At 39.6% G+C, this 72089-nt stretch overlaps 1 protein-coding gene across 1 annotated transcript; it reads right to left on the reverse strand.

The window, feature by feature from the left end:
• Positions 1 to 4340: 4340 nt before the first annotated feature.
• On the reverse strand, positions 4341 to 43474 carry LOC121322464 (rab11 family-interacting protein 2-like). The gene is made up of 5 exons (XM_041262499.1): positions 42412 to 43474; positions 35713 to 36158; positions 33818 to 34235; positions 18953 to 19040; positions 4341 to 7131 (listed from the first exon to the last, which is right to left on the reverse strand). Exons 1-5 carry the CDS (start codon positions 42762 to 42764, stop codon positions 6904 to 6906), a joined length of 1533 nt encoding a protein of 510 aa, XP_041118433.1. The 5' UTR covers positions 42765 to 43474; the 3' UTR covers positions 4341 to 6903.
• Positions 43475 to 72089: the final 28615 nt, after the last annotated feature.

Here is a 72089-nt window from a genome sequence, read left to right on the forward strand (position 1 = left end):
GGCAGTGTTAGGTTTGTGCCACACATAGCACTTTGAGTTTTGGCCAAAAAGCTCTATCTTGGACTTATCTGATCACATAACCTTTTCCCACATCGCAACTGGGTCACTCTCATGCTTTCTGGCAAACTCCAGACGTGCTTTCAGATGGTACTTTTTGAGTAACGGCTTCTTTTTTGCCACCCTCCCATACAGGCTAGTGTTATGCAGAGCTCTGATATGGTTGACTCGTGCACCATTTCTCCACTCCCAGCTACTGAACTCTGTAGCTCCTTCGCAGTGATTGTTGGACTCTCTGTTGCTTCTCTCACAAGTCTCCTTCTTGTTTGAGCGTTGAGTTTTGAGGGACAGCCTTTTCTTGGCAATGCCTGGGTGGTGTGATGCAGCTTCCACTTCCTGATTATTGATCCAACTGTGCTCACTGAGATATCCAAACATTTGGATATTATTTTGTACCCTTTCCCTATTCTATGCATTTGTATTACTTTATCTCTAACTTCTGTAGAATGCTCTTTGGTCTTCATTTTCCTTCAGATTCACAGCCTTACCAATGATCCTTCAACAGTGGGGTTTTTATCCAGAAAATGTGACAGCAACTTTAATGGTTCACAGGTGGAGGCCAACGGTAAGGTAATTGTGTCCTCGGTTGGGAGCTTCCACCGCACAGGGGTTGAATACTTATGCAAGCAAGATATTTCAGTTTTTTATTTTTCCTAAAAATATCTCCCAACATAAAACCAATGTCAACTTACAATAATTCATTCTGAGTTTTAGTGTTTAAAAATCAAATATCAAACAGAACAAAATTTCAATGTACCATTTGTATTCAGTAATATGAGAGAACTGGTCAGGGGTCTGAATACTTTTGCAAGCCACTGTGTGTGTGTGTGTGTGTGTGTGTGTGTATATATATATATATATATATATATATATATATATATATATATATATATATATATATATATATACACACATATATATGTGTGTGTGTTCACAACGTACACAACAACCATGGTAAACAATAAAAAACAGTAATCAAATAGTATATATATATATATATATATTATATATATATAATATATAGTATATATAATATATATAATACGATATAGCTTATCGAAAGCTCACCTAGTTGGATAAAACCTGCGCTCGCGTGGCACATCTGACACCTGATTTCTTTAGGCACTTTGCAACTTTGAAGAAGTAACACAGATTAGTTTTCTAATTTTCAAGAAAAGAAATGACCTGGAGACAAGCGACCCTTATTACCTTTTCATTATTACTATGACTGATTATCTTGGTATCCCGTTCAAAAATTGATAAAAGACTTTAATAAAATGTTAGCCATTCACTACCAATGCAGAATGAATGGGTGGGATATACATTTATGTTATTAATTTTACCCCCAAAAAGGTTGGCTTCTATGAAGGAGACTGCCTAGCCTAGCACAGCCCTCAATTTTAAAGGTAAAATTGAGAACATAATGTCTCTCTAGTTATTGTTTCAATAAATAAGACTCAGGTACTTGTGTTTGAAGAAGAACAGCGTTTATTTTAAAGAACAATACAGGGTTTTTTTGTGCATAACCATCTTTATTGCATAAATCATAACATGATCAAATGCACTTGTTTAATTTCATATCTATCACCCATTCAATTCATATTTAAATACATAACTGGTTACATTTCAGCACCTCAGTGGGTCTCCTTCATATACTATTAGTACATCCATGCTCCATGCTAAGCATTTCACTGTATTGAACAATCTCACGTTTTTGAAAATAATACAGTAGTTTCCTTTCGAACCATACATTCCATAAATTGTCTTTTCACAACCTATACTATTGCAAATCGTTGCATACCCCCAAAGTACCTTTCCAGCAACTTATGTGAAATACTTAAATACCTATGTAACAGACTATCGCAGTGTACTATAAAATGCATTGCATTATGCAGAACGTATAATGTAATAATATGCAAATTAAAATAAAAGACACAGACTCTGCTGCAATCCACCATTTAGACACTTCTAAGGTAACATTTTCAAGGTACTAATATGTACCAGTCTTTTGCCCTATATTGAAACCTAAAAAACCATACAAAACTATATAAAATAAAATTGTATTTTATTTGGTTGACATAGGAAAAAAAAAAAAAACCTGGAATCAATTTCAGTACCCTCATTTCAAACCCAAACGCTTTGAAGACACTGAATGGCGGTTGTTTTAACATTTTTAAATTCAGCACTATTGAGTTTTTAATAGTTATGGATGACAAAGCTGACCTGACATTAAAAGGCTGAATTCCTAATGAACACAATTAATACATTATACTGTACCTGAAATTCATTCAGCCCAGCATAAATCCTATACCATAATTTTTGCACCGTGCAGAAATATTCCCCAAATTCAAATCAGTGACTGAATAATTGATTTCACAATATACATAACAGCTTGCCAGTAGTATCAGGGTGCAGCAGTTAAATAGTGTCCCGTTCATTACATTTTTTGTTCCCTTTCCAACATGCAAAAGGAAAAGACCCTTTTAGCTACACTGACAAAAAGTTTGCACGTGTACATTACAGTAATCAAATGCTTTATTGATCAGGCACTAATTGCATTAAAGTTTTAAAATAATGCAGGAAACAAACATTTTTGAATTAAGCTGGGCAGAACAGCTTTCAAGAAACAGCTTTACTAGGAATAAATCCTTTACATGACTCATTAAGCCTCTTCAGTGTTGGAGACCATGATAAAAATCTAACCAGCGGTGTAGCAGAAAGATTACTACAATTCTGGCACAACTGGCTAAGAAAATGTATTACAAAAAAACATCCAAGATAGACCTAGATGGGTTATGTCTACTCCTTATTTTTTTTCAAGAATATAAGAAAACATAAAAACAGGGAAAAAAGTTTTTAATCAGTACCAAACCCTATTTAATTATTCAATACTACTACTACTACTAATAATAACTGAATCACATAGGGTGTGAGTTATATATATATAATATATATATATATTATATATCATATATATATATATATATATATATATATATATATATATATATATATATATATAATATATATATATATATATGATATCAAGTTCAACATGGACAAGTTTGTTTTGCTACCAGTAGAGGATCGACCCGCTCTTAGTCGATCCTTTAACCATGACATTTGCTTGCCATTGAGGCCTGGGATAAATCAGAATAATAGTGCTGCCATGACTATAAAGTGTGGCTATAGCTGGCTATACTTTCGTTTAATTCAGGCCTATGTCACTCTGTGAGCCAAATAGGCATTCTGTAACACTGACTGCTGAAGGCACTAGATGAAATGTGTATGCTTCACCTAGTTTCATCTGGATTTTCCCTTCCTGCTAATTCTTGCAGAAGTCAGGGGTTGTGTATGACATTTTTAAGCTTTCTAATAGCTAATGGAATTAAACAAAACAAAACAAAACAAATACATTGTGTTTTACAGGAAGCAGCTATGGAGCTGATATTTTCAACTTGGTCTTAAAAGGTGACAAAAAAAAAAAGAAAGAAAATATAACATAAGGGACACAGCAACTTTAGTTCAAACAAATCTCTGTTTAAAAAAAAAAAAAAAAAAAAAAAAAACAAAAATAATCATATAATCATTCCACTAAAAAAGTAAAAGCAGTATCTGTAAAAGGATGTCGACTCTCCCAGATTAATATGAGACAACATTTTCTATAACCACTGACACATTTTGAACTCAAAATGCAAAATAAACAAACACAAATAGGAAATTGTTGTCAGAAAGTCTGGGGACACACAGTGTAATTTTAGTACATCTAGTTTCTCATTTTAAAAATGTTATTATTATTATTATTATTATTATTATTATTATTATTATTATTATTTACATTAGCATTACCCTTACTAGGTAACTAAGTCAAGTAGTCCATTCTAAAGTACAATCTATTCAGCCTCTAGAGCCGCCCACACTATTTAATAAGGAATATTCTCCAAGTCACATTGGTAAACTCCTTGATGGCAACACAGTTGAATACAAAGCATCAGCTAATTTTAATGTAGTAGCAGTCAGTGGTTTAATAATTGCTCTAGACATTCATATGGAAATGAAAACAGACATTTTCTTAAGTACTTTTGGAAAGCAGTGTGCTATGTCTTGCAGAATACCACCAGCACTGGATATTTTTTCACATGAAAGGTAGCGCAATGATTCTGATTCTATTTTATATATATATATATATATATATATATATATATATATATATATATATATATATATATATATTCCTTTTAACAATTGTTGTGTTAACTATAAATTAGTGCAGTATATGGGAAACATATATTTCATATCCGTGTCTTCTACAATTTTAAAACTGTACTATTACTGATTTCAATAAAATTAGAATGAAAAAAAGACGTGTATATAAATGTAGCATGGTTCTGTATTAGGTATTCAGTAATATCATTGTCTGTGTTCACTCTAAGACGTACACACCCAAAGTTAAGCTGCAAGCATTTGGCAATAATTACATAACTAAGCAAATATTAACTTAAAATTAATGCTACAGATATTTGGCACTGCTACGATTGTGGATGTGGATGACTTGATATTATTTTATATTTTACAGTCCCCTGCATCCTTACAGTACAGGTTCTTCTAGATTGTGTTTTAATTATGACTTCAATTCAAATTTCATTCAAAGTTAATAAGCTTTCTTTGACACTTGTTTTAGGTACCGGTATGGTAAATAACAGAAGGCATTTTTTTTTTTTTTTTCTAGTTTATACATTCTGGAATTTTAAAACTTTTTTTGTTTTGTTTAATTTATCACAACACAAGTGTTTTAAACACTTTCTATAACTATTTGCTATTGACTATGGTGATTTAGTGCTAGCTACATACATGGGATAAACTAATGACAGTATTGTTTGTGAACCTTTATTATTATTATTATTATTATTATTATTATTATATTTATTTATTTTTTTAGCAGTGTGGTATATAACCAGTGTTCTGAATTGCTACATAAATTGTTATAATAGTAAAGCCACATATAAATAAATGGTAGAGCTTAGTGTTTTAAGAGGCACAAACACAAAAAGTTTAAAACAGGAAGTAGGTCGTTTTAATAGTTTGCTCATACCTAATCTGGTTTAATTGTTTGAAGACTGTAATAATGTTCTTTTAAAGCAATTCTTTATATTAAGAAAAATGTAAAAGTGCATATCAAAGAAATAAACAGAAAAAACCCCAGCTAATATAGTAAGGCTGCGATACAATTAAAGTTTTTAAATGCTTTTAAGGTAGTTGTCATGTAGTTACAACATATTTGGAATTGTCAGTTGCACGAAACAAAAAACAAAGCAAAAAATAAAAATAAATCTTCACAATCCTAATTACCAAGACCCTCGCCATCGCATGAACAATCCCATGTTACTGCTTGCTATGTACGTCAGCATTTTTTAATGTGGTTCTGTGGTATATTAAGAACTTTTCCATATGCATTAAGCAGACTGCAAAACAGTTGCTATGAAGTTCCCAAGTCTTGCAGTCTGCAAGGTCAAAAATAGCATTGGAAGTATCAAGGTCATAAAAAACTGTGTTCTAAATAGAAACACATTAAAAACAACACTTTTTCAGGTCGAAGACTGCAGCGTTGGTAAATCTCCACTAGTGCACAATATTAACTTTGCAGGAGACGCATGAAGAAACATCTGCAATATCTCACACATACTTCTGCACAAATGGGTTGTCTTTCGCTTGGCATGCTTTATACAACTGGCTTCCTGGACATAGGTAACATAACAAAGGCTGACATCTGGCTGTTTTACAAGTCAGTTTCAAGAGTTTTGACAAACTTTGATAAAGGTCAATGTTGTAGGTCTAACCCACGTTGACAGTTAGGCAGCTTAATTAAAAATATATAGTCAAAGAACAATACAATGTTATTCATTATAACTGGAATTTGCACTGATGTTCAGGCTTTTTGAGAATCATGAATAAGGATGTTCATTAAAAAAAAAAAAAAAAAAAAAAAATTATGCCAGTTGCATATTGTATTTAATATGTGTCTTTTTTTGTAAAATAATCCATTCTACCTTTAATTCCTTGAGTGTGTGTTGCCATGGTTGCACTTTTGTTTCATAATGTGTGTTGGTAGGTACGGACATGCTATGATTCTAATATATAACAGTATATGTTTCAATTCTATAACAATATACAGGGCAAACACTGATTTTAGATTAGTTTTCTGTTACTACCCAGTTACCATTGACACATGTGCTAGAAAAGGTGTTTTATTTATTTATTTACCTCATGCAGTACCCCTGACGTCTATTTTAGATCTGAACAGTGGTAGATCTAAATATGCTAACTCTTTATTAACCCAGCTCATTTTTTTTTTACCTTGGTGATTTATTATTACAAGGAATAAAAATACAATGAAATGAGGTTCGTAAAAAATGAGGTTTATAAACCCAAAGGGTATTATAAAGATCTTCCTATGTAAACAGAATTAAAATAGACCCCATCAAGTGCTGCAGATTCAAAAGATCTAAAACAAAAATTTAACTGAAAAAGTCACTGGCAGAGATTAATCTATGACTGATATGTAAGTGAGAGAATGATTATATTATGTACTCCCTATTCATTCTACACACACACACACACACACACGTGTTTAAACTTGTCAAAACGTTTGGCCATAGCAGTATATTTATTAAGCTCCCATATTAATACTAATCAGCATCTGTGAAACCAGACCAATATTGACATGTACTGTGCACCATCTCCAGTTTTCAGTTTCATAGATCTGCAGTACTGAAAGTTAAACTGGTACTACATACATCAGATCCGTTGGTGTTTATCGCCGTGACAGAAATTAAATCTTTATTTGTTTTACTGTTTGGAAAATTTCCCTGCTTTCTTGGCTAGCTCGTATGGCACTCTGAGGATGCTGGGAGTTTCCTCCATGACCTTGACAAGAAGGCCGTCGATGTAGTCCTCCAGCTCGCGAATATGGGCGTCCTTCTTTTTCACTAATTCCTTCTGCTTGATCAACTCTTGAACGACCTCTTCGAACGAAAGATTGCGATAAGATGCCACTGAATTGAAAGGGTTTCCTTCCTGTAAAGAATGAAAAGATAATTCTTGTAAAAACTAGAAGTATGAGGCATTTTGTTCTTAGTTACCTTAGACCAGGGATTCCCAAAGTGCAGCCCGCAAGGACGTTTGGTGCGGCCTCCCAAAGCCCACCCTCAACCCCCCACCCCCTTTCTGAATGTTTACTTTATTATTACATTTTCTGAAAATGTTTGTAAAAAATTGCGTATGTAATTTGGTGGAAATTAATAATACAGAGCAGTCAAAGTTCATGGACCCTCTCAAGCCAATTTTATTAATTAAGTTGTTACGGTCATTATATGTGCACTGTCCCTTTAAAAAAAGAATGGCGCCTATAGTGCGCAGTAGATTTGTCGTGCTGAAGGAAAATAACACGGAACCGCCTAAGAAAAGAAAATGCGCTTCTACTTTTCTTAAATTATTATTGTGTTGTCTCCTATCGCTTTCCATGGGGGAAGATGCTCACAGTCTGTGATATCAAGACATGAAGGTACCATCCAAATAACGTTAAATTACTTTATGCAGCTGAAGTAGCTACCTAGCTAGCTTCACTTTTTCTGTTGTAGATTTGATTTTATTATTTTAAGAGCAAAACTGTATTCAGCTTCAACTGCATCGGGAAAATGCTCTTTGTACAATATTTTAGTTTTGGCGTTCAACTTGGATCTTTTGTTAGGAAAAGTACTAGTGTAGGAACAGTACCTGCTACAGTTTAAAATTGTTACTGTTACATTTCTTTTTTGTACAGTTTTTCTGAATAAGACTACAGTTAGGCTACAGTACAGTAGCTAGTAGGATTTTATGTAGCAGTCATATGTAACTGCATAAAAAGCGCCAATTTAATGGCACATAATTTATGAATAATTAATGCTGCACTTTAAATAGAAATGTGTGATTATTTCAATTGATTTCAGAAATAAAAAATAAATAAAAAACATCAAGGTAAAATACAGTAAACGTCTGTTTTATTTCTGTACATTTACTATGGAAATAGCTCTAAATGTCCACACCATGGGGCAATTTACATTTTGTTTCATTCAAATTTTGCACATCTCAAACTATTTGTATGGTCCCCAGAGATCTGAAATAAGCAGAGTTCACTGTACATACATTCAGCTCTTAGTAAAGTGGTTAGTTGTACAAGTCAAGATGCATTCTGCCTCACTACTGAAGAATAACCCACAAAAGAGTTTAATGGTATAGTTTTAAGAGTACCTATTGCGGTATTATCTTCTTTAATTGTTGTGACCAGGACAATGCGACAGCATGATATTGGTACTCAAATCTAAGCCTGTTGCGGTACCAAGACACAGGATAAAATACAAATACATTTCAAAGCCGCTAATGTTGCAGTGGTAGTAATATAAATTCCTAATTTAAATATAAGAATGTATAGGAAATAAAAAAGGTATGATTTGGGACATATTTTGGTTTCTCCATCACCAAAACTTTGGGAACCCCTGCCTTAGAGGAACTGACTGGCTTGTATTGGAGAAACATACAATTGCAATTAATACCCCCCACATTACAGATCGGTGTGGCCAATTATTCCCTCTGTCTCAGTTATTATTGCATAACTCTAGCTCCACTATAGGTGATAAAATCTCAACAAAACCTGACATCATGATTTCTTGTGTTCTGTTTAAAAAGAAAAAAAAAAATCTCATGTCACAAAATGGAGAAACAAAATTAGACCTTGAAGCCTCGAAAGAGTAAACAGGCGACCGACGCATGTTAAGATAAAAGTGGCCACTCGTTTCCCAGGGGAAAAAGCATTGGCTGACTCACTCTCCCAGAGTGGCTGGGCTGATAACATTAGGAGTTAATTTTCCCTGATTTAGAGAAACATCTGCACAGACTATCCCATTATCCCATCAAAAAAGTGATTTTCAGGACTCATTAAAAAGAACAGGACTACAAAACTAGATGAATCAGTTTAAAATACCTTTTAAATGAGGCTCAGAATAATCATTTTAAACCTGAACCCCCCCTTGTTGACTTTATCTGTAAATGTCTTGCTTTTGACTCTGCAGATATAGCCACATAAACACAGATACAAACGGAACACATCTTTAATGCTTACCTAATTGGAGAGCCCTGCTGTTTACTGGCTGCCACATATCACAACATCATTAAATTCAGCAGGTGGCTGAAGTTTTAAATCTCGTTCAGGCAAAAGGAATGTTAACATGGCTTGCGTTGTGAAGTCACGGTGAAAAATGGCAAATCCTGCTGACTGCTGAATGAAAACACTGCAAGACTGTTTGAACATTCCATGCTGTCCTGACATATACATTTATGAATGTGTTTAAACTGTTCTGGAGGGATATATCATTCCCTCAGGAGGAACTATCTTCAAGTATAATTTCCATTTCTCTTTTACATTTCCTTTAGCGTTTTATGGTGTCGCAGTCATTCTGAATGCTTCTGGGTTCTACTGTTTTCATTGTTTTTTCTCTGGATCTGTCTTTACCTGGCTTGCTTTGAGCTTGTCTAGAGAATCTTAAGTGCCAGGATTCAGCAGTTTTCTTCATTCCATTGAAATCATGTGACAACGTGACCTCAAATCTGCTACCCCCATCTGTTGTACAAACTACTAAACAACATATATACCGAACCAAATCCCAAATCTAGAAAAACTGTCAAGAAAATTCAAGGAAACTTTTGAATGAAAAACAAACAGACTGGCAGCTACTAACAAGGGACGCGTACAAACTATAGTTTTGAGCGTTTTAGTTAATAGAATTTTTATTACTGAATGGAAATATATACCTGAATAAGACTTTAGTATGAAACTTACAGAATTTACCGCTAGCCCCCTCCCCCCACATCAGAAATGTCAAAATACAGAACCATTTACTTTACCTTTACAAAAAAGGAGAGCTGCATCTTTGCCATAACCCACCATTTTCTTTTATGACATCTAAACTGATCTGAGCTCCCTGCGAAATAAAACCCACGTTGATTTAAATGCACCGTGTGTGTAACATGGTTCAACTCGTATTGACACATTACAATAACGTAAAATGTAATTTACCAAAGCATATTGTTCAACAATGTCTTGCACATCTGAGAGTTGTAAAGTTACAAAAAATATATATTTCTGTGCACCAAGTTTTTTTTATTTATTTATTTATTTATTTATTAAATCTCAGTATGAGCACTAGAACACGTTTCACAGACAAAACACATAAGTCTACAACAATTTGCCGTTAATACATATTACAGGTTTACTGCATAACTCTACTCCATGAAAAGTGGGAGTGAATCTGCTGTGTTGCAATCATATAGGGGGGTGGTATGTTTACATTCAGCAGCTGCATAACGTGTTTAGTGCATGTGCCACCAGTGTCATTTAGAGAGTTGAGACCTGCGACAAAGTTCATCAAACGTGTTCTTGTTCTTGAATACCTGTTATTAAATACAACAGTTACGTTCAATGCCGGATTTGTGTCTTTTATTTAAAGAAGAACTGCACACATTGGAGGGATGTATTAAAATGGATGAGTGTTTGGGTGGATGTAGGGTTCGGATTCAGTTCACCGAATCCTAAGTATTCAGCTAAATCTGAACCCTGCTCAAAAAGTAGGTATTCAGGCCAACTACCCGGGTCTCTTTTTACTAAATAGGTTTCGATTTATTAATTTGAGAATTTAAAGAAAATGTGACAATACAGTTGTAAGTGTGGGTCTCTGGCCGGTGTAATAAAAACAACATTAAAACAAGCTTTTGCATTAAACCATTACATTATTTATTCATTTATTTATTTTTTAATTTAGTCGTTGCCAATTATTTTTGTTATTTTTCTCTGAAATGCCCAATTATTATTTAGAGTCAGCTCACCGCTACCACCCCTGCTCTGACTCGGAAGGGTGAAGATGAACACACAATGTCCTGCGAAGCGTGTGCTGTCAGCTTCTTTACACACTGCGGATTCACCATTCAGCCACCCAGGAGCTACAGTGTAGGAGGACAACGCAGCTCCCGGGCAGCTAACAGGCAAGCCCACAGGCGGCCGGCCAGATTACAGGGGTCGCTGGTGCGTGGTGAGCCGAGGACACCTTGGCCAACCTAGGCCATTTAATATAACTAACTATTTAAACTGAGATTTTTTTTATTATGATGATGATGATGATGATGATGATGATATATTTCCAGTACTGAAAAAGTACACAGGTCTACAGATCTGAAGGGACTAAATGTATGTGTATTATAAAGCATTTAAATATGTATCCTGCACTTAAAACAGTAATATATGTGATTTTATCATGAATTATGCTAGGATAAATTATAGTAGAAACTCCAAAAAAAAGAAAAAATCTACACCGCTAATTTTGTTTTCTGGTTGTTTTACCCCATTTAAATACTTTTAAGTTGAAACTGGGACATACAGTACTTACAATGTTCCCAGTTAAACAAAACAAGTACAAGTACAAAACAATACAAGTGTGTATAAATGTCCTTGGATTCTGTGTTATTTATTTACAGTCTACAACATTTATTATAAAAAAATATATACTATTTAAATAAGAGTGGTGTACAAAAGACACCACTGTTGTTTTTGGTGTGGCCCAGGGAATAATTGTCACCAATAAACTGTGATTTGAGTACCTGCAAATTGTGTGTGTCCTTCATTTTCCACCATATGCTACAATATTAATGTGGTTTGTGGGCATTGTAAATCACTGAGAACAAAAATGCCAATATTCGTTACAAGGCGATATACAAATAACACAGTCTCCTAATTATGGACCCTGACAACCACATTAGAACGGGTAGCATATACATACATACATATACATACATACATACCGTAAAACTTCAATGAAACGCTTGTGCCGTTTATTTACAATATTTGCCAGCAGACCCGGCGCATACTGTAGTCTGGTGATTATTTGAGAATGCTGTTTATATTTGATCTCTAGCTTCACATGCTTCATGCGGTCATTGAGAATCCACTAACACACAACCTTGTATCAACATTGTAACTCAATTTAAACATTCCACCAACTTTGTTAAAAGGTTGTGTGTCAGTGGGAACTAAATAACAGTTTTGTTTTATAACAAAATTACAATGTATTGTACACCCTCAAGTATGAAGCAAAAGTATTATTACAGTCTTTTTATAAGCACTGGGTAACAAGGATTAGGTATGTAAAATGTTGGAAAATGAACAAGCAGAAGTAAGAGTGAATTTCTATTGAAAAATGGAATTACCATTGTTAATAATAACAACAACAGTTAAATCCTCTAAAAGACAGCACTGTAGATATCAGAATGTGTAGATCATGTAGGCTATGCTTACAACATCATCATCATAACAATAATACACATTTCTAAAATGCTTTTAAAAATGAACAATAAAAGCAATAAGTATTATAAATAATTTATTGTTTAATCTCAAAGTTAATATAACAAAACAATTAAATTAAAAATTAAAATACATCGTGAGTTTGTATCTGGCCTACTTTCAGCACACTAATTATAAAAAAAAAATTATAATGTAACAAATATGCATTACAAGTATGCCTTCCTTAAATTATGTTTTCTATTATTATTTATTAATCCTGAGTCACTTTCATCGTTGTCACTTATTAGCAGTTCATTACACTCAAGCTCCTCCTCATCTCCCTTAGCTTCAATGGCAATGATAGAGACCCACCGTTTAATAGAGACCTTTGTCAGCAAGCCCAGCTTGTATTGGAGACAGGCACTAATTTTGAGACCAGGCAATTATTTGAAGTTTTACAGTACATACATACATAATAAAGCAATTAAAATGATATTTGAAACTGCTTAATTTTTTCAGAGAAGTTTGTGGTGGACATCTACAGAAAAGACCCTAGTTCTGCCTAGGATACATAAGCTCCTGCCCTTTACACTTTGTCAGATATGCTGTCTTACTCATCGTGTCTTAACTCTGTCAAAAACTCCTCTCATAACTTCAGACTGCCAGAGTAGTGCAGAAAAACAACCTCATGAGGGACAACTCATTTCTTAGGTCTAATTAAAAATCATTAGGAGATTAGCCCAAGATTGGATCAATTTCACAAAGCCTTGGCACGTTCTCTGGCATCCTTGGCAATTTTGCAAAAGCAAGAAGAGGGAGGGGTGGAGGCAGAGATAAAGCAAACCCTTGGCATTTTCTGATTGTCTCATTATTGTTCTAATGAGGAGCTTTGCCCTGGGAATATTAATCCAGCTACTTTCACATCTTCTGCCTTCCTCCTTTAACCCCTCCACCTCCTCCTCCTCCAGTCCTAATTAGGATTTCCAGCACTCACACAAACAATTCATCTAGCCGCAGCTCCTATAACACAGGCAGGTGATGCCATTGGGATAAAAGATGAACTCAGGTCTAATTGCCACAACCTTTGTCCAGAGTCTTCAAAGGCTAATGATGGACAGCATGATAAAAATGATCTCAAAGCTCTGATGTAACATTTACATGAATTACAGTTGGGAATTTCTTTTCTTTCTTTCTTTCTTTCTTAATGGTGTAATAACAATTATCTTGCACTTGACATAAAAAAACACACCTTTATAGAACTATAAATAATTCACGTTAAAGATAATTAATCTTCCTGATTTAGTGAAGCATGGAATTTAATTCCTTCTTTTTATTAGCACTTTTAAACCCTTAAATAGTTTGTAACTAGGATGGTACAGTGCAGTGTATATAAGGTAAACAATCAATAGAAAATGTACAGAGTTAAAAACTAGTTTTGTTAGAGTTGTCTAAATTGACATCAGTAAACTGAAGCTCCCAACTGAATTGATGCTGCCGATTTAAAACTGTGATACTGTTTTTAACACAATGATTCTTTTTAAGGCAAATTGTTATTAGTATTTTTTTTGTTTTCAAAAATTTAGAATGGATATGTAATGTTTTTCAGAAAAAATATTATATATATATATATATATATATATATATATATATATATATATATATATATATATATATATATCAATTAACTAAATGCAAAGTGAGTGAACAGAAGAAAAATCTAAATCAAATCCATATTTGGTGTGACCACCCTTTGCCTTCAAAACAGCATCAATTCTTCTAGGTACACTTGCACAAAGTCAGGGATTTTGTAGGCATATAGTCAGGTGTATGATTAAACAATTATACCAAACAGGTGCTAATGATCATCAATTCAATATGTAGGTTGAAACACAATCATTAACTGAAACAGAAACAGCTGTGTAGGAGGAATAAAACTGGGTGAGGAACAGCCAAACTCAGCTAACAAGGTGAGGTTGCTGAAGACAGTTTACTGTCAAAAGTCATACACCATGGCAAGACTGAGCACAGCAACAAGACACAAGGTAGTTATACTGCATCAGCAAGGTCTCTCCCAGGCAGAAATTTCAAGGCAGACAGGGGTTTCCAGATGTGCTATCCAAGCTCTTTTGAAGAAGCACAAAGAAACGGGCAACGTTGAGGACCGTAGACGCAGTGGTCGGCCAAGGAAACTTACTGCAGCAGATGAAAGACACATCATGCTTACTTCCCTTCACAATCGGAAGATGTCCAGCAATGCCATCAGCTCAGAATTGGCAGAAAACAGTGGGACCCTGGTACACCCATCTACTGTCCGGAGAAGTCTGGTCAGAAGTGGCCTTCATGGAAGACTTGCGGCCAAAAAGCTATACCTCCAACGTGGAAACAAGACCAAGCGACTCAACTATGCATGAAAACACAGGAACTGGGGTGCAGAAAAATGGCAGCAGGTGCTCTGGACTGATGAGTCAAAATTTGAAATATTTGGCTGTAGCAGAAGGCAGTTTGTTCGCCGAAGGGCTGGAGAGCGGTACATGAATGAGTGTCTGCAGGCAACAGTGAAGCATGGTGGAGGTTCCTTGCAAGTTTGGGGCTGCATTTCTGCAAATGGAGTTGGGGATTTGGTCAGAATTAATGGTCTCCTCAATGCTGAGAAGTACAGGCAGATACTTATCCATCATGCAGTACCATCAGGGAGGCATCTGATTGGCCCCAAATTTATTCTGCAGCATGACAACGACCCCAAACATACAGCGAAAGTCATTAAGAACTATCTTCAGCGTAAAGAAGAACAAGGAGTCCTGGAAGTGATGGTATGGCCCCCACAGAGCCCTGATCTCAACATCATCGAGTCTGTCTGGGATTACATGAAGAGAGAGAAGCAACTGAGGCTGCCTAAATCCACAGAAGAACTGTGGTTAGTTCTCCAAGATGTTTGGGCCAACCTACCTGCCGAGTTCCTTCAAAAACTGTGTGCAAGTGTACCTAGAAGAATTGATGCTGTTTTGAAGGCAAAGGGTGGTCACACCAAATATGGATTTGATGTAGATTTTTCTTCTGTTCACTCACTTTGCATTTTGTTAATTGATAAATATAATCTATTAACATGTCTATTTTTGAAAGCATTCTTACTTTACAGCATTTTTTCACACCTGCCTAAAACTTTTGCACAGTACTGTATATATATATATATATATATATATATATATATATATATATATATATATATATATATATATATATGTGTGTGTGTGTGTGAGTATGCTTGTGTGTGTGTGTGTGTGTGTTGAGTAGTTTGTGTAGATTGTGTGGACTACGCTCAGGTGCAAACAAAATGTGAAAACTTTGCAAATGGGTGAATACTTATACAAACCACTGTGTATGTGTGTATATATTATTACAGATGCACCGAATCCAGGATTCGGTTTCGGATTCAGCCAGATACTTAGGATTCGGTGAAACGAATCCTATATCCACGCAAACACACGTCCATTTTAATACATCCCTCCAATTTAAATAAAAGACACAAATCTGGTATTGAACGAAACTGTTGGATTTAATAACAAGAACATGTTTGATGAACTCTGTCGCAGCTCTCAACTCCCTAAATTACTGGTGGCGTAAGCACTAAACAGTCACACAGCTAAAATAAAATAATTAGTAATCATTTACAATAAATTCACACAATGTTTAATTTTGAAACTATTATTGTGTTATTTTATATACTGTCATTTTTGCTACGGGGTCAGTAAGTTAAAAAAACAAAAAAAACAAAAAACAAAAAACTGCCCGTCTCTTTTTATTGTGGAAATCCTAAACTATAAGGACAGTGAGAGAAACTGAAGCTCTGGTAGAAACTTTGGTGAGACACCAAAATCTTGCTGAACTTGAAAAAACTCACAAAACAGTTAAATATATTCAATCTTTTCTCAAATGACTTTGTTTAATGTCGACATTGGGAGAACCGTGCAGAATTCGGTAAACTGCATTATTGTAGGCATTCATGAAATATATTAATTAAATTAGTGAAGTGCTCCCCACTGCTTTCTATATTAAAAACAGGAGCAATAGCTGCCATATTTCAATATGCCTTGCAGGATATTGTAAACATCCGTTTCACACACCATACAAACGAGCCGAGTGCACTTGCAAACTGTATTATGAACACAAACAGACTCGGTTCTGAAAAAAAAACAAAAAGGGGGAAGAAAAAAAAGTTTAGCTTGCATGCATATTCTTTCATGATGGTTTTTAATTTCTATATGTTTAATAATGTGTAAGGTAACCAAAGCGAACCCACGTCTCAAATAAAAAGTGGCTAAGCGAAGCCTTTCAATATATGCTATTGTAATTATTTCAGCCATTTAAGATGCACGTATTGGCGTGCTTGTCAGAAAATGAAAATACTGTATTCAAGATTTGAAAATGTACGTGTACAAGTGTACAAACTCACAACCAAGCTGTTAGCAACGCTAAAAGGTTAATGGATTTATACTAATCATAATAGTAAACACTATTCAAACAATAATCATAATACAAAATAATCGTTCTCAGATCGTTGTCACTTGTAGCCTCTCCCAAGTCAGCAACTTACTGCTGATACAAACAAGTCCTATAAAGATTGTGAAATCAAAATGTTAGACAGTTCGATCCGGTTGTCCAGCTTCCACGTGGCGTACCTGGGTATCCATCAGTGTGTTTTGTTTCTCACTGCAGACAAACACCTGCTATCTTGTGAACTATTACTGTGAGACTGGATATGAGTGCAACTAATTGTTGAATTACTAACAAAAAAGCTGCTGTTTTATCTGCAAGTCTGGGTAAGTGACATTTCTTTCGCTGTCATCATGAAACCAGATTAAGTCTTTCTTCCAATTCACTCTATATTTTCATTTTATTTATTTTTTTCATAATTTCTTTCTTTATCGTTATTGATTTAAACACTTTACTTTTGGCTTATTGGTTGCTAAATTGTAAAAAAAAAAAAAAAAAAAAAAAAAAAAAAAAAAAACCTGTAAAAAATTGCCATGTTGAGGTTAGCAAATTATCAAGGTTGAGGTTAGCAAATTACCAACAGCACTTTGGGGTTGGGAGTTTTTCCGATTTTTGGCACACTGACCCATTTTTCTGCATTCATAAAACAGAATACATGTGGACTATACTATATACATTATACAGTTAAAAGATGTTACCGGCCCAATTGGTCCTGTGGTGCTTCATAACTACTGGCCAAACTGCGCTCTCTACGGCCCCAGGCCGCCGGGCCATGGTAACTTCAAACCCTGTTGAGTCAGCCAAGACTCAAAAAACCAAAAAGACTTTTACTGTTGCAAAAGGTGCTTCTACCAAGTACTGACTTAAGGGGCTGAACACCTATGCAACCAGTAAATTTCAATTTTATGACATTTAACCTCTTCCTCGTATAACAGTGTTCAGTTTAACCATTACAGCTTTGAATAATAATAATAAAAAAAAAAGTTAGTTTGAAAAACTGTGCACACATCATTTGTTATTCAACAAAATGTGACATTATTGGTAGGGGTGAATACTGTGTGTCTAATATATATATATATATATATATATATATATATATATATATATACACACACACACACATACAGTACCAGTCAAAAGTTTGAGTACACTTGCTGGAAACTTTTTTTCATAATTGACAATGTTTTATGTCGTATACGTTTCTGTAAATACTTGAAAATGAAAACACGTTACACAAAACAAAACATAAGGAGTATCAAAGCAATGTTCAAGAAAATTGTTAATTTACAGTATAATCGTAAATCTCGAAAAACTACTCACTTCTAAAGCTTTTGTAGTCATTTTTTGTATTACTTTAGTATAAATACATGTTAATTTGGATTCATATGTTGTTTTTTTCTGACTTTACGTGAACGAAAAGACATAAAAGCGCCCGTTTTCTCAATGGAAATAGTGATATTTTGAAATTTACCTGTCCTGGTCACAAAAACAAAGTTTGTGGGGAATAATAGCCATTTTCTATACTTTTGAGGCATAAGCAATTAAGAAATAACACTTACTACCCAGGAACAAAAAAAAAAAAAAATTGTTACACGGTGTTATCAGCTTATATAAATACACGTCTCATATAATTAAATATTAAGTGTTTATAGACAAGTTTATACAGTTAAAAGCACAGATAATTATGAAAAACCTGGTTTCAAGCAGGTGTACTCAAAGTTTTGACTGGTACTGTATATATAAAAACACACATTGGATAATTTGGTTTTAAGGTGATATACTTAAATTTAGGCAGATCTAATGAATGCTCAGTGTGGAAATGTTTTTCAGATTTAAAAATACAAAAAAAACATCATAAATTCAACGACAAGTCTTGATCAATGTCTTCATCTAAACATTTGTCATTTAATTTATTAAGCTGCTTGCAGTATTTCTAAACTCAGCACTATTGTGTGTTTGAGTTATGGATTAAATGTTTTTATGAACACAGGATTCAATTGGAGTACAACTGGACCTGCATGTGATTGTAGTGGAAAGCCTTACCTTTGCCTCGTCCCTGGGGTAGGCACTGCTGTTTGGCGTTAAAGCTTTCTTGATGTCTTCAATGCCTGAAGGCTCCATTAAGTTGGAGCTGCATTATAAAAAGAAAAAGAAGAAATGTTACAGAATCACTCAGTCTTTGCTCTAGACTAGTTCCTGCCCTTTGACCAGTTTTCCTAATTAGACAAGAGACAAATGTATTTTAAACATGAACAGACTTGGCTGGGACAGAAGGTATTGCTAATCATAGATGAACACCTACATTTCTATCCAATAAGGGTGTTGAACTTTCAAAAATATTTGAATTAAAACTAGAATGCATGCTTACACCAAAGACATGCTGATGTAAGAAACAGAGGTAAACATACAGCAACTTTGACACTGAAATAATGAATTGAGGTAAACCATCTCAGTCACAATGGTTTTACTATAAAGGGTTTGCAGCAATATTACCAACATCTTTATTTTATTCCTTCTTTCTTCACCTCTTGATTTACCTAGCGATTGTGACAGAAATAGAATGATTTTTGGTGGTAAATCACCCTCCCGACCTGTGAGGGTGCTAAGCAGCAAGACGGGCTGGTCTGACAGTTCTTTCCCAGGGTTCAAGAGAAGTCGGCCAGCCTGGAAGGGGACAAGACTCCGTTGCCCTAACGTACCGACCCGAAAACGAGGTGGCAGTCGTTTACCAAGGGCTCATGTGTGACAGCATAAAAGCGGACAGAGAATCATCTCTATTTTGTACATCTGTTTTTTATATTGTAGAACAGATACACCAGGGGGTGGAGTTGAGACAGCACCGATTTATTTTTTCCCCTGTCACTGACAGTGCAGACACACTGATTGAGCAGAATAGACGGGAGGAATAAAAATAAATACAACAACGTCTCGGATTTCAGTCATTCTTCAAGGTATGTGTCTGAGAGGTATGAATATTATGCAGAAGTTTTTTTTTTTTTTTTTTAAAAGAGTCAGGGTGACTGAGTATAATTTATTTTATTTATTTATTTTTGCAATTTTTTTAACCATTTTTTTTTTTGCTATTTTCCAGTTCAATTAATTGCTCTTCATCCAAATTGGCATGTCTACTTATTATGTTGGCTTTTTTTGCAGGTAATTGGTCACTCAGTTTCACAGTTACAGCTGTACATCTGTAACTAGAAAAGCAAGATGGCTACCGTCCCAACTTTAAATTCTGTGAGGCAGAACAGTGATTTAGAATATGTGACAAGGCTCCAACTGTCCGTATCCATCCAATATAAGGACAGCTGGAACCTTGCTCGACCAATCACATTGCTTGTTTCACATTCTATTGCCAGCCCTGGATTATAAATCTCAAAGACCACATGTCTGATTGTGATCAACCTGTTTAAGGGCACCTGTACTATGTTCTATATGCTTGTGGTATCTCTCATAAGTCAAGTAAAACTCCATTGAGGGCTCCAGAGTGGCGCATCCAGTAAAGGCACTCCTCGTGGAGAGCAGGATGTGCCCTATAGCCTGGATATTGCAGGTTCGAATCCAGGCTATGTCATTGCCAACCGAGTGCTGCCCGGGTAGGGACGGCTTAGGTCGGCAGGGCAATCCACGGTTCACCGTGTACCAGCGACCCCTGTGGCTGATAGGGCGCCTGCAGTGGAGCGGGTCTGCAGTGAAGATCTGTGTTGCCTCCGGCACTATGGGTCTGGTGGTTTCACTGTGGATCCACAGCGTGAAAAATGACATATTAGCAGGAACACATTTCGGAGGACGCATGTTTCAGCCTCCGTTCCCAGAGTCGTCTGGGGGTTGCAGCGGTGAACAGAGATAAAAAAAATAATAATAATTGGGCATTGCAAATTAGGGAGAAGATGAAGATTACCTGTAATATGGTTTCTTCAAAGAATGATGAACTCCACACACAGAGTGAACTCCCAGTCTCCATGTCGCTTGGATCAGGAGAAATATTTTTTTGGCACCAAGTAATGTCCCTCCTCTGTAAAGCCTCCCCTTCCTGGAGTATCTATATGTCCAAATATCCAAACCAACTGCCCAAAGTAAAACCAAAAAAAGGGGGATGGAAGGTGGGACATAGGTGTGTGGAGTTCATTATTCTACCAAGAAACCATATTAAAGGTAATCTTCTTCTTCTTAACTCATGTGCTGAACTCAGAGTGAACTATACCAAAGGAAGTAGAAAAAGGGTGGTAGGTTAGATAGTAGTGCCCGAAGCCACAGATAATACGGAGTGAGCAAAAAGTAAAGGTCTCGGAGGAAGCCCACATGCCAGTATTACAAATGTCTTGAAATGAGACAAATATTAAATGTGCCCATGTAGTAGCTACCCCTCTCACTGAGTGCACTTTTACCAGTTCTGGAACCGGTTTCTTGTCCAGGTTATAACAAAACTCGATGCAAGATGTAATCCACATTGCTGATATTATTGCTACCAAGAATGCCGTTTTCCACATGAGGAATTTTTGGTCGATATTGCCATGGGTTTCAAACGGTGGCCCCATGAGTTTATTCAGTACTAGGCTGAGGTTCCATTGTGGAAGGATATGTTTCCTTGGAGGCCTTAGGTGGTGTGCAAAGATTCTGAGTTGCATCAATGGACGAATTCCTTCCATTTATCTGTACAGGCTTGAAAAGTTGATGTTTTTTTTTAAGCCAGTAAGATGTTGGTTACTTGTTCAGTTTAGCCCCTGATCTAATAATTGCCATCGTTCAATTTCCAAGCAGCTAGTTGTAACTACGCTGGGTTGTTGTGCAGCATCCTCCCTCTGTTCTGTGATAGCAGATCGCGGGTCACTGATAAGTGTATTGGCCTGGCTTCTGCTATCTCTACTATTTCCGAGAACAAGAATCTATTGATCCAGTAGGGGGCTACTAGGATGAGATTGGCCAGGTCTCTTTTCACCTTTCTGAGCACAGCTGGTATTAATGGCAGGGGAGGAGATACGTACATTAAAGTGGTTGAACACGTTGATATCCTGTGTCCTGTACCCATTCCAGATCCTTAATCCTTTGCAGTCCTACGTTATACCAGGTCCAACATTATAATTTTCCCTTTCCAGCCCGATGTCATACCTTTTCCGACATCATCAAAAAGACATAAATCACAGGTCTCTAGTCATTTCTTTTTCTCTGGAAAAGGCAGAGAAAACCTTTCAATGGCCAAATGAAACAGAGAAAAGGGCGAATCTGAGCAATAGAGCTAGCCCCTGCAGCACAGAGATAAGAAAGACTCATAACAATGGAGACAGCTGCTTCCGCATCTAGCGCTCTAAGAATATCACAGACATTTGCAGAGCTTTTGGAGATGTTACAGTAATAAAATAATGACTTGGATCACATTACTGAGGCGTTTGGTGATAAAACAAGTGATCAGGAGAGGATTTATCAATATGCACGTATATAAAGAGGTATGTGAAAAATACAGTGAACAAGGTGCATGTTCGATGTTCTCTGGAGTAGGGGGTCTATAAGGCAGCAGGCATCTGGCTCCATAATAATTACTGATATTTGGCTGCTTGGATTTGATAATTGTTGATGCGCATTTTGCAATTGGGAGGCAGCGTAGTCCTGTCTGCACCCACTGGTGCAGAGGATTTAGACGATGCACTGGTGGTTCGTGTAGACATTATAGTAACTATTTTGGGCTGCTTAAAAAGATGTTCTTTGTGCCCAATAGGTACTCTATAGAATTTACCTACTCTATGTAGATATGACGCAGCACATGCAGGTTTTTTTCCAAATAGCCTCAACTGGCCTCCAGGACTGCCTCATGGAAGGAAAAACCTATGAAGGCTTGTTTATCCTTTGCATCTAAGATGCTCAGGAAATCGTCCTGGAGAATATCCCTCTCAAATCGCCTCTGCATTAGTGTATTTCATTGAAACACCTTCTCCAGTTACTGACCTGTCATCATCAGGGGTGGAGTCCATGATGTCATCATCTCCCATACTGCGAGTGTCAGCATAGTAGTATTGGTCTTGTGCACTCCAAGTTGTTGCGGCTGTGTCAGCCACTGGTTTTAGCTTTTGCAGGGGTACAGGTTGTCTTGAGCTTCCAAACTCTTGCAGCCACTAAAAAAATATATCCTTGGTTACCGGAGGCAAGAATTCCTGTGGAGTTGTCGGCTGGGTAGCCTCAGTAGGGGTCTCGGTAATGACTGCTGCATCTCTCTCCCTGCCGCCAAGGGAATTAATGGATTTACTTGTTCTCTTCCTTGGGGGAGATCGGACGGAGCTCCGATGCTCTGTGGAGCTGCTTTGTCTTTAAGAGGACATTTTTGCTGATGAAGTGTGTGATTTTTCAGAACGTGGAACTGGGGGAGAAGGAGCCTTTGCAATTTGAATCACTGCGTCTGACTAGTCAACACACATAAGACAGACCTCTCTACCACGAAATGGAGGAGAACCACACAGTGAACATACAGAAGGCATATGTGTGAAAATGCCGATAGCCAACGGGAATAACTAGTGGTGCTAGAGAGAAGGGGAAAGGGGAAATAAATGAAATAAATAGTAATAATAATATGATATATATATATCTATATATATATATATATATATATATATATATAATAGATATATATATATATATATATATATATATGTATATGTACACACGTATATATTATCTTATTATATTAACGACAAAAGAAAATGTAAGTACGTAATGTCAAAAACTATACTGAGTCCTAACCCAGGCATATACAGGAGAAATTTGGACATAAATACTCCAGGAAGGGGAGGCTTTATAGAGGAGGGAAAGTACTTGGCTTTTCTCCTGACCCAAGCGACATGGACACTCTGTGTGTGGAGTTCATCATACGAGGTAAGAAAACAGTCTCGCTACCCATATAAATGTTTATCATGAGGAATCTGCATGGTCATTTTACAGTTTCCCCATGGTTATACTCTGCATTTACCAGTTTGCCATGTTTTTTAAATATGTTTTACCATATCTTGTTGTGCTGTACTACACTTTGCTATGCTTTTACTACGTAAACTTGCATAAGGGAAGGCACCAAAGGATATAAGCAAGTGTCCTCTGTACAGACTGCATGTATTCCAGCCAGGCCTGGAATACAAAATTGCTGTTTTACACTGGTGTGCAATGCCTAATCTATTCTATTCTATTTCTGGACTCATTCCAGGGAAGCTGGTTAAGATAATGAAATCCTCTATTATGATTCGAAAGAATACCAGAAAAAAAATATGTATTACAGCTGCTGGAAATGCAAAAACGTTCCCTGGCAACATCTGGTTGATTTACTTGATGTACCAACCTGTCCACTTCAAACACAGTTGTTTATGTCTATCCCCCTGTCTGGCTTCACTAGAAAGAATTCATTATCTGCATGGATCTTGTTAATCACCTCTTGCCTACCTCCAAGGGCCTTGTTAATACAACCAGTTTCTAAAGTGCTCTAACTAATGACACGTTGAGATAAACAGGCCCCTCTGTTAGCACCTGTCAAGGCTTGTAAATGAAGAAATTTTCACATCAAGCTACTTCTTAAACATGGGTTCAGTGACCTTTCTGAAAGGTGAATGTGATTTACAATGCATTTTATAGTTAAGAAATGTGCAAAGGGGAATCTAAATTAACTGAGAAAAGCAACAACCTTGCAGCAAGCACAGTGAATTCAAATTCCAAATTCTATTACCTCTGTACAACTTGAAATAGAAGTTTCATTGAACAAACCAGGTTTCTCCACTATTCCCCAGTCATCAGAGATATGACAACTTGACATTCCTGAATTGATAACTATCCCCTGCTCAAACGCTGGCAGACAAAATTATTGAGTCACCAGCCTTGAAACAGAATGAAACATAAATTGCCCTTTTGTCCCACTCAAACCCCTTCTTTACTATCCTGGAAACGCTGAATAGTTAATCGTCTCCTCTTAATGAATATGCAAAGAATTTAAATGCTCAAGCAATCTCACAAATATAGCGGTACCCTCAAACTGCCAAGACTGGTACACAAGTCACTGTTGTATCTGGCAGTCACCATTGCAGAAAAGATGTTTTGGAGTAAATCGAAGCACCACCGCACAGCTGTTCTGCATTAGCAGGTAATATTTGAGTACTATTGCAGCTGTGGAATGGATTTTTACTTAAGAGATTATTAGCTGTTCAGGGATACCAAGATATTTAGTAAGCAAGGGGTTAACAGAGGAAATAAATGCCCCACCCTCAATTAATCTGGTTCAAGACTGGAAACACCATCATTTGACCGCAAGTGTATATGCATATGATTTCAATGTGCAAGCCATCTCTAGGAATGACTAGGGATTGGATATTTGTTATCAATCTTTCAGACCGCTTGCTCACTAAACAGATCGACGCAATCTCCCCCAGTTCATTGGTACCCCGAATTTGATTGAATCCTATCCGTGCACTTGTTATTCACTTTACCATCCTAAAATATGTTTCTGCAATGCTGAGATTAGTAGTTTTACTACTACCACATTGGTCACTTCTAAGCCATTCTCCATTTATGCATCTGTTCCAATTACTGTTGAAGTGTAGTGTACATTTTAATTCATCAGGCTCCTGCCACATAACGCTTTTCTATTATGCATCTCTGAATCCAAGTACAATGTGCAAAACACTTGAAAAATAATTATATTTTCAGGAACCTGAACTACAGTATACATTTTACAGTATAGGAAAAACACCACTCGTTTATTCAAGTGTTCCTTTTATGTCTTGGTATTTAAAGATGAACAAGTTTGTTTGTGTGCCAACACTGAATACTCAACTGCTTACACGCAGTTTTTGGATGTATGTACAAACTACTTGAGTATAAAGGCCGGGGAGGTTTTGGCAAGTGTGGAGGTTACAGATAATAAGGATCGCAGTTAAATACGGAAGCAGCGAACATAACCAAATGAGAGTGCCTGGAGCGGCAACCGGATCATTTTTGTTTGACGTGGATTTAAATTATTGCTACTAATATAATTACCTTAATGACTTGCAGATTTGTTTAATTTATTTATTATTTTTTATGCTTGGAGTGAACCTAAACCTTTTATGAAAATTACTGTATTGTACATATGCTTTAAATAATAAAATTTAAATCTCTAATTAATATTATTATTTAAGGGTGGAATACCAAATGCCTCTGAAAAATCAAACTTAGTGGGGACAAAAGTGACAGCTGCATACTCCTAGTGGTCAGTTTTCAAAAGTAGTGTTGCAACAAATATTAGAATAGTTGAACAAACACTAGTGAACTTACTACGTGATGTGTTCTTTCAAGAAAGTATCTTGTCTTAATATATGCGATTATATTATATATAGTATAGATATATATATATATATATATATATATATATATATATATATATATATATATATATATATATATATAAATAATTATATATATTGCTACTACGTAAACCGCTATGAGGCGATTCCGCGGATCTCAATTCAAAAATGAATGAAAAATGTTTACTTATTTTACATACTTTTGCTAAGTACGACCCGGTAGAAGAGTCTTCTCAGTCTTTTTCCTTAAGACCTATTCTCGCTTTTGTATCATACGTTGCAAATAACAGCGTCGTTTTTGACTTTACCGTCACCCTCATGTAAATTGTTCTTCTTGTCACCGCTGCACCAAGGAGATAGTAGGAAACAAGCTGGAGCAATGTGGAAGAGGGATACAGCAGACAGGTTTTTGTGGAAGAATCTTGGGGGGGGCCTTCATCCAGAGGTGGATTGAAAAAGGATGAAAATGATGATGAGACACACACACACACACACAGTGTTGTAGTCAAAAGTTTACATACCCCAATGGAAATGTATAATTTCTAGAAAATTCTCGAAAACAAAGAATTTTAAGAAACTTCTTTTGTAGCAAAAGTTTTGCTTTTGTGGATGAGGAAAAAGTTACAAGAAATAGAAGTCTACAATTATTTATTTCAGCAAAACTCCAAAAATGTGAATTCAAAAGTATTCATACACTTTGATTGTATAACAGTATTATCTACAAGGTGGTAGACATTTCAATTTGATAATACAGAACCTAATTCTAGAAAAAAACGTCTAGAAAATGTTGGATTGCAGGTGAACATTCATTCATACAAGAGAGTACAACAGGATTAGGCATAGGATGATTGCTGTTCTTACCAAAAAGTCAATATGGGAAAAGTAAAGAGCTATCTGAAAACCTTAGGCAGATATGCTTTCCAAGCATATGATCAAGAAGACTCTTGGTACTGTCACAGCGCTCCCTCTGTCTGGAAGAAAGAAGGAACTTTCACAAAGAACAAGCAGAAGAATAGTGAGGAAGGTTAATAGCAATCCGGGATTGACTGGCAAAGACATTCAAAGTGAATTGGCTGCAAGTGGGCCTGGGGCTTCCATTTCAACTATAAGTTGAGTATTTCATGGTGAAGGACTTAATGGTTACAGACCAAGGAAAAAGCCACTCAAGAAAACGTCACAAAGACAATTGCTTAAAAGTTTGCAAAACGGCATTTGAATGATGGATATGAGCTCTGGTCAAAGACTTTCTGGAGTGATATAACAAATATCGAGCTATTTGTCATGCTGACAGTCATTACGTTTGGAGAAAGTCTATTGAGATGCAGAAAGAACAGAGCATCATACCTACTGTCAAGCCCGGAGATGGTAATATCCTTCTATGGGGCTGTTTTTCCTCTAATGGCACAGGAAATTTAGTTCCAATACATGGTAAAATGGATTCCATAGCAAACCAAAAGATATTGGCCAATCATCTGAAACCCTCCACTACAAAACTTGGTTTAAAGCACAACTGGACCCAACAAAACAAAAAATCACTGTATCCTTCTGCCAGTAAAGCCAGAATTGAACCCTTCTTTTCCTCACTCAAAAAACTCTTTGGGCATGGTCAATAGTTATTTTTTGATTCCAATTACTTCTGAGGTACTACTAGCACTGTTTTGCCATCCAGCTGGTCCTATTGCAAGAGGATAGTGATGACCACAGGAGTGGTTTTTATACTTTTCCTCTAAATAAGATTTGGTTCAGGTGATCCCCTAATCAGTACCTCATTCAGTAGAATGAGGTGTGCCTGTGTTGGAATTCAACAGACACTGGAATGGAATGGCTGCCATACATGTAGAGATGCTGATTTAAGAAAAATTTGCAGTGGTCTCTTAATTTTTTCCAGAGCTGTATATATATGTTTGTGTGTATATATATATATATTATATATATATATATATATATATATATATATATATATATATATATATATATATATATATATATATAATATATATATATATATATATATATATATATATATATATATATAATTACACACACACACACACACACAGTGCCTATAGAAAGTTTACACCCCCTTGAACTTTTTTCATATTTTGTTGTGTCAGTGCCTCAGAGTTTCATGCATTTAAATGAGGATTTTTTTTCCACTTATCTACACACCATACTCTACACTGTTAAGGGGAAAAAAGTATATATATATATATATATATATATATATATATATTATAAATATCACACATATATATACATATACACTCTATATATATATATAGATATAATATATATATATATATATATAATCTATGTATATACACAAACTTGAACGATCATAATTGGATAAGTCTCCACCAGTTAATACATGGTGGAAACACCTTTGGTGGAAACACAATTAAAGCTGTGAGTCTGTTGGTATAGGCCTCTACCAACTTTGCACACCTAGATTTGGCAATATTTGACCATTCTTCTTTACAAAACTGTTCAAACTCTGTCAAGTTCCTTGGGCAATCTTAAAGTCATGCCACAAATTTTAAGTTGGATTTAGGATGAGGCTCTGACTGGGCCACTCAAAGACATTTACCTTTTTGTTCCTTAGCCACTCCAGTGTAGCTTTGGCTGTGTGCTTTGGGTCGTTGTCATGCTGAAAGGTGAACTTCCGTCCCAGTTTCAGCTTTCTTGCAGAGGCAGCAGGTTTTCCTCAAGGACTTCTCTGTACTTTGCTCCATTCATTTTCCCTTCTATACTAACAAGTGCCCCAGTCTCTGCCGATGAGAAACATCCCCATAACATGCTGCTGCCACCACCACACTTCACAGTAGGGATGGTGTTCTTTGGGTGATGTGCTATGTTGGGTTTGCACCAAACGCTTTGCATTTAGGCCAAAAAGTTCCATTTAAGTTTCATCACACCACAAAACTTTTTGCCACATGGCTACAGAATCTACTGAGTGTTTCTTTCCACACTTCAAATGGGATTCAACGTAGGCTTTCTTGAGTAATGGCTTCCTTCTTGCCACCCTACCATACAGGCCAGATTTGTGGAGTGCTTGGGATATTGTTGTCACATACACACTTTGACCAGTCTTGGCCATAAAAGCCTGGAGCTCTTGCAAAATTGCCATTGGCCTCTTTGTAGCCTCTCTGATCAGTCTCCTTCTTGCTTGGTCATCCAGTTTGGGGGGACGACCTGATCTAGGCAGGGTCATACGCCCCACTTCTTAATAATCGTCTTGACCATGCTCCAAGGGATACTGAAGGCCTTTGACATTTTTTTATACCCATCCCCTGATGTGTGCCTTCCCGGAGTTCTTTTGAAAGTACCTTGGTGCTCTTTGCTTTAAAGTCTTTGCTTTAAAATGTACTACCCAGCAGATGGTACAGGAACTGCTGAATTTATCCTGAAATGATGTGAATCACTACAATATAACACAGATGGAGGCCACTTAACTTGGCAATTGGTTACATCTGAGCTAATTTAGAACTGCTATTACAAGGGGGTGGACATTTATCCAGCCAAGCTAATTCGGTTTTTATTTTTAATTAATTTTCTACAAATTTCTAGAAAATATTTTTCACTTGGAAGTTGTGGGGTATGATGTGTAGATAAATGGGAAAAAAAAAAAAAACTATTTTAATTCTAGGTTATAAGGCAAGAAAAGGTTAAATTTTAAAATGGGGTGTAGACTTTCTATAGACACTGTGTGTGTAATATATATATATATATATATATATATATATATATATATATATATATATATATATATATCTATATATATATATTATGACTTATACTATGACTTAAACTGTAACAGAAGGGTCGATTAAGTTTATTCTTATAAGTTGATATTCACCTATAATACTTTTTATACGCAATTTTTTTCGTGTACTACATGGTTGTGATGGAGTAAGTTAAGTCTTTAAGACGAACATCCTTGCGAACAACCTTTGTTGGGTCACCAATTGGTTATAAAAAATACATTTTTTGATGGAATAGTTTTCTAGCTGCCAGAGTTTCCGGGATATGGAGTGTGTATGAACTTATGCAAGTGCATACACACTGACGGCAGCAAGTTTAAATGGTAGTAACTTGTGAACGGACCTTAAATTGCATCAATGAACAGGAAATGTAGTAGGATATTTTTGCATAAGAACATAAGAAAGTTTACAAACGAGAGGAGGCCATTCGGCCCATCTTGCTCGTTTGGTTGTTAGTAGCTTATTGATCCCAGAATCTCATCAAGCAGCTTCTTGAAGGATCCCAGGGTGTCAGCTTCAATAACATTACTTGGGAGCTGATTCCAGACCCTCACAATTCTGTGTGTAAAAAAGTGCCTCCTATTTTCTGTTCTAAATGCCCCTTTGTCTAATCTCCATTTGTGAGCCCTGGTCCTTGTTTCTTTTTTCAGGTAAAAAAAGTCCCTTGGGTCGACACTGTCAATACCTTTTAGAATTTTGAATGCTTGAATTAGGTCGCCACATAGTCTTCTTTGTTCAAGACTGAACAGATTCAATTATTTTAGCCTGTCTGCATATGACATGCCTTTTAAGCCCGGAATAATTCTGGTCGCTCTTCTTTGCACTCTTTCTAGAGCAGCAATATCTTTTTTATAGCGAGGTGACCAGAACTGCACACAATATTCAAGATGAGGTCTTACTAGTGCATTGTACAGTTTTAACATTACTTCCCTTGATTTAAATTCAACACTTTTCACAATGTATCCGAGCTTCTTGTTAGCCTTTTTTATAGCTTCCCCACATTGTCTAGATGAAGACATTTCTGAGTCAACAAAAACTCCTAGGTCTTTTTCATAGATTCCTTCTCCAATTTCAGTATCTCCCATATGATATTTATAATGTACATTTTTATTTCCCGCGCGCAGTACCTTACACTTTTCTCTATTAAATGTCATTTTGCCATATGTCTGCCCAGTTCTGAATTTTGTCTAGATCATTTTGAATGACCTTTGCTGCTGCAACAGTGTTTGCCACTCCTCCTACTTTTGTGTCGTCTGCAAATTTAACAAGTTTGCTTACTATACCAGAATCTAAATCATTAATGTAGATTAGGAATAGCAGAGGACCTAATACTGATCCCTGTGGTACACCACTGGTTACCACACTCCATTCTGAGGTTTCTCCTCTAATCAGTACTTTCTGTTTTCTACATGTTAACCACTCCCTAATCCATGTACATGTGTTTCCTTGATTCCCAACTGCTTTCAGTTTGAGAATTAATCTTTTGTGCGGGACTTTGTCAAAAGCTTTCTGGAAATCTAAATAAACCATGTCATATGCTTTGCAATTATCCATTATCGATGTTGCATCCTCAAAAAAACAAGCAAGTTAGTTAGACACGATCTCCCTTTCCTAAAACCATGTTGACTGTCTCCCAGGATACTGTTACCATATAGGTAATTTTCCATTTTGGATCTTATTATAGTTTCCATAAGTTTGCATATAATAGAAGTCAGGCTTACTGGTCTGTAGTTACCTGGTTCAGTTTTGTTTCCCTTTTTGTGGATCGGTATTACGTTTGCAATTTTCCAGTCTGTCGGTACCACCACTGAGTCAGGAGACTGCTGCATAATCTTGGTTAGCGGTTTGTAAATTACTTCTTTCATTTCGTTGAGTACTACTGGGAGGATCTCATCCAGCCCAGGGGATTTGTTTATTTTAAGAGCTCCTAGTCCCTTTAACACTTCTGCCTCAGTTATGCTAAAGTTATTTAAAACTGGATAGGAACTGGATGACATGTGGAGCATGTTGTCAGTATCTTCCTTTGTAAAAACTTGTGAAAAGTAATCATTTAATATATTTGCTATTTTTTTTTCTTCATCTACGATTTTGCCATTTGTATCTCTTAAACATTTAATCTCCTCTTTGAATGTTCGCTTGCTGTTGTAATATTGGAAAAACATTTTGGAATTGGTTTTAGCTCCCTTAGCAATGTTCATTTCTATTTCTCTCTTGGCCTTTCTAACTTCCTTTTTGACTTGTGTTTGCAGTTCTGTGTACTCTTTCTGCGTACTTTCTTTTTGGTCCTTTTTTAATGCTCTATAAAGTGCCTTTTTTCGCTGAATATTTTTTTTAATTGATCTATTAAACCATTTTGGCAATTTAGTTTTACATTTAGATTTGTCTACTTTAGGGATGTAATTGTTTTGAGCCTCTAGTACTACATTTTTGAAGAACAACCATCCTCCTTCTGTGGGTGTTTTCTCTATTTTACTCCAATCTACTTCTGTTAGTCCCTGTTTCATACCTTCATAGTTTGCTTTTCTAAAATTGTAAACCTTAGCTTTAGTCTTTACTTCTGGGGTTTTAAAAAACACTTCAAATGAGACCATGTTGTGGTCTGAGTTTGCCAGTGGTTTTCTGACCTCTGTTTTAGTTATTCTATCTTCGTTATTTGAAAAGACTAAATCAAGGCATGCCTCCCCTCTAGTCGGTGCCTTGACAAATTGTGTTAGGAAGCAGTCATTTGTCATTTCCACCATTTCAATTTCATCCTTCATGCTACCCACCGGGTTTTCCCATTTTATATGGGGGAAGTTGAAATCCCCCATTAGTATGGCTTCTCCTTTGCTACACACATTTCTAATGTCATTGTATAACAGATTATTTTGCTCACCGTCTGAATCTGGCGGTCTATAGCATGCTCCTATTATTATGCCCTTTTAATTTTTGTCCGTTATTCTGACCCATATTGATTCGGCTTTATTTTCTAATACATTATAAAACTGTCTTTGATTGAAACTACAATGGACAATGACAGATAACTCACATAAAGACATGGGCAACATCTGTCGACAGCAACAAGGGGGCGACAGATGTCGCCGACTGCCTGGGCAACATACCGGCAACATGTCTCCCACTTAGGACGACGTTCTATTTTTCAGGCAACATGAGGGCAACATTTTCAATATCAGCCAATCAAATTTGATAGTAGTGTCACATGATGATAAGGTTCAACGATAACGTCAGACAGACAGTGCATATGATGCATTTTGATTCCTGCATTTCATCCAATTTATTATACCTAGTCTATAGATATGCAATGCAGTGTGTATGTGGATAAGAAAATGTAACGTCTATGATTACAATAACATATTTAAGCTATCAATTCTACAACGACAAAATACCAGTGTAGCGTATTGTTCTAAAATGTTTTATTTTAAATTAATTTGCTGTAATAAATACATAAATAATAGATGTAATGTATTTCAATTTGTATTTATTTTATTCATTTTGTTATTTATTTATTGATTTTGTTTGTTATAATTAGTACATTTCCATATCATAGCATATTTACATCTCGCGACAAAAACTTGCATTATGATTTGCATTACATTGTTGCCTGTTTGTCGACCGAAGGCTTGTCTCCCATGTGACAACCTCAAACTGCAATGCAACACACTGACAACAAATGTGTTCCTTTGTTGCCATCGACAAAAGTTGCCCGTGTGACCAGGCCTTAACAGGCATTATTAAACAGGTAACAGTACCGTACAAAATGTGATACTATGGAAATGTAGATGACAAAATTCTATGTTTGTCACACTATTGTAAGTTTCATGGCACAATACAGCAAGACTCACCTGGTATTTGACTTATAGTTTGTGGAGAAGGGGTTTGTTCCTGCATCCCCTTGTAGACTGTCAATGAAAGGATTGGGAGACCTCAAGTCACTGGAACTACCTGATTTCCCATTGCCGATCTTATCCAACTTCTTGCCGTCTTTCTTCCCCTTGACTCTCTCCAAAAGCCCCACTTTCTCCTTCTTCTTCTCAGATCTGACATTGGTCCTGCCCTCCCATGAGACACCACTGCTCGGCTCAAAGGGGTTTTTGTTCCGGGGCAGAGTGGCTGACTTTTGGGGCAAAGAATCGCTGATGTTGGTGAACAGATCACTGTGTCCTTCATAGCTGCCTTTACCCTCAGTGGAAGTGTAGCCAGGCTGCTCAGGGTTGGCAGTGTCGACGCTCTGCGATCGTCTATGGGGAGAGATCACATTTCCTGCAAGACAGTCAGAACAGCAAGTAAGATTCCAGGCTTTTTTTTTTTTTTAAATAAATAAATAAATAAATAAATAAATCAATCTGCCTTCATCCCTTCTTAGCACACCATTAGACCCTACAAGGATCCGATTTAAGAGGACGGAATCCAATTGTTTTTTAAATGTTCCCAGTCAGAGTTTTAAATCCTACTACAGTACTCCAGGTAAGCTATTCCATGAATTTATAACTGTAAAAACATGTTTATTTTTTGTTTTAACCAATTTATTCAGTGCCTGTCATGCCTGTCAGGACCAATTTATTTTCACATGCGCTGTTTATTTTACACGCGCTGTTTAAAAGTATTTTTTTTCCACAGTAAAACAGGTTTAAAAGGCACACTGCATCTCCAGCCAAACCCCAGCCCTTTTTCGCTGTATTTATCACATACCTCTTCATAGTAGTGAATACTGATAATTCCTCTCCTGATAACTATTTTTATCACCAAACTCCTCAATAATGCAATCCAAGTCATTACTTTATTACTATTATAACATCTCAAAAAGCTCTGCAAATGTCTGTGATATTCTTTGAGCGCTGGATGCGGAAGCAGCTATCTTGTTTTTTTATGTCTGTGTTAGGTCTGTGGTGCAGGGCCTCTGTGTATTGCTCAGATCCACCCCTTTTTATCCAGCTTCTCTTGGCTAGTATAGGTCTCACTTGGCCATTGAAAAATTCTCTCTGCCTTTTCAAGAGAAAAAAATGACTAGAGACCTGTGCTTGATGTCCTTTTGATGATATCGGACAAGGTCTGACATCGGACCGGAAAGGGAAAATTGTAATGTCAGACTTGGTCCGACATAGAACCGCAAAGAGTTAAACTTACTCGGCTTCTGTTTACGCCCTTTCATTCTACTCTCTTTACTACATTTAGGTTCACTTTATCTATGCCACTCATGATTTTAATAAACTTCAATTAAGCCTCCCTTTATACTTTCTTTTTTTATTATTTTACACTGTCCTCACAGCTCATGCAACCGAGTCCTGGAATTAACCGAGTTGCCCTTCACTGTACCTTCAAGTGCAATCATTTTTTGTAGGTGACCAAAACTGGACAGTATTCTTGGTGATGTCTAACTGGAGCATGACATGCTCTGAGCATAACTACCCTAGACTTGCATTCTACACAGTAACTTTAAATAACATTTTTTTTTTTTTTTTTATTGTTACTAACCCCTGACCTTTTCTTGTGATGTTTGCGATCATTCCTAGTTATAGGATAGCTCAGGTATTGTTTTTTATTTTATTAAATTTTTTTGCCACTACACTCCTTATGACAAGCTTCCCTCACAGGAACACTTAAGTATTATCCCTTTAGAAGGAGATACAATTTATCAATGGGGCATTAATTGACATATGATACCGCCAAATACTTCGAGAATAAACTATGCTGGCGGGGGTGGGGGTCTGCAGTAAATGAAGAGTGCTAAAGTTCTTACCACTCTCATCGATGGAATTCATGGAGTCTAGCTTGGGGCGAAAGAGTGGAGCATGCCCGATTGTGCTAGCCTTAACTTTGTCTCCAGAGAAATGGGATCCGATCAAATCAGACATGGAGTGGGCAGCAGACAGACGCTGGGGCCCTAGGAGGAACGTTCTTTTTGGTTTAGGTTTCATGTGCTGATTCATCTCGGAGATATCGGGGTCAGAAGAGCGAGGGGTGCTCGTCCTGGGGAGGATGGCAGAAGAGGTGTCGGAGAAGGTCCCGTCCCCCTTCCCTCTCTTCATCTTGTCTTTGAGTTTGGAGAACGGCGAGCGTGGCTTGTCTTTCATGGAGAGGTCAAACATACTGGCTGTCATGTTGTTCCTCATGAACTGTATGTTGACTTGGATTTGCCCTCGGTCCTTTCCCTTCTTCCCAGGCTTGGACTCAAGTTTGAACCAGCTGAAAGAGAAGATAGGAAGCACAGCGTAAGGCATCAAGACATGTCATCGCATAGCTCTGCAATGGAAAGACAACACGATTGAGGAGTAACTATATAGTGAGGTCACCCTACATATCACAATATGAATATCATGACACGATCATGATGCAGGTTATAGTTCTGATGGGTGATTTATTATGGTGTGAAACTGATTTGTTCAACCTCTAACCCATGATTTTTAACCAATATGTCAATATGTCAGTAACATACATTTAGCGTCACACCTTTACATTCACAATTGCAGCTATTAGCAGAATTAAAAAATGTTGATGACCATGTCATATATCAATAGTATGTACCAGTGGTGGCTTGTGACTTTTTTGACAGGTGAGACACAAATCACAAAATAGTTATTACCACCTCCAATCAATGGCTAATGTACTAAAAGTTAATTTACTTTGTTCAGCTGATTTCATATTGTAGTTGCTATGTACAATATGCCCATATCAATTAAAAAACAACATTAGCACTGTAAACAACACACAATTTACAGAATTGCAGAGTTTTTACAATGAATTAGCAAACCAGAACCTTAAAACCACATAGTATTTAACTCTACAAGTCATTATGTGACACCAGCGTGGAACATTCGCTATAAAGACACAAATACACGATCACAAAATCACTGACAGTTGATACTTTTGAATGATGTCACTAGCGCTTCTGTGGACTTAAATTTATTTAATATACTTAAATGTGTTTATATTTCTCAATTAAATAAAACAAATATGCAAATGTTATTTTAGTCTTTGGGAATTATTGCCGAGGACATGCCTCACTTGCCTTGGCTGACGAGCCACCACTGCTATGGACAGAATAGTACAAGAAATGGCAATGAAATGTCTGATAAGTGGTCACCAGATGCAAATGCAACATGTACTGTACAGTAGATGAATGCACAAACAGACAGACAGACACCTCCATAAATCCTCACAACCATATACTCTGTAGATAAAATATTCTTACAAAATCTGACCAATAACTAAACAAGTTCCATTCAAATTAAATAAGTGGCTCTCAAGATGCATGTAAAAATGTACAGTGGCTCTCAAAAGTATTCACCCCCCCTTGGACTTTCCACATTTTATTGTGTTACAACATGGAATCAAAATTGATTTAATTAAAAGTTTTTACACTGATTAACACAAAAAAAGTCCATAATGTCAAAGTGAAAAATAAAATCTACAAATTGTTCTAAATTAATTACAAATATAAAACAGAAAATAATTGATTTGGAAATTGAAAATTAGAAAATTAATACAAATTGTTAAAAAAAAACAACCAAAAAAAACAAACACTTGATGAACTACAATGAGCTGTGTTGTGCCTGTACCACAATACAAATGATACAGACTAATTCTATTATGATACAGTATATCATGTAAAGAAATCACGATTCATCAATACATGATGCATTGTTACACCCCTGATGTTACGAGAGGTGACAATGTTGCCAGCACTTTATTTGTGGAAATTAAAAATCTTATAAATAAAATATGATTCAAACTCGTTCTTCTCTTTGGCAGAAAAGCACCAAATAACATCAATCCCTCCTGAAATAATAATAGAATTTTCTTTTCCAAATAAAGCCGATCAAACTTCTCACATTTTCCAGTTAAGTATAGTCTACTTGCAATGAGATGTACTGATGTGCAGTATGAAAAACCCACAACAATTATACAACTGCAACCCATTTTTCAAAGAAACCAGCTGTGTGTGCAATACGAAACACCAAAACCATTTTAGATGCCAACAGAGGAGCAGCTAAACGAAACCCAAGCTTTTACACAAAACCCTTGGTTCAAAAAAAGACAAGTGCCTTTGTTAAAACACAAAGAAGACATTGTAGGGCAGTGCAGCGCTCAGTCCTTGGAGGAGTGGAGAGTGGAGCCTGTGTGTGTTTGAGGTGACCTACCTTTCACTGTTTACACTGCTCCACCCGTATCAGGCACTGGTGATAAAGTATAGGCAAATTGGCAAGGCTTTGTTTTCATATCTTTGGTCTTAATGGGCTTGTACTATTTTTGACCTTATATGAACATAAGGAAGGTTCCTTATACGAACATAGGAAAGGTTCCTTATACGAACATAAGAAAGGTTACATATGAGAGGAGGCCATTTGGCCCACCTTGCTCGTTTGGTTGTTAGTAGCTTATTGATCCCAGAATCTCATCAAGCAGCTTCTTCAAGGATCCCAGTGTGTCAGCTTCAATCATTACTGGGGAGTTGGTTCCAGACGTGTACAATTATCTGTGTAAAAAAGTGCCTCCTATTTCCTGTTCTGAATGCCCCTTTATCTAATCTCCATTTGTGACCCCTGATCCATTTTCCCCTTGTTTCTTTTTTCAGGTCGAAAAAGTCCCCTTGGTCGACATTGTCAATACCTTTTAGAATTTTTAATGCTTGAATCAGGTAGCTGCGTAGTCTTCTTTGTTCAAGACTGAACAGATTCAATTCTTTTAGCCTGTCTGCATATGACATGCCTTTTAAACCTGGAATAATTCTGGTCGCTCTTCTTTGCACTCTTTCTAGAGCAGCAATATTATTTTTGTAGCGAGGTGACCATAACTGAACATAATATTCAAGATGAGGTCTTATTAATGCATTGTTAGTTTTAACATGAATTCCCTTGATTTAAATTCAACGCTTTTCACTAGATATCACAGCATTTTGTTGGCATTTTTTGTAGTTCTCCACATTGTCTAAATGAAGACATTTCTGAGTCAACATAAACTCCTAGATCTTTTTCATAGATTCCTCAATATCTCCCATATGGAACTTATAATGGACATTTTTATTGCCTGCATGCAGTACCTTACACTTTTCTCTATTAAATGTAATTTGCCATGTGTCTGCCCAGTTCTGAATCTTGTCTAGATCATTTTGTATGACCTTTGCTGCTGCAACAGTGTTTGCCACTCCTCCTACTTTTGTGTCACCTGCACATTTAACAAGTTTGCCATACCAGAATCTAAGTCATTAATGTAGATTAGGAAGAGCAGAGGACCTAACATTGATCCCTGTGGTACTCCACTGGTTACCACACTCCATTTTGAGTTTTCTCCTCTAATCAGTAAAAAAAAAAAAGCAATTGGCCCTCTATTGCAGACTACAATTCTGAAAAGAAACACACACCACATTTTCTAAAGTGAAGCTACATGATGATGACACATTTCCACATAGTACATCCAAAATAAATTTAATTGATTTAAAAAGTTCCAAGTTGCTTTATGTTACCTACTGTTAAAACACATTTATACCAAAAAACAAACCAATAATATATAACTTGGCCATTGGCCAGTTTGTCATTTTGTGTTGTACACCACTATTGTGTAAATGAATGAAGACTGCATGGATGATAAAAATCCAATTGCTAGAATAATTATATTCTGGTTGTGCGGCCTGCATAAGAAACATGGAAATTAAAGAGACCCTTGAATTGTCAACAGCACTCTTAATCGCCCACCACCTAATGGTAAATATTTGAATGGAGAGGAAGGGTAGGACTGCATAACACACAGCTATTTGATTTGTGCAAGATTATATTGAAGCCTTGGCTTTTAGTGTGCACTGTAATTACTGAGAACTGTGCAAGATTAAGAGTGCAAATGAAAACACATGAACAACGCTGTATGGCCTTTTTACAAGCCTGTTATACTAACTGCAAAACAAGCCCATGCTCTGTACAGTACTGCAGTATGTATGATATTAGTAAATGTTTTGTTTTTAAAACAAGGAACAAGTATGCCAGTAAAATACAATTAAAACAGTGTTGATATAACAAACGTCTGCTTTGCTGTAGAGCTTAATAATTTATTGATTACAATATTGTTCTCTTTTTCATGTATGTTATATTGTGCTACCATACTTCATACAGTATGTCAGACATTCCAATAATGTACAGCAACTTAATGTAATGCTTCTAGTCTTATGGTATGTGGGGTGGACATCTGTTGTACTGTATGGCAGGGAAGGGATAAACACAGTATGACAATAACCAATGTGATGTTATCAGGAGCGTGTTCCCTTTGACTCCCATTATATTCTGGCTAGGACTTTTCAATATGTTGATAAGTGAAAGTGTGACACTGACAGGATATCATGCGGGTTTGACTGTACGACACATGCAGGCTAATGTTTTCATATAGTTTGAGAATGTCCAAACCAGGTTTCAGCATAACTGGATAATCATCTCTAGTTGTACAGTGTAGTTAGAGTATACCAATTTAGATCAACTAAACAGTTAAACATATCAATAAATAGTTCAACTTGAAATGATTGTCTACTTGTCTCAGTTATTATGTTTCACCTCAATTGAACAGATCCTAAAGTCTTGATGATCATAAGCAATCACAAACCAGAACTGATCCAGAAATTATGTCTGGACATCCAGACTTAGTGACATAAAGCATGTTGAATATCATAAATCTGAAACCTCCTCTTCCCATAAATATAGCCTTCATTATTACAGTACTCATGACCTACATTCTAATGAATGTGCACACTGTACCAAGTTTCTTAACAGTTGTCTGGTCAGTTAAAGTAGATCCAAGTTACTGTAAACAGAGCCTAACATACTGCAGAAGTTGGTTGATTTGTCAAATGATACTTAGTGGTGCCAGCTCCAGTAATTCACAGACCATTTTAGAAGTGTACATTATGGCCTGTAGACACAAAGCGTTTAGGGTCTTCCAGATGTTTTAAAGCAAGTACAACACCTGCTGGTAGCATAGCGCTGCACATAACAAGGTCATATTAATTAATGTAATTGTACTTTTGTTGCAGGAACTTTATTATTAAACACTACTGAAACTTTTCAGCAACTTTAAAAGATAAAACCTTGTCACCTAACAAACATAAAAATCACAAAAATATCCGCTAACAAATGTCTCTTATTAGACAGCTTTGAAATATGTTTGGTAGTCCAGTTTCTATTCTGTTTCAAACCAACTGAATGAAACCTGTGGCATAAAATCAATGCAAGTCATCATTTTGTGCAGTGCTGAACAACATTATCCCAGTGGGAATGTTTGAGTTTTTAAAAAGGCTGTCAATTACTCCTTAGGTCTTGTGATAGAAGACATCTTTGAAATTCTTCCACAATTGGCTCTTTCAGATCTTAACAGCTCTTTTCAAACTGTGTTGCACACGGCATTAACACAGGACTCCTCAAATACTTTCATTCTTGCCATACACAAAAACTCTCGAGGGCTTTACAGAAACACACTGAGACATGGGAACAGCTACAGTACCTGGAAGACTGTGACAGAACTGTGTGTTTTTTTTTTTTTTTTTTTTCCATACCCAGATGACCAACCTCAATCTAGATGTAAAGCACTACCAGTAATTTTTATAATGATTTATTATATATGTTTTAATTGTGGTTTGGCTACTGTAAGTCAACAAAGCACCTGAAATTAAAAAATAAAATAAAACCATCTCTGACACAGTCGTCACAGAAGCGATTCATGTATCTCACAAACAATACATGCATTGATTGATAATTACACAAGGCCTGCACAATCAGTCAGGAACATGTGGGCAGTTAAAACACTACTCCCTCGTTACTGTACGGCAATTCAGGAAATGCTGGTTTCCCTAGGTCAAGTGTGAACTCCCTTTAGGGCTGTATCAAAGTTACATGCTCTGTATTCTGTTGAACACTTAGAAACCTTCCCCAAATAACACTAGGGTACAACATTATGCAGAACAACAGCCAGCTTTATGTGAAAGTCATCACTTAATACAATTTGAAAGCAATTCACTGCTATATTAGATATGTGGTCAAAGTCAAGCCAACAAATTCCCCATTGGTGGGTGCTATACTTTCCAATTTTCAAATCAGTATCCCAATCAGCCTGCTCCTCTCCTGCTCTTTTCTCTGAAGCCTTCCTTGTATTGGTGGGTGCTTTCCTGCTTCTGCACAGTTTTATTCGGCACAACAAAGTTCATATGTGCCAGCCAGACTACATGTGTTGTACATTCATGTGTATATGGAAAATACTTTGAATAAATATTTAATATTTAACCTTGCACTGCACAAATTCTATTGTATAAAAACTATAGCTGACCTCTATTGTGTATTTGACATGCATATTTTTGTCAATAGCTCGAGGTTTAGGAAACAATTCGTTTAAATTCTATTCACATCATTAATGTGTTTTTTTTTTTTTTTTTTTTTTTTTTTTTAAATAGACAAAACCAAATACTTACTCAATTTTTCTTCTTTCCTTGTTGTCAAAGATTTCATTGAGGCTGATAGACACTTGCCCCAGAAACTTGTCCAGTCCCACCAATGACCTGTGCATCACGATCAGGTTGAGAGTGTATTTTTCCAGATTGCCCTCCAGAAGTAGACCGGGAAGTTCAAAGGAAGCTTCCTCTTTCCACACCGGATTCAGGGTCTTCTCGGCTACGGAGGTGGAGTACTTTTCTTTGCCTAACTGAATGATGGTGTAAGTGTCATTGGTACCGTTCTTGCCTTTCGGGTGGAGGTCTTTGGCTTGCAGAACGGTGGCCTGGACGTGGGTTGGGAACCACTTTTGAGACTGTTCTGCAAGTGACATTGTCAGTTGTTTTTTGTTTTTGTTTTTGTTTTGTTTTTTGTTTTTTTCAAATTGTTAATTAGGAGTTAACATGCTGTTTTAAATCAACCCTGTGCATAAAACAATTGGATTTGCAAATATGTACATGTATACCTAAATGTTCTTCAATACTATTCCTTTCGCAGCATGCTTAGTACATTATACTAAATGCACTTCTTGGCTTTCAGTAACACCGGCCACGTTTTTATTTATAGTTATACAGTTTAGTAAAATATCGCAGAACTAGATTTTCTGGTCTCTCTGTCCTTGCATATGATGCGTATTGCTTTCTTAAATGTCTGTATCTGACTGAATACAAAAAAAGCTGACTTCCCAAAATGTTTCCCGCAGTTATTAGTGATGCTATTAATTGGCAATGTACATACTAAACCCTCTGGCCCAACTCAAACAACATTACTAACATCGTTCGAATGACAACAACATACATTATTAACACCAACACTGTGCTGCTATCTAATGTTCATAATACTATAACCGTTACCGATATTGCTGCCTAGTTTTCACGATTTCCGAAATATCATCATTTAATTTGAATGCATTTCTACGCAATCACTGCGTTATTGTAGAATATGTTTTTAATATAAACGCTATCAGAGAGGAGAGAAACAAAAAGAACACCATAATCTTCACCAGTCCCTGATTCTCCTTCCTAGTTCTCCATGATGATTGCCGTCCCGTGCTGCTTTCTGCAGTCAGAGGTGAAAGTTCAAGCTCCTCCTGGTTTCCACGGCAACCAGATTGTTTCAGGAATTACAATATTCTGATAGGATTGCATGGTTATGCTTTACAAACTGTCTGAAAAAGATATTTAGAAATATTACATTTTTTTTTGTTTTGTTTTTTAATCTATTGGGATTGCAGGTGAATGCTAGTTTGAAAAAGGGGGTGCTAAGTTTTAGACGCCTTTTAAATTAGGTGATACAAGCACTAAATAATTAGCAAAATAATTAGCAAAAAATGTTTTAAAGTACAAGAACACTGTCAATATTATAATGGCTTTAATAATAACGCAAAGATTAGTGTATTATAAGTAACATTATAGCGTATACTTAACTTATCTGCATGTCTATAATAGTTTCGGCTGTGTTAAATAACATTTGTGCAATTCTTGCATTACTTTTCACAAACAGTTATATTAATGTTAAGAATAGTTATGTCGGCTTTCATGTAAACTTGTATTGTGGAGGGATCTACTCTAAAACAATATAATTGTTCCTTTGAAGTGCAATTCATCATCCACAGCAAATATATACTGTAATTAAATTGCAAACAAGTCACGTTAATTGCCCACTGACGTGAAAAAAACAAAGAATGTAGTATAGGTTAAATGGATTTACCACAGTATTAATTCTGAAACTACCTTTTCGAGAGACATTTTCCTTTACATAAAACATAATAAAAGGCAGATGTTACTACCAGCTAGTTGATTTCGATGCTGTCAGTACCTGCCTAAAATTATTATTACAAATAGCCATTTCCCTTTTTTAAAGGGCAATAGAATATAAACATCTCTTTTTTTCAGTCCTGATGTTAAACTGCTGGCAGCAGCCTTGGGACTTCTTACTGATAGTAGAGTATTTGCACTGGTAATAAGAAATCCCAAAAAAAGTTAAACAAAACAGAACGGGCCAGAAAGTTGAAGGTCAATTTAAAGAGTGTTGCTCAGTTTGTTAGTTTTGTACATACCCTTCACAAAGAAAGACATGTAGAACTTGATAGTGCCTGTCCAATAACCACTATTTATTACACAGTTTTTCTTTATTGTGCAGCTTGCAGTTTCGTGAAAAGAAATGTAAAGATTAGCAACTCGGAAGGTTACTTTTCAGACAGTGAAGTCCATCATAGTTTATTTAGTGCTAATTAAATATCACTCAAGTTGTTCACAAAAAAAAGCAGAAAATTGCAAATTACAGTAAAATATTTTTTATGATCTTTCTGAATACCTACTGTATAACATGTATTTTTAATGCTAAGCACAGTTTGACATCCTATCTTAATGTTGACTTTTTGTTACACACTTGAACATATGATAAATTATTTTGTTTTATTTTTATCAAGGTAACTCCATTGTTTTAAAGTTTGAAACAGGATTCCACTTGATTTATCACTAATATCAGAAGGCAATTCACCAGGTAAGCAAACAAATCATTTTCAAAGCCTTGCATTTTTATGAAAGCAATGTACTCTGAGTGTACAAAACATTAGGAACACCTTCCTAATATTGAGTTGCATGGACTGTCAGTTGACTAACTGTAGTCCTTCTGTTGCTCTGCACAATTCATGTCCTCCTCCTTTGGTCTCTTTCATCAATGAGCCATTTTCGACCACTTGCCTGCCGTTGGCTGGATGTCCTTTGGGTGGTAGTCCATCCTTGATACACACAGGAAACTGTTGAGCATGAAAAACCATGCAGCGTTGCAGTTATTGACACACTCAAACTAGCATGCCTGGCACCTACTACAATACCCCGTTCAAAGGCACTTAAATCTTTTGTCTTGCCCATTTACCGTCTGAATGGCACACATACACAATCCATGTCTCAACTGTGTCAAGGCTTAAAAATCCTTGTTTAACCTGTCTCCCCTTCATCTACACTGATTGAAGTGGATTTAACTGGTTACATTAATAAGGGATCACAGCTTTCACCTGGATTCACCTCGTCAGTCTATTTCATGGAAAGAGCAGGTGTTCCTAATGTTTTGTACAATCAGTGTGTGTGTGTGTGTGTGTGTGTGTGTGTGTGTGTATATATATATATATATATATATATATATATATATATATATATATATATATATATATATATAGAGAGAGAGAGAGAGAGAGAGAGAGCGCGCTCATCTTTGATCTGCTTGGTCAAAACTCTTTTGCTGTCATTTATACATGGCTACCCTTATAAAAGTGTATCAGAGTAAAAGCATAGCACAATAAAGTATAGTGCAAGCATGGTAAAGCATACTGGTAAACACTGTAAAGCCTAGAGAGGTATGCTAAAGAAGATTAAACATAGTAAACCATAGTAAAGACATAGTATGACCATGGGAAAAGCATGATGGAAATCTGATAAATTACCGTACAAATGCTAGACACTAACCTAATGTTACTCAGAACCTGATTAGAAGGTGGTATAAGATTAGGGCCAATCAATTTCTGTAAAACGACCCTTTAATGTTATTGACTAGGGTCCTCTGTGGAGACTGTATCTGATGACCGGTTTTTCCCCTTTCTGAATAAAATGGTGCTAAGCACATAAGGGAGTAAACCACTGGAAATCGTGGTACTGGTTTGTATTGTAAGGGCATTTCAGACAACACCTAACACGATTTAAATCGCCCAGCAGTATCAAAACAGGAGCCCACATGACTACAAAGAGGCAGTGGTTTTTTTTTGTTTGTTTGTTTGTTTTTGTTTAATGATTCAGACTTGTTCTTCCAAAGCTCCATATTTATTTTCAACAATAAGGCATTTTGAAATTCATCTCCACTAATGGTAGACGAGGAGACATTGGACTAGATTCTAAAATCTATTTAATCCAACCATTATTGCAGGGTTTTTTTTTTTTTTTCAGAAAGGAAAAAAGCAAAAATATATTTCTTTAACCTACTGTAGTGTAGTACCAGATGTCATGTTTTGATATGAAAATATATGTCTGCTAAAAACTGCAACTGATAATTGATGTCATTATTTTGTTAGCTACAACCACTTTGAGGAGTTCTTTCAGGTGTTGGAGGACCTTGTGCCACAGCTAGGTGTGTTCTCAAGAGTTATTGCTCTCCTTCGGGATAAACTCTATGGTAAGACTGTAGTATACATCTATAGGTTATATATATATATTCGTATGAAATGTTGCTGTGTATCATCTTAAATCAGAATTTCCGTAAGTGGGAGAAAACCTGCCAGAACTGACAGACGCTGTACTATACATACTAATGAGAGCAAAACAAATACAAAAGAAAAACAATGGAAACGCAGAGATTTTCAAGGAAGCTGGGAGTCTTTGTAAAAATTGATTTTATATTTTTAATGCTGCAATAACAGTTTTGCTTGTGAAGCATCCACACTATAATTTAACAGGTGATTTATTTTCACTGTGCAGGATCTTATTTTCCCCCATTGATGCTTGAGCCCCGGAGCACTCACGGAATCACAGTCTATGCATCTATTAGCAGTGATTAAAGCCTGGTTTTCAAACTAACTGGTTATCACTTACCAATACTGTATTGGTATAAGAAAAGTATGTTTTTAAAAATGTAATTTCAGCTTTCAATCACTTAAAATATGCTGAAGATAATGTATATGTTTATAAATAAGAACTCAACTTTATCAGGAATATTGTGCTATTGTGTTTTAAGCAACATACTATGATAATGTTCATTATGGTAATTGTTTGTTTCTTAGTTATAAAATGTTTAGAATAAATGTGACCTATTGTTTGACCTCGTTAGTACAACCGGCCCCCTTTGCTAATGACATCTTCAATCATGGTCATAACCAAATGTAAATCTCCACATTTTTGTAAACTTTACACTTACTTCTAATGATGCAACGCGTTTCAGTAAAGTCAAACGATAAATTTCACATTCCACGCAGAGGGAGAACAAACAGAAAACACAAATAAGTGGGTTTGTCATTGCAAGGGAGATGAAAGGGTATTCCTTTACTTTGAAGGCTGTTCACAATCAACACAGATAGTGTGCTTCTCCATGTTTCCTTTCTGCACAGAGCACAGCTGTCCAAAGTTTTATATTTATATTGCACTTGCCAACCTGGCATTGGCGTCTCTTGCGGCTGTCAACAGGGTTTCCAGCTTCATCTGTGGGTACACGCTTGGCAGTCTCCCTGTGTTCCAAATGCTTGCAAAATTGCTGTGCTAACTGTAAAATATATCCAAAACATCAAAACATATTTGTTGCTTAGTAAAACTCCACGGTCTCTGGTATTTATTTTCACTTATCCCGATGCTAATCAAAGCGTAGCTGTCAGCCTTCAAAAGGCTGATTGAAAAATAGACTGTCAGTCATTCACTCAGACAGAAAGTAAAGACTAATCTAATTACAGCTAAACACATTGCGGACTGGTAAATAAAAATAATAAAGTAGAATGTCGTTCTGTATAATCAAAATGCAGTTGTTTTCTGTGTAGCCGTCAATGTGCCCAGCGCTTTTAGGTATACTGTAATAAATCTCCTTTATTTCTGCACTCCCATGTTTCATGCTTTGTGAAAATATTTAATACATATGACAGAAAGATACATGAACACGTAGCCCCGTGTTACACGACTGGAAAAAATTACATTTTAAAACCAAAAAACGCAAAAATGGCCGCCACGGGGCTTCTAGTGTTAATATGACATATTTTTCTGGCTTGCTAATTATGGATATTTTTATACATTTATAATATAAACATTTCTAGATTTGTTTATTTAAAAATATATTTTTCTAAATATATGTATTTCTCTATGCATTTGTTAAGCATTTATTTATTTATATCTGATAAATTATTCCTTTATTTAATTTTTAATTAAACGAGGAACTACAATTTATCAAAGATCAGAGATTTAGACAAGGAAGCTACATGCTACTACCACCTGGAAGTTGGTTACTTATTCCCGGTTTGTTATTCGCGATGTAGTTGACAAAGCAGGATGGACTTGTTCTGTGTGTTTTAACTCATTACACATCATGCACAATTAATATTCTGGTACTATTTAAAAAAAAATAACGTTAACTTATTACCATAACCCTGGTTCCCTGAAAGAGAATGATAACCTTTACCTAATGGGAAGAGCCTCTCTGACCGTCAATCACTGAGCATATATAAAAAATCTGCCCTTTCAGGGCCCTGCTGTGAGGTTGAAGTCCCTCCCACCTCCTGTTGAAGAGGAACGTCCTCACAGTAGCACATCGCCATTTTCTTTCGAAAACAGAGGCCAGCTGTGGACATCACCTCAAAGGGTAATGGTTGTCATTCTCTTTCAGGGAACCAGGGTTATGGTAATAACCTAACGTTCCCTTTCAATTCGAATGACAACCATTACCGAATGGGAAAGCTGTATTAAAGCTGTCGTGGCTCCAGATTACCGACAGTACAGCCTCGCGGCAATAGCCTCGGAGCCCACATGATGCCTAAGGGCATGCCGTCTGCAAAACTATAGAGCCCAGAGAGGGTCTCGCTTGGTTTGCAACATCAAGGTGGTAAAAACGTGCAAATGTCTGACTACATGTCCATGTAGCAGCATTGCATAGCTCAACTAAGGAGGCACCATGAAGGAGAGCCCATGAAGTTGCCTGGCCACTGATAGAATGGGCCGTAATGTCCCCTGGTAAGGGGGAATCCGTCTGTTCATACGCCAAGCGCATATCATCTACCACCCAGTGCGCTAGACGTTGCTTCGATAGGGCCTGACCTCTAGAGCGGGACCCATAGAAGACAAACAGCTGGTTGGACTGATTCCAGGATGCCGTGGTATCCAAATAACAGTGCAGAGCCTGAACTGGGCATAGTGTTTGTTGTCTACGGTCCTCCTCTGACTCGTGCGAGGGAGGTCTGAAAGTTTCCAAAACCATTGATTGGTTAATATGGAATGAGGATATTACCTTTGGCAAAAAGGATGGATTTGTTCTTAACATTAGCTGCGAGTTATTTCCCATAAAAGCCATGCATGTGTCATCAATTGACACAGCATGAAGCTCACTTACTTGTCTGGTAGATGTAATGGCTATTAAAAATGCCACCTTCAATGAAACAGGGCACAGTTCTGCTGACGCATGGGCTAGAATAGGGGACCCATAAGGACCCACAATACCTGTTCTAGATTCCACTTGGGGACCATACTTTTCATGGGAGGACAAAGCCTCCGAGCCCCTTTAAGAAATTACACTGCCAGGAAATGTGCCCCAGGGGACACCTAGTCAATTTTGTCATGGCACACTGATATTGCTGCCAGATGTACCTTCAAAGTGGACGCTGATTTTTCTGCGTCAAACAAGTGTTGTAAGAAGGTAAATATCGTCTCAATAGGGCAAGTCACAGAATCGTTACCTTCGGCAAGGCACCAGTCTTGGAAAACTTTCCATTTATAAGAGTACTGGGCTCTAGTGCTTGGCGCCCTATCAGACTGTAGTGTTTTTACTACTGCATCTGGCAAACGTCATCTGAATAGACGGTTGTGTTCAACGGCCAGACCCAGAGTTGGAGCTGGGCTAGGTTCAGGTGCCATTATAGCCCCTCCACTTGGCTCAGGAGATTCTTGCGCAGCGGTAGCTGCCACGGCTGATCCAACAACATATCAGAAAGGAAAGCAAACCAGGGGCGTCTCGGCCATCTGGGTGCAACCAGCAAAACCTGTGCTCTCTCTACCCTGATCCTCTCTAGTGTCACGGGTAATAATGGTAGCGAAGGGAACATATACAATAGCCCCTGTGGCCAGGGTTGAGCTAGCGCGTCTATTTCCAGGGGGCCTCCGTCTCTCTCCATGGAAGAGGCAATGATTGGACTTGGCTCTGGCAAAGAGGTCGATTCGTGCAGGTCAAAACCTCTCCCAAATCTGTTTCACCACTTAAGGATGCAGCATCCACTCCGAGCTGTCTGGAGCTCTTCTGGACAGGAGGTTTACTGCCTTGTTGTTCACATCGGGAGATGACCTGCCCTGATGGAACGCAAGTTTCTGTGCATACAGGACAGGAGTCTCCGCTGCGTGGTAAAGGCCTGGTGAGCACAGGCCGCCTTGGTGGTTTATGCAGGCTACCACTGTGGTATAGTCTGTCTAGACCTGCACATGTTTGTGCATTAACTGCTAGCGAAAATGAGATAACGCCAGGTTCACTGCTTGCAGCTCTTGGGCATTTATGTGCGCTTGCTGCCAATGTCCCTTCCACTGACCTCTTATTCCTCTCCCATTCCAGACCGCTCCCAAGCCCAGGCTGGAGGCATCTGTAGTGACCACTTCCCTTCTGTGAGGGGATCTGAGGGGAGATCCGAGGCACAGATTGCCAGGACAGAGCCACCACCCCAGTGTCTTCCGGCATTGTCTGTTCACTCACAACAGCCGGTACAGATCTCGAACCAGGTGCACCTTGAGTGTGTTTACCCAGACTTGAAGCGGGCACATTCTCAGCAGCCCTAGTGGAAGGATTCTTAAGGTGGCTCCCAACAACCCCATCAACCTTTGATATAATTGACCTGTAGGAGAGCGACCTCTCTGAATAGGGAGATGTGACCTCCAACAGCTGAATTCTGTCTTCCGTTTGATCCCCAGGAACACTGTGGACTGCGACAGTATGAAGTTGCTCTTCTGTTGATGTACTGAGAGCCTTAACTTCGTCACATGATCTATGTCCTGTTTTATGCGTGCCTCTGCACGTGCTTTTGAATGCGCGCAATTTAGCCAATCGTCCAGATAGGTCAGCATCCAAATACCCCGCAGCCTGAGTGGAGCCAGTGCTACATCCATGCACTTTGGAAAAGTGCGGGGCTCCAGCGAGAGGCTAAATGACAGCACTCAGAATTTGTACACGTTGCCTTGAAAGGAGACGAGCAGATATTTTCTGTGCGTGGGACGGATCGGGACGTGAAAGTAGGCTTCTTGCAGGTCAATCGATGTGAACCAGTCACCCAGTTGGACGGACTGGATGATAAGATTTGCTGTCAACATGTTGAACTTCCTCTGTTTGAGGAACAAGTTGAGGACCCTGAGGTCCAGAATTGGTCTGAAACCGCTGTCCCTTTTGGACACCAGGAAGTACCTGGAGTGAAAGCCGCTCAGGGCATCGCTTGGACTTACCAAGTGTACAGCGTTCTTCCTTTGAAGAATGGAAATCTCCTGTTGAAGGAGTATCGCCCTCGCTGGTACGACGGTGGTGAGGAGCACACCCTTGAAGGGTGGCAGACCTATGCGGAATTGTAGAGAGTATCTGTATCTCATTGTTGATAGCACCCAGGAGTCCTGGGTGCAGCCTTGCCAGGGGTCACTGCCGTTGGTCAGTTTGGTTGTGGGGGTGTTTGGTGGGAGCCGTGGCCCCTCAGGGGCGGTCTCCCTTGGGCTTGGGAGGGGCCGGGTCTTTCTTAGGCCCCGGCCTCGGTCTCCAGCTGGAGAACCGGTTACCCCTGGCCTGCGGTGGTCCTCTGCCTCTGCCTCTGCCTCTGCTTGCTTGTCTACTCTGGGGTGGAGGGCGTTGTTCAGACCCTTTTACTCCAGCAGGCTGTGAATGTCACCTTGGGCGCTGATGGTAAGCCAGAAGGCACGAAAACTTGGAGGTGACCTCCATGGCCTTGTGGGACCTGTTGAGGCTATCATCACTGGTCGCTCCAAAAGTCTGCCCTGGTGTAATGGGAGAGTCCAGTAGCGCCACCTTCTCGGTCTCCACGAACTTGGCTTGTGTCCACCACAGATGCTGGCGGACGGCCACCATCGTTGCCAGAGACCTCCCTGATGCCTGACCTTACTCCCTCATTAGGTCAGTCATCGTCTTGGCTACCTCCTGGAGCTCCCCTATGTCTGCTTCTGTTGCCCTTTCCTGCAGCCTCTCTGCCAACTAGTTCTAGTAGAGCACCACTATAGCCATGGAATTTGCTGCTCGGACTGACAGCACTGCTGATGCTTAAGCCTTTTTGAGCATCGCATCTGTTGTCCTGCAAGGCTTGGACGGACAGGTTTGGTCCTTATCCCCCTTGGTAAAAGTGGAACCTTGCACCAATACCATGATCGTATCCCTGATAGTGGAGAATGTGCCTAGGCCTGCTTTTGGGGCTCCTGCAGTATGAAGCAGAGACTCTTCTGTCTGTATTCTGAGGGTTCAGATGCTGGGTTGCTCCAGGAGGAGCACACCAATTCCAGGAAGTCCTGGCATAAAGAAAGGGCATGCTGTGGATGCCCTTTCTGCTGGAGGAAGCGGTTCTCCTTTCCCTCCTGTTCTGCTGGCCAGGGAACATCCGTGACTGCAGCTGTACTCTGCATTAGTGCCTGGAACTTTTCCCTCTGCGATAAATAGCCCCCCACCGTGGCCTGCCCGATGGAGGTTGCTGTGTCAGAGACGTCCGATCTGGACGCCATGAAGGACAGCTTACCTGGGCTAGGGGGTCTAGGCAGAGGGGATGGGGAGCGATAATGTGGGGGCTGGGGCTGCCTGGTGGTAGGTTGCACCCTGCCCTGTGATTTTAATAGGGTCTCTAGCATGTTCGGCCAAGCTTGGACGCCTCCTAGGTGACTGTGACGGGGATCGTCTGCGCCTGCGTGGGGAAGGGGAGCGGTGCCTGCGCGTGGACCGCCTGTCCTGTGGTGAGTGTCCCCTTGAGCAGTACCGCCTCAGCGGTGACCATCTCGCCTCCCCTGAGAGGTGTCTGTGCCTTTGTACCGGTGTTAGGGAAGGGGAAGTTGACCCAGTTGTGTGGGAGAGTTCCCTGGTCACTGTAGTGGGGGGGGGGGGAATCCTAGAGAGCCTCTGTGGAGGGCCTTGGACCACTGACCCGCATGGTCTGGCCCGTAGCATCTGGCGCAGGACCGGTGCTCGTCCTGCCTGGGCAGCTTCGCCGCGCACTGGTCACACTGGTGGAAATCAGCTGAGAACCCAGTCAACTGTACGGACATGGTTTGCAGGTGAAGCTGCTGCACTCTGTGGCGATAGTAGCATGGTCGGTGCCGGGCTGTAGACAGTTTCAAAGAGGTTCACTGGTGCCAAATCAATCGATGCCGGGAACGGCGCCGAGGAGAGCGCTGTTGGTGCAAGTGGACCTGTTCCAAGGTCGGTGCCAATGGTAGGCATGGTCGGTGCCAGGCTGTAGGTGGTGCCAAAGATGTTTACACTGGTGCTGAGTCAATCGGGGCCCGGTAGGCGCTGTTTTTCTCAACCTCGCAGTTGCCAGGGAAAAACGCGGTCTATATCGGGGTATGCAGCCGATTCAGTCTGCGTGGTCGCCGAGGGCAACCGCAGCTGCACTAGGAAAGCCCGAGGCTTGAGAGGGGCTAGGCTTTTTTTTTTTTCATGGTCACTGTGACTGATTAAATCAGCGTAGAGGACGATGACGCAAGCCCGCTCACACGGTATATCAACTACACGAGGGCTTGTGTAGTGGAAAAAGAGTAATGGCCACCGCCAATCTCATAAGAGGGGTCGACACCAGCTCTAGTCAGTAAACTGATGTGTGAATTAGGCAAGAGCACTCTTAGTAATGCTCGATAGCACGATTTTACAGTGGAATTTAATAAATTTGCGGGTAAAACCGAACAAACCAGACAATTTCGGTACAAGAAAGCAAACGCAATCTGTGACCTGTCTCAGTGAAGTGAGAGAGAAAATGGTGATGTGCTACTGTGAAGACATCCCTCTTCAACAGATTTTAGTGAGCAAGCCGTACCCCACGAGCAGAAGCACCCCAAAGTGTAGCCCATTATAACCAATACAGAAAGCATGGGGGCACGTCATGTGATAACCCATTTACCCCCACTTAGACGCCTTGCTCACTAAATATCTAGGTATTCCTAGAGAGGTTATAACCCCCTCTTTGCAAAAACACTAAATATTTTAGTGAGCAAGCCGTACCCATGAGCAGCAGCACTCCAAAATGTAGCCCATTATAACCAATACAGAAAGCACAGGGGCAGGTCTCTGATGCCAAATTTACTCACTTTAGACACCTTGCTCCTTAAATATCTAGGTATTCCTAGATAGGTTATCACCCCCTCTTTACAAAAACACTAACGCTTGTAGTGAGCATGTTCAAATTGAAGGAGTCTCCATAACCTACCTTCTAGATACGGGCTCCCAAGTCACACTGATGAGTGAAAGTGTGGTGGTGTGACACTTCAAGTACCAAGGAACGGGTGAGACGAACGATATTGATTGGCTGGCGTTATGCGCCACAAATGGCCTCAATATTCCATATGTAGGGTATATGGTGGTCGATTTCCAGGTGGATGGAGTGAAGGTTCCAAGCCGCGGGGTTGTCATTGTGGGTGGTGATTGTTTGGGCTCACAACAAACAATCTTGGGAATGAATGTGATCCAAATTGAAAAAGCATGGAACACTGCCTTTGTTGTCTGTTGGAGGATTCAAACTACTGTACCGGAGATTGGTTGTACAAGTACTGTATGTTTAGCATCTCGGCGCCCAGTTACTGTCCCAGCATGGAGCGAACAGATGGTGTGGTCTAGAGTGGCAGAGGACTATATAGGAGCTGAGTACTGTGCCCTGGTGGAACCTGATGGAAATTACAGTCGAGTAGAAGTGGCAAGGTCGGCGAGTATAGTTTGTCGAGGGCGAGTTCCGCTTTGTCTGAGGAACTCAAACGCTTACCCCATAACGGTGCATCGATTTCAAAGGTTGTCTACAGTCTCCATGCTTGACCCTGAAGATGTGAGGGGGGAACAAGATCTGACCCTAGCCGAGGTAGGCCCAGGCCTTGTTGAAGTTGGGGTAGTTAGCTTAGCTAGCAAAGAGCCGGTGGGAAACGGGAGTGCCTTGGACCAATTGTCTGTACAGGGAGATGGACATACTCCAGAGCAACAAGCGCAGCAACAGGAGCTCCTGAGCCGATGGCAGTGGGTATTTGCGACCCATGAGGGGGACTGGTGATGGACTGGGGCTGTACAACACCAGGTCCTTATGGGATGTGCACTGCCTAGCCGAGAGAGGTATAGAGCTATTCCCCTTACACTGTATAAAGAGATCAGGACCCTCCTGCAAGGTATGTTGAATGGAGGGGTGGTTCGGGAAAGCTATAGTCCGTGGACTGCACCAATAGTCCTAGTTCAGAAGGAAGATGGCAGGTGGCGGTTCTGCGTAGACTACTGGAAGCTGAATGGGGTTAATGGATATAGCTAGCGGCTACTGGCAGGTGGAGGTTGATCCCAGAGACAGAGAAAAGACAGCCTTCACCACAGCATTTGGGCTTTATAAGTTTGAACGCATGCCCTTTGGGGTGTGCAATGCCCCAGCTACTTTCCGAAGGCTTATGCAGCACTGTTTAGGGGGAACAGGTTAACGAGTCGGTACTGATACACCTGGATGATATAATTGTCTAATCCCCTGATTTCACAGATCACCTGAACCATCTGGAGACGGTATTTGAAATTCTGTGTAAGTATTGCCTGAAACTCCAGCTTGGTAAGTGCCACTTGTTCCAATGCCTAGTCAAGTTCCTTGGACATGTACAATTGTTCTTGGGATTCATGGGTTATTATAGGCAGTTTATTAAAGGGTTTGCAAAGATTGCCCAACCCTTGAATCGACTGCTGGTAGGCACTGGCCATCGCCGAGGGCGGAAGTCCTCGACGGTCGACTAGTCAGAAGACTGCGAGAGGGCATTCCAGCAGCTGAAACGAGAGGTGCTCCAGGCACCGATTTTAGCCTATGTAGATTTCACTTCCTTGGTTATTCTGTATACAGATGCTAGCAATGGGGGGCTAGGAGCAGTATTGGCACTAAAACAAGAGGGGGTGGAACGAGTAATTACTTATGCCAGCCAGAGTCTGCACCCGGCCGAACAAAATGATTCTAACTAGAGTTCATTGAAACTCGAACTACTTGTGCTAAAATGGGCACTACTTGTGGGGAAAACTTTTTGTGGTGTACACTGACAATAACCCTTTGGTGCACCTTCAAACTGCAAAACTAGGGGCAGTAGAGCAGAGGTGGGAGGTTCAACTGGCAAACTTCCAATTTGAAAATAAGCATAGACCAGGCCGTGAAAATACAAATGTTGAATTTTTATTCCGAATGTCTTGGAGGTAGGAGGCCGAACCAGCACCTAGTGATGATGCCCAAGTGCCGTACCTGCTCTTTGGCAAGGCAGAGGTAGCTTATTCGACCACCGCGGAGGCTGTGGCCCAAGTCTGGGGCTGGAATCCAGAACGCTAGAGGAGACTTCAGGACGAGGATCCCACCCTGAAAGCAGTGAAAAACTACCTCCAGAGGGGAGATCACATTACCTGCAGACAGGAATGGACACCTGAGTCTGCTGTTCCCTTCCACCCGACAGTTATTTTTTTTCCTTTAAACTTTATCTGGGCATTTTTCAGCCACTTAATTCAATAAAAGTTTTTATAAAATATCGGAGATGGCAATGAAACGTGATAAAGACATGAGTTCCTCACCATTAAAGAAAAAGTGAAAGGTTATGAGTACCCACCTCACAGAGTCACAGCTGCGTGCTACCGTTGCGCATTTGCTGAAACAACAGCTCAGGATTTGTGGCCCCTAATGAGATAAGTGATTCAGGAAGAACTTCACGGTTTAATGGAGAGGCTCGGATCCTTGGAAAAGGATTTGAAAACATTTACTTCTAAGTTTGACAATATGCAGGTAACTGTTCGTGCGGTCAAACAGGAGTCAGCGGAAACCAGACTCACTGTTGATAGACTGCAGGAGAAACTGGTCCAGTATGAAGACAAACGGCACCAAAATAATCTAAGGCTTGTTGGGTTAGACGGGGGCGAAGAGAAGGATGACCCTATCCAATTCCTCCAACGTAATCTTCCTAAATGGATTCCGGCTTTGGAGGGCCGTAGAAATAGGCCGCGCACCTTGATTTTCAAGCTGCTGTGTTACAACGACCACCAGGCCATTACGCTGGAGCTCGGACCAGCTCCACCCTGCAGCACGGTGGCTGTTCACTTTGCTTTTTCACGGATTACAGCAATGTCACAGCTCAGAAAAAATGGGACATGGCGCAAGCCAGGAAATGTCTGATTCAGAATGGGATCAAGTCTTTCCTGATTTATCCAGCTCTGATTAAGGTGTTTCATGGTGGGGAAACACTGGCTATTTAAAATGCCTATGGAAGTTGAAGATTTTGTGGCCTCTTTGGAGTCTGCGGGTCCTATTTCAGCAATGGACGCAACTCAGCAAGGGATCTGAACTGTGAAGCAATGTCTGAAGTTAACCAGAACTTAAGGTTTGACAACACTGACATTACAGATTGCTCATTGCTTATTGACAAATTATTTGTTAATGTGGTTGCATTTGTGCTATACTGTAAAGTGTTTTTCTTGTTTGTTTTCTTCGGGGCTATGTGTATAAGGTTAAAAAATAATAAGCTGATATACAGATATTTTTTGTCTTGTGGTTGGCTTGGAGTCAGGTGGGAGTTTAAAGATCAGAGCGTTACCTTGCTGTGTTGAGGTGTCACGAATCAGCAAAGTTTTATGTTTTTGGCAGATAAAAGAGTAAGTTCTACCTCTCTACTGACTGCCTTGTGTTTATTGTTAATATGTCTCAGTGTTGACTTTCTATGAATCTGTTCTTATTGCTGTTCTACTTGCCAGTGCTTGCCTACAATTATATTGCACTGTTTTGCATACCATATCTATCCGATATCTATTTAAACTGGTATATTATCTTTTCACACATTGTGCTCTTTGCTGCAACTAGTAGAATACATCCTATGTCTGTCTTAATTTTGTTTGTTTTCCTGAGAGAGGTTTTCGTTTGTTAATCCACCATGATTGCTGATATTAATATTCTATCTTGGAACACGCGTGGCTTAAATACTCCTGTTTAGATTTTTTGGACCGTAAAAGGATATCGATTACATTTGTAACGCCCCTCCCACTCCTGTTAGTGTCTGGAGTACACAACCCCTAACTCACTGTAAGTAAAGAGGCCTGGGTTCCCAATACTTATATAAATTATAATTGGTCCGTTAGAAATATATGTGTACTGTTTCTTTAATGCGGTGCCTCCACCTATGTAAGGGACATCTAAATACACGTGCACCCCTGTCACAAAGACGGCCGAAGTGGGCGGCGTCAGAACCAGGAAAAGTAATGAAATACACAAAACACAGGACGGATGAAATGAAATGATGAAGACGCCTGTTGGCGCCGGTTTATTACAAAATAAAAGGTTTAAACAAACACGAAAAACACAGGACACGGCACTCTACGCCAAAATAAATAGACAAACAAAAACAGACTAAACTTAACAAAATGGTGCACGGACAGACACTGACAAACACGGTGAGCGGATACTTTCTCTTATTATTATTATTATTATTATTATTATTATTATTATTATTATTATTATTATTATTATTATTACTACTACTACTAATTTCCTCCGTCTCCAATCCCGTTCTCCGCTCACCGAACACCCAACCCCCAGTATGTGACAACGTGCATCTATATATACTATTGTGCTGGGATTCAATTACCATTTAATTATTCACTTGAATCCCAGCACGTGAATTAATAAAGTGCAATTCCCCGTGCTCACATATTACTACATTTTACTTGCACGTGAAGTGCTGTGCAATCCTCGTGCCTAAATACACATATACATTTTTAAACACTCGTGTTACACAGACCCGTTTATATCCTGTGTACCAATGTCTATACACCAACATTTAAACACACCATACGCAACACATAACAGATAATATACACAGGGGCGGGCACTTTGTTACATATACCCCCTCCTGTGCAAAGCACACATGGCCTCAATGGCCACCTCCCCCCTTAAAAGCCCAAAAGTCCCGCCCAAAGTCCTTGGCCAGGACCAGAGGCTTCCAGGGGCCCACAGGTCGTAATGCTGTCAGCAGGGTAGCATTCTCCTGCCAGGGTAGTCCTAGCAGCGGAAAGGCTGCTTGGGGTGTGGTCTCCTGACCTTCCCCCTCCTTCGGCGCCGGCAGCTCCCCTTGGTGGGGCTTCAACCACCGTTCTTCCTGCAGGGAAGAAACTGCAGAGGGAGCAGGTCTCCGGACCTCCCCCACGATCTCCGGCGGCGAAACTGCTGCTGGGGTTGGCGGTCTCCAGACCTCCTCCCCCTCCTCCGGCAGCGAAACTGCTGCTGGGGTTGGCGGTCTCCAGACCTCCTCCCCCTCCTCCGGCAGCGAAACTGCTGCTGGGGTTGGCGGTCTCCAGACCTCCTCCCCCTTCTTCATGGCCGGCAGCTCCCCTTCGTGGGGTTCCGGCCACAGTACTTCCGGCTGTGATGCGGAGCGGCGGGCAACCCCAGGCGATGCAGAGCGGCGGGCAACCCCAGGCGATGCAGAGCGGCGGGCAACCCCAGGCGATGCAGAGGCATCCTTGGGCGAAGCGAGGCTGGCATCCTTGGGCGAAGCGAGGCTGGCATCCTTGGGCGAAGCGAGGCTGGCATCCTTGGGCGAAGCGAGGCTGGCAGTCAGGACAAGCTGGGGTGCGGGTGTTGGCCCTCTTTTCGGCCACTGCAGCCGGGAGGTTCTTCCCCGTGCTTCCCTCAGCAGCCTATGCAAGGGCTGCTGAGGACCGCCAGCATCTAGTCCTGGCCCTTCTGGTGCAGGGAGAGGCAGCTCCTGCTCCTCTCCCCCTGATGGAGGTGGAGGCAGAGGAAGCTCCAGCTCCTCTCCTCGTGATGGTGGGGGAAGTGATACCAGCAGGCATTCACCCTCTGCTGGTGGGGGAAGTGATACCAGCAGGCATTCACCCTCTGCTGGTGGACAGGGTGATACCAGCAGGCATTCACCCTCTGCTGGTGGACAGGGACCCAGCAGGCATTCACCCTCTGCTGGTGGACAGGGACCCAGCAGGCATTCACCCTCTGCTGGTGGACAGGGACCCAGCAGGCATTCACCCTCTGCTGGGGGACGGGGACCCAGCAGGCATTCACCCTCTGCTGGGGGACGGGGACCCAGCAGGCATTCACCCTCTGCTGGTGGAGGAGGCAGAGGCAGCTCCTGCTGCTCTGCTCCTGCCGGTGGAGGTGGCGGAGGCAGAGGCAGCTCCTGCTGCTCTGCTCCTGCCGGTGGAGGTGGCGGAGGCAGAGGCAGCTCCTGCTGCTCTGCTCCTGCCGGTGGAGGTGGCGGAGGCAGAGGCAGCTCCTGCTGCTCTGCTCCTGCCGGTGGAGGTGGCGGAGGCAGAGGCAGCTCCTGCTGCTCTGCTCCTGCCCATGGAGGTAGGAGCGGCGTGTAGTCTCCTGGTGGTGGAGGTGGGAGCGGTGTGTAGTCTCCCCTTGATACAGGGGACTGGTGCGGCTCTCCCTCACTTGCAGGGGACTGGTGCGGCTCTTCCTCCCTTGCAGGAGACTGGTGCGGCTGTGGAGACAGCGGTGGGACCTCTGCCTTCCTCTTCCCCTTTCCCCTTCTCTGCCACCTCCTCACCTTCCTCTCCTGCGGCAGTTCCTCCTCTCCTTCCTGGTAGGGGCAGCGCACCACCGGGTGCCCAAACTCCCCACAGGCAAGGCACCAGCTCTGGTCCTCCAGACCACCGAGGAACTCCTCCAGGTCCTGGCAGCCATCTCTCCAGTCCCAGCCTTCCATGTTTTATTTTTTTTTGTTGTTGCTGTGGTTTTTTTTTTTTTTTTTTGTTAAATTTTTTTTTTTTTTTGACAAAACACCTCTCCTGGTCTGACGCTTGGAGGCGCTGTTATCCCACGCAGGACACCACGTGTCACAGAGACGGCCGAAGTGGGCGGCGTCAGAACCAGGAAAAGTAATGAAATACACAAAACACAGGACGGATGAAATGAAATGATGAAGACGCCTGTTGGCGCCGGTTTAATACAAAATAAAAGGTTTAAACAAACACGAAAAACACAGGACACGGCACTCTACGCCAAAATAAATAGACAAACAAAAACAGACTAAACTTAACAAAATGGTGCACGGACAGACACTGACAAACACGGTGAGCAGATACTTTCTCTTATTATTATTATTATTATTATTATTATTATTACTACTACTACTACTAATTTCCTCGGTCTCCAATCCCGTTCTCCGCTCACCGAACACCCAACCCCAGTATGTGACAACGTGCATCTATATATACTATTGTGCTGGGATTCAATTACCAATTAATTATTCACTTGAATCCCAGCACGTGAATTAATAAAGTGCAATTCCCCGTGCTCACATATTACTACATTTTACTTGCACGTGAAGTGCTGTGCAATCCTCGTGCCTAAATACACATATACATTTTTAAACACTCGTGTTACACAGACCCGTTTATATCCCGTGTACCAATGTCTATACACCAACATTTAAACACACCACACGCAACACATAACAGATAATATACACAGGGGCGGGCACTTTGTTACAACCCCTTAATAGGAATTATTATCAAATACTAACCCCGGTATCTACTCACACAACACACACACCAATAGAAATAAGTAAACAATTTACACTCATATAAATGCGCAATAATAAGGAATTTTCAACAATAAAATAAACACACAATAAACAAAGGCTAGGTATTAAAATAAATAACATACAATCAATATTACAAATAATATATTTACTCTTAAATAATATGCGTTGCTATGCAAAATAATTAAACTCTTGCACTACAGTGGACCCACACACACACGCACACACTTGTACTCACGTGTACTGAACACGTGCACCAATATAAAAGAAAAATCACGTTGCAGGCCTGAACCGTCGCTCGGGTACGTAGTGGCAAGAATAAAAAAAACAAAATGCCCCTTCACTTATTTATGTCAAATAAGCAACAAAATTATACTTTCAAAAAACTTTTTTTTGAATGCAAGCTGTACTCACGACCAGCAACACAGTTCCGTTTCTTGCTTCCAAGGTCAGTTCGTAGAAGGACACAATAAACACAACGATAGCTGAAAAATTTTCTTTTCCAACGTAGCCAGAGGTACTCGGGGCTTTCTCCTGGTCACCCCAAGTGCTATCTGGGTCTCGGCAGCAGTTCCAGACGCCAGCAGAAAAGTAAATTAATAATAAACAAGAAAGACTATACCATAAAATGGTGACTGTCTACAGCAAACATTTGGTTTACTGAAATATATTAGCCTCTTATACTCTGCTAATAAAGTACAAAACATATCGTTCAGATAATATTTCTTTTACTATAAAACTTTTCTTTCACTCCCTCACGTTGCATCTGTTCCTTCGCACTCTCTCGAACCTCCTTTCTCTCTCGCACGTTGCATCCTCCTCACACTCTTGAATATTCTTTCTCTCTCTCGCACAAACCCAATCAAAATGCTAAGTCCCACCCCTAAGTTCCACTACCTGTTGGCTAATTGTTTCAGAGGGGAAACCTGTCCAATAGAATTGTGTTTAGGTGTAGCAAGCTAGTAAATGTGATTCTGGTGCATTCTAACTATGTTACAAGAAATACAACATTTTTATTTAAAGGAATAGCGCAAATTTGCAGCAGGGCTACATCCTCCCCCTTCTAGAATGTCTGGATGTTCCCATCAGACTTAACTTTTTACCAGATGGTTGTCTTTACAGCTACAGTTGTGACACTTTGCTAATGGATTGCACCATAACGTAGCGCATTGACTCTGACATTGCACTTCAGGATAGCTGCTACTGATTTGAATGACCATTCCCCAGTGTATTATGGTCAAAGGCACATCAGAAGGTTTTCCTGGCTCATCATAGGTTAAACGGATGACAGGCTTCACTTCTCTCTTAGCATGACATGATCAATTGTAGGATCCCCACCCTCCGCCAATATAGAGACGTCTCCCTCGTTAGGCTCTGTGTCCACCACAGGGTCTTTAATTGGGTGTTGGGCGTCCTCTTCCTCCAAGGCAGTCTCTCAGTCAGAACTTTCAAGCTCTTGGGAAGGGCTGGCACTGCTATCTTCTAAGACAAGCTCTGCTCCATCGGGGACAGTTCCAATCTCTGGGTGCATGTCAGAACCAGTGGGCTCGATGATGCTCTCATTTAAAGTGGGATGGTCATGGTAGCACACTCCTCCATCTTCAGACTCTGATGAAGTGTCTCCCTTTTCTTCATAGCTTTCATCTTCATGTGTCACGTTCTTAGACACCTCTTTCTTCTGCTTCCGTTTGGCCTGTGTTCTGGTGACAGGTCTAAGTGACGGTTTTTTCACTCCTGAATTGACAGGCATCCTCACTAGGTAGCCAATGGGTAACAGGTGATCTCTGTGAACTGTCTTCACAATACCCATTCCTTTCTCAGGCTTGACCCGGTACACAGGTAAGTTAGGTAACTGCTCCACTACTACATGTGGTACTGATTTCCATCTGTCCTCCAACTTATGCTTTCCCTGCATCTCTAGGTTGCTTAGAAGTACACGATCACCTACTTCTAATGTCTGTTTACGCACATGCTGATTGTAACGTCTTTTGTTACTCAAGTCATTTTGGCAGGCAGCATTAGTGGATAACCGATAGGCTTCATTCAACTCGGATTTCAGTTTGGCGACGTATTGCTGGTATGTTGCGTATGATTCACAGTCAGGTGACACACCAAAACAGAGGTCCACCAGAAGACAAGCTTCTCTCCCAAACATTAAATAGTATGGGGAGTACCCTGTAGAGTCATTCTTGGTGCAGTTATAGGCGTGCACTAACTGACTGACATGTTGGCTCCATCTCTGCTTGTTGGACGAGTCAAGAGTTCCTAACATGGATAGTAGAGTCCGATTAAATCTCTCAGGTTGTGGGTCCCTTTGAGGATGATGCGGAATAGTTCTGGACTTCCATATTCCCAGCATACTTAAGAGTTCCTTTATTAACCGACTCTCGAAATCGCGACCCTGGTCAGAATGGATTTGGGCAGAACATCCATAAAATATTTCTCCCACAATACTTTGGCAACTGTGGTGGCCTTCTGATCTCTTGTGGGAAAGGCTTGCGCATACCCAGTAAAATGATCAGTGATGACCAGGATGTTGGCTATCCCCTTCGAGTCAGGTTCTAGGGACAAGAAGTCAATGCATACAAGGTCCAGAGGCCCTTCACTACTGATCTGGTTCAGTTGAGCAGCTCTGTGGGGTAATGTCTTGCGTCTGATACATGTTCCACAGTTCTTAATGTATTGGTCCACTTCGGATGCCATCTTCAGCCAGTAAAACCGATCTTTTAGGAGCTGCGTAGTTCTCTCCACTCCCAGGTGACCCAACTCATCATGCATGGCTTGTAAAACCATCATCCGATATCTTCAAGGCAGTACAAGCTGATGGACTTTCTTTCCATGAGCTCTTTTAGTCATTCGGTACAACAGGTTATTCTGCATCACAAGTTTCTCCCACTCACGCAGTAACAGGGTGATGTCGGGGTGTTTGTGCTTCACTGTCTGTGGCCCTCGACCACTTCTAATAACACATCCAATCTCTCCAATCACTGGGTCCACTTCCTGAGCTTTCTGCAGGTCTTTAATGCTCAGCTGTTCTAGTAGGCTCAATTGCAGAAGGGCTGGAAAAGCACAGCAGTCGGGTATTGCTATAGGTGATGCTCCCAATTGATCTACCACATGTATGTTGAATTCAGGAGACTCAGTTACTTCCACCTGTTGGCATACAGCTTTTATATCTGAAGGCGGGATTTCTTTCCATTCATTGGTCAGATTATTAGAATGCAATCTTCGCGACAGTAAATCAGCATCGACGTTGTTTCGTCCAGGTCTGTACTGGATATTAAAATCATAGGTGGCAAGAGCTGCAAGCCATCTATGACCAGTAGCGTTCAACTTTGCTGTTGTCAAAACATAGGCGAGAGGATTATTATCCGTTCTCACTGTGAACTTGGCTCCATAAAGATAATCGTGAAATTTATCCACAACAGCCCATTTAAGTGCCAAGAACTCAAGTTGGTGTACTGGGTTTCGCTGTTCGGACATGGCTAACTCCCGGCTAGCAAAAGCTACTGGTCTCAAACCTTCAGGGTATTCCTCGTTTAATACAGCACCCAACCTATTCATGCTTGCATCTACATGTAAGATGTAGGGCTTAGTACTGTCAGCAAAAGCCAATACCAGTGCATAGGTAAGGCAGTGAATGATCTTCTGGAATGCTTCGGTGCACTGATCATTCCAACGGTCTCCAAAGGGCTCCGACTCTTTAAAGTAGGACTTTTCACTGTCTTTGGAGGTCTTCTTTCCACGCTGTGCTGGTGGATAGCCTTTGGTAAGTTCTGTCAATGGTCTGACAATGGCTGAGTAGTTTGCCACAAATCTACGGTAATAGCCACAGAATCCCAGAAAGGATCTTAATGACTTCAGGTTCATAGGTTGCTCCCAATTGGCCATGGCTTCTACTTTTGCAGGGTCTGTTGCTACACCATGTTCAGAGACAATATGACCAACATATTTAACCTGAGGCTGACAGAATTGGCACTTGTCTATTGACACTTTCAGGCCACATTCTTCCAGCCAATCAAGAACTTTCAAAAGTCGCTCTTCGTGTTCTTCCAACGTCTTACCAAACACGATTATGTCACTAAGGTAGACTAACACTTGGAGAAGGTTCATATCCCCCATGGCTTTCTCCATTAGCCGCTGAAAAGTGGCTGGGGCACCCATGATATCCTGCGACATACGTTCAAATTGGTAGAAACCGAGAGGACAAATGAACGCTGTCTTCTCCTTGTCTTCCTCTGCCATAGGTATCTGGTAATATCCGCTGCGCAGGTCTAGTACTGAAAACCACTTGCTACCAGACAAACAGTCCAACTCATCATCAATGCGCAGCATGGTGTACTGGTCCGGTATGGTCCTGCTGTTCAAAGTGCGATAGTCTATGCACATTCATACTGATCCGTTCTTCTTCCTGGCTACAACTATGGGTGAGGCATATGGGCTACGAGACTCCTTAATAATTCCTGCTGCCAACAACTCTTGCAAATGCCGGCGTATATCTTCAATATCGGGTGGGGCAAGCCTTCGTGACCTCTCCCTGAAAGTCACTAAGCCGGATGGGATATTCAACTCCTGCAGCGAGTCCCACATCCCACTCATGAGTTGAGAATACATTGGCTCGATCAGTCAGCTTTCTGCTCAGTCTCTCCTTCCACATCTCTGGAATGGGAGATGTCCCAAAATCAAACAGCTGGGGATCAAGGGCAGGTATCTGTTGGTCCTGTCTTTGAGCCTGAGCTACTGTGTCCATCTTGTATAAGTGGGCCAGCTCTGTCCCACTAGGCAATGGGGTTTCTTTCATCGATTCATTCCTCAATATAACAGTAAGCCTGTTGACATCAATGGCTGAGGCTGGTAGGATTCCTGGTTGTACCAACACCCCCTTTGGCAGTGCTATGTTAGGCGGTGTCTCAATCATGAAGATGCCCTTTTCCAACGGCTGGGAACTTCAGACTCCACAGATAACATTACACTCACTTCTGGGCGCAATAGTCAGTGGTCCCGAGCCCAACCACTTCACTTGACCGATGCAGTTGTCTTGCTGTTTACTCTTTGGTTCCCACTGTTTTCTGTAAGCTTGAGAACACAAAGGGTGGATATGCAGAGAGGTAACAAAGTCAAGGCCAGCTGTCTCTTCACAGAGTTTGGCTAGATGCTGAAACATACTTCCATTAGTCCCAATTATGACAGGTACCTGTTCAGGGCTACGTGGTTTTGGGCAAATCAAAGCCAAAACAGAGATAGACTCTTGAATTCCTGCAACATCTTTGGGAAATTCTAAACCTACTACTATGTATCCTCTATAGGGATAGCTGGTGTCACTCAGGCCCCAGATGGCCAATCCTTCGACTGGGTAAATGGGCAGGTGTGGTAGAAACTGAGAGTACCACTTATCAAAGATAATGGTCACTTGTGAACTACTATCTAGCAGAGCACGGCATGGCCGTCCACAAATCTTCACTGTTACCACTGATTATGGTCCTATTAGCCCTTTGGGAAGGTGGCATGTCTTCTTTAAGGCTATTGCATTCTTCCTGACGGAGCAGTTCACTTTTCATCTTACGTAGGGAACGAATGAGCTTTTGAGTCACCCTAGCAAGGTTTTCAGGTGTGCTGCATTTGTTGGCGATATGCCCATCTTCTCCGTAGTGATAGCAGAAGTAATCCCCAGAACCTTTAGCTGCCTGAGGTCTACTGCTGTTGTGGGCATGAGCTGTTCCAGCTGTTCTCAGCATTTGCCCATCCATAATTGTTGGTACTGGTGTCATGTTCAACACAGTGACCTTCTTCTGCAGGTCTTGTACCTGACGCTTCAATGCTTCTATCTCACATTCTTGATCAGGCTGCAATGTAACAGGCTTAACCTTCTTTGCTTGACTTCCAGTAACACTTGATTCCTTTGACTGACTATGCTGCATCATCATGGCAACAAACCCAGTTTGCAACTCTTTAACTTGAGCTTTCAGTTCACGAAACGCAGACTGTTTCAGGTTCTCGTCATCTCTGACTTGTATCTGCTTTACACTGGTGCTCAGTTTATGACGAGCAGCTTCTTGCTCCTCCTCTTCGCGGATTTCATTCAGGAGAGTCAGGAATGCAGGGGGGTTATCCTTCCTTTCCCTTAATCTCAGCTGTATCAGCGTCAGCTCAGACTCAGTAGCACCTCGTATAAGATGTTCAATGCGCACAAGATCAATGCGGCTTGATGCGATGCCTCCTTTCAGCGCTGCTTTCTTTAAAGACCTCTCTATCCTCCTCAGAAAATCAGACAGCTTTTCTCAAGGCTGTTTTCTTAATTATCTAAATGCAAAATAAAGATCCTCACCAGACTCGGGGGTTCCAAACGTGTGTTCAAGTGCTTCCAGGTAGCCCATCGGGCTAGCATCAGGGTTGGCATCCCCCACTGCTTGAATATTCTCCAAAGCAGGTCCTTTCAAGCTCTCCCCGATTCTCTTCCTTTTCTCTCTGCTGGAGCAGTCACACTCTTGAATCATGAGACAGGCGATCCATCCAACTATCAAAACTGAGACTGCTTCCTGAGATTGTTCGTAACCGCCGATACACATTATTCTCGTTGTGTGATTTTGCCGTTTTCTCTCAAACGTCTCCAACTGCAGGAATTATGGCTTCAGGGGATGTGGTTTGCAGTACTTCAGCTGGGTAGAGAGCCTGGGTCTCACGTAATGTCTTCTCTTCTTCCTGCAGCAGCTTGTAAGCTTCTCGTGAAAGCTTGAAGTTGGAATACCTTCACCACGATCAATTGTTGCTCCATCAGCTACCACTAGTGTCCAGGCTGCAAGATCACCAGGTGGCACTACTTAATTGGGAACCTGATCTGGGTCCTCTATTCGAGAGCACTCGCACAATACCATTAAACTCTTTGTAAGGGCATTAAATGTTTTCCCTCTTACTCTCACGCGTCCAAACACCTTAATAGTGTGCATGGTTTCTTCAATAAAGGCTATATCGGTACCTTCCGGTATACCAATCATTAATACTGCATGGGCAGAGTCTATTTCTTCACCTCTGCACCAAATAAGCAGTTGTGCTCGCTCAGCGGTACTGGCTGACTGATTCATGATGCACTGGCATCCAATACAGGGCTTACTGAGTGAATACTGACACTCTATTCTCTAACAAAATGACATAATCATCCCAGCGGAGCCTCCATTTATGTAACACCCCTCCCACTCCTGTTAGTGTCTGGAGTACACAACCCCTAACTCACTGTAAGTAAAGAGGCCTGGGTTCCCAATACTTATTTTAATTATAATTTGTCTGTTAGAAATATATGTGTACTGTTTCTTTAATGCGGTGCCTCCACCTATGTAAGAGACACCTAAATACACGTGCACCCCTTAATAGGAATTATTATCAAATACTAACCCCAGTATCCACTCACACAACACACACACCAATAGAAATAAGTAAACAATTTACTCAAATAAATGTGCAATAATAAGGTATTTTCAATAATAACATAAACACAATAAACAAAGGCTATGTATTAAAATAACGTTGCACCAATATAAAAGAAATATCACGTTGCAGGTCTGAACCGTCGCTTGGATACCTAGTGGCAAGAATAAAAAAACACAAAATGCCCCTTCACTTATTTATGTCAAATAAGCAACAAAATTATACTTTCAAAAAATGTTTTTTGAATGCAAGCAGTACTCACGACCAGCAACACAGTTCCATTTCTTGCTTCCAAGGTCAGTTCGTAGAAGGACACAATAAACACAACGGCAGCTGAAAAATCTTCTTTTCCAACGTGGCCAGAGGTACTTGGGGCTTTCTCCTGGTCACCCCGAGTGCTATCTGGGTCTCGGCAGCAGTTCCAGACGCCAGCAGAAACGTAAATTAATAATAAACAAGAAAGACTATACCATAAAATGGTGACTGTCTACAGCAAACATTTGGTTTACTGAAATATATTAGCCTCTTATACTCTGCTAATAAAGTACAAAACATATCGTTCAGATAATATTTCTTTTACTATAAAACTTTTCTTTCACTCCCTCACGTTGCATCTGTTCCTTCGCACTCTCTCGAACCTCCTTGCACGTTGCGTCTGTTCCTCCTCACACTCTCGAACCTTCTTTCTCTCTCTGGGCACAAACCCAATCAAAATGCTAAGTCCCACCCCCAAACTCCATTACCTGTTGGTTAATTGGTTCAGAGGGGAAACCTGTCCAATAGAATTGTGTTTAGGTGTAGCAAGCTAGTAAATGTGATTCTGGTGCATTCTAACTATGTTACAAGAAATACAACATTTTTATTTAAAGGAATAGCGCAAATTTGCAGCAGGGCTACACATTAATATAGGAATCTCATCTTAATTCTCAGGACATTCACCGCTTTCAAAATAAACACTTTCGTGTTGCAGCATACTCTTCTGCAACTAATAAAACTAAGGGGGCTCTTATATTGGAAAATAGGAAATTAAAACTTTCTGTTGAAGGAGGTGACCACTCAGGGCGTTTTGTTTATTTGCAAGGTTCCTTGAACATTTCTACATATTTATGCTCCTAATGACTATGATATTAACTTTCTTCCTGGAATAGTGAATGCTTGTTGAGATTTCTCTGAGCCCCAGTTAATAAGAGGAGGAGATTTCAATACAGTAAGTAATCCGGTTTTAGAGCGATCTAATCCCAATTCCGTTGATAATTGTTTGAATTCGTCAGTGGTTTTTAATAATTTTATTAGAGATACTAATTCGCTGGATATTTGGCGTTTGAAGAATGATAATGCAAGGGACTACACCTTCTTTTCTGCTTGACACAAAATCTATTCTCGGATTCATTAGATTCATACCTCACCTACACTTATTGAATATGTGACAAAAATTGACATACTACCAATATTAATTTCAGAACATTCCCCTGTACTGTGTAATATATTATCTACAACCCTACACCCTCCATGTGCAAATACTTCTCTTTTACAAAATTCTGAGTTTATTACACAACTTAATAATAAACTCCAAGAATTTATTAAATTTAATCTCAGTTCTGCTAAGAATCCTCAGGTTCTTTGGGAAGTTACTAAGTGTTTTCTGAGAGGTAATTGCACTGCATTTTCTTCACGTATACACACCTCTAGAAACAAACAAATTATTAACCTTGAAACCCAAATTCAAATTTTAGAGAAAGGACAGAAGCAGACTTTTTCTGATGATCGAGCAAAACAATTAAATATTCTCAAAACCGAATTTAAACCCATGACATTGTCGCGAGCAGAGTTCCTCATTCATCGCACCAAGCAAAATTATTATTACCACGGGGAAAGACCTAGTAGATTACTGGCTGAGACTAAAGACCTCATCTTGAATATTGTGTGCAGTTCTGGTCACCTCGCTATAAAAAAGATATTGCTGCTCTAGAAAGAGTGCAAAGAAGAGCGACCAGAATTATTCCGGGCTTAAAAGGCATGTCATATGCAGACAGGCTAAAAGAATTGAATCTGTTCAGTCTTGAACAAAGAAGACTACGTGGCGACCTAATTCAAGCATTCAAAATTCTAAAAGGTATTGACAGTGTGGACGCAAGGGACTTTTTCAGCCTGAAAAAAGAAACAAGGACCAGGGGTCACAAATGGAGTTTAGAAAAAGGGGCATTCAGAACAGAAAATAGGAGACACTTTTTTACACAGAGAATTGTGAGGGTCTGGAATCAACTCCCCAGTAATGTTGTTGAAGCTGACACCCTGGGATCCTTCAAGAAGCTGCTTGATGAGATTTTGGGATCAATAAGCTACTAACAACCAAACGAGCAAGATGGGCCGAATGGCCTCCTCTCGTTTGTAAACTTTCTTATGTTCTTATGTTCTTATGTTCTAAAGCATAATGAATGTTTGGTAGCAATTAGCCTGATTAAAACTGTAAATAATGTATTGGTTACAAAACCTAAAGAAATTAATAAAACATTTCAAAAATACTATTCCAAATTATATACATCAGAGACCACTACAGATCATGCTGCTTGTAAAAAAATTGTAAGCGATCTAAATCTACCTAAATTGGATCCTGATCAAAGTAAACTTCTTGATGCACCTATTACATTAGAAGAATTAAAACAGGGAATTTAATCTATGCAAACGCATAAGTCTCCAGGCTTAGATGGCCTCCCCTCTGAGTTCTTACTAGCAATATGAGATATAGCTGGTCCTCTTATATTGAACTCTATAAACTACGCTATTGAAACAGGCTCTTTTCA

The sequence above is a fragment of the Polyodon spathula genome, chromosome 10 (assembly GCF_017654505.1).
Source record: "Polyodon spathula isolate WHYD16114869_AA chromosome 10, ASM1765450v1, whole genome shotgun sequence".
Taxonomy (NCBI): domain Eukaryota; kingdom Metazoa; phylum Chordata; class Actinopteri; order Acipenseriformes; family Polyodontidae; genus Polyodon; species Polyodon spathula.

What these genes read in the sequence shown, in the direction of transcription:
- LOC121322464 (XM_041262499.1), bottom strand. Translation starts at nt 42,764, where the DNA reads ATGTCACTTGCAGAACAGTCTCAAAAGTGGTTCCCAACCCACGTCCAG. An exon ending in AAGGAAAGAAGAAAAATTGA is followed by an intron (nt 36,159 to 42,411) that starts GTAAGTATTTGG and finishes CTTCTCTTTCAG; the next exon opens with CTGGTTCAAACTTGAGTCCA. An exon ending in ACCCCAGGGACGAGGCAAAG is followed by an intron (nt 7,132 to 18,952) that starts GTAAGGCTTTCC and finishes CATTCTTTACAG; the next exon opens with GAAGGAAACCCTTTCAATTC.